The following is a 61,281-nucleotide window of genomic DNA, read 5'->3' on the forward strand; positions in this document are numbered from 1 at the left end:
CAAGATTTTTTGTTTTTTGTTTGAACTATCCCTTTAGATAGCTCTGTGCAAATAGGTCAGTCCTGTTTTTGAGGTTATGAACTTGTGTGGTTGAACTTTAGATGTTTCAGGCTTGAAGAACAAACCGAAACAGAGATTTTCTTTGATTTAGAAGGAGCAGTCAGGTTTAGGCTCTTCAAAGGCCTGTTCATTTTTATTCATGAGCTCTTTTCAGCTTTTGTCCCATCAAGCGAGTAGACTTGTGGATTAGATCCACCTCGTGTCAGTGATGACATCAAGATGACACCATGGGCCATTTGTTCAAAAAGGAGGGAATTTAAAGAATAGCACTGTAGCCATCTGCTCTTTCTGCTTGTCCTTCTTTGAAGAGGAGTTGTCTTCCTCCATCACTTCCCCTTCTAGTGATCAATATGAGCCATCCAATCAATTGCCACACTCAATTAAACCTTTATAATTCCTTTCAAGCAACGTACTTCTAAAGAAGCATGAACTGAAAAAGCAGCCATCCAAATTACACTCTAGTGGCTCTTTTATTGGGCTGCCATACAATAGAGCTTGACGGAAAACAGTCCTCATGTTTTGGAAATTAGGTCAAGCTGTATTGAAAAGGACAGTCTGCCAGGCAGCCGGTGTAAGCTGGTGTGGACGGACTCGTTGTCTGAACTGCTCCTTGCCATATTTGATGTCCTATTGTTTCCTCTCCTCTTCTAATCTGCCCATTCTCAAAGTGTTGCAGTTCATTTGGGCTGATTTCTATGGCAACTCAGGCGTGAGGGCCATTAAAGGACTTTAAAGGGGCGTGAAGGTTTTCTAAATGGTGCATGGTGCAAGTACAAGTCAAGATACTCCATATCAAGTATGCAGTATTTGAAGTTATGATTTATTTTTTTCACCATTTTGATTTTGTAAATATGACAATTATGACTTTGTCTCATGATTGTGACTTTATATCTCACAGGTATAGATATATATTTACAATTATGACTTTATATTTCATAATTAAGACAAAATGTTTCACAATTTTGACTTTTTATCTTAAAATTGTGATTTATATATATCACTCTTATGCATTTATATGCAACTGCTACTTAATATCTTATAATTATGATTTATATCTCATGAATGTGACATCTCACAAGAATGCATTTATACTCATTTAGGGTTGTAACGATTCACTTAACTTAAGACTCGATTAGATTCACGATTTTGATTTCACGATTAGATTTGATTGATGATTTTTTTATTTTATTTTTAAACAAAATGATATTTAAGACAAATTATGAATTAAACAAACTTTTATTATTCCTTGGACAAAATGCTGTACATTTCTTTGAGAAATTGAAATAAAACTATAATAATATCCTAATATTGTACTTGCATATCATTGCTATTTTGTTGGTTTTGACTGCTTCTATTGTCCTCATTTGTAAGTCGCTTTGGATAAAAGCGTCTGCTAAATGACTAAATTGAAATAGAATGTAAATGTAAATAACAAAACTTTTATTTATTTTTTTTATTTTAAAACAATCCCCAAATCAAATAAATAAGTAACACAAATAAAATAAATCTGTTCATATAAACAAAATAAGGTTTTGTCTGTGCTCTTTCCACTTAAAATGAAAGGCAACCACTGCATTTTAATCATGATCCAAACAAAGATGCTACATACATGCAACATGAGCAGTTTTTAATTTAAATTAGATTGTACCATTTCAAATTTGTAAGCAAAAACAGAATGGTTTGACACAAAACACAGTAGTGTCCACAGTCCTGTATGTCTCGCAGTTGTGACTTAATTTCTCAATGTATTTTTTAATTGTAATTTGTGACTTTACATCTCACAGTTATTTCTTATTTATTTACTTGGTGTACAGTTCTAATGACTGTTTTTATATTGTATGTTATGGAAAGGTTTATTAGAGAGATCATGAGATTGACAGTGAAGATGGACAAATTGCCATGTTTTGACAAGCAATTCATGGGGCTTCATTTACATTCTCTCCTCCCTCTTTGAACTGATAATGAGTTTGCCACAATAGGACTTTTGACCAGACCGCAGCTCCCCCTGGTTACCACAGAAACCATAGAGACCCTTCTCTGCTCATCTGGGCCCTTTCTCTTGTTTTCCTCTCTCTGCTTCCTGTCCTCTGTAAATTATACTGACTGAAATATTTTACATCTGATTTGAGAAAAAAGGAAAAGTCAACCTAAGCCTTTTTATCTTTGCCAGTGAATCCTTGATAGCAGTGGACCTGCGTCTTAAAGCAGGAACCGGTGGTAATAAACACCATTCCCATGGGAAAGTTTGTAGAAAGCCCCAGTTTGTCTTTTCCTTCAGTGTAAAACGTTTCCACTGCGGCTCATAATGCCATTAAATGTGTGTGTGGGGAAAATTGGGCTAAAGAAAGGGTTTGGGACACGTCAGGAACCCTAAGCAACCCACATCCTGTAAATCAAGTCTTCATGAGCCACATCTCTCCACAAACACACACACACTTTTTCATTCTTTCGCTCGTTTTCTCTCTGAATAAAAGCAAGGGGAGGATAAAAGAAACGCACAATGCTGACATGCACGAGACGAGTGGCCCCTTCTATAAAAAGATAAACAGGGGACAAACCAAAAAAAGGGAGGGAGAAAGAGAGAGATTAACTCATGTCATCATCTTTACACACTGAGAGCCAATCAGCTCATTCAAAGACAAATGATTTGGGTTTTCTTTTAACCACACTGGGTGTGGGAAAAGCACGGTTTCTTATAAAAAGAGGTAAATAAACTATTCTTTGCCTTTAACATAAAGCCAAATAGAGGAAAGATGCTAGTGTATACAGTTTTTTTAACTCTCATTTTCTTCTTAGTACATTGTTTCTCTACATCTGTTAAAAATGAAATAAAATAAATATCTGTAATTATTTATATGAATTATTTTTAATTTATATTAAATGTATATTTTATATATTTTTTGTTTAATATATTATATATTATATATATTTAGGTTACAGAAGGTTACAAAAATAAAATTATATATTATTATAATAATAATAAAAAAAATTTATTGTTTGATTTTTTTATTGTTACTGTTAGTGTTATACTCTCTACTGTTAAAAATGTTGGTTAGATCATTAGGATTATGAATATTAATTGATGGATTTTATAAAATCTTCACATAGGGCCACCTCTTAACCCTGGTAAAATTACTGTAACGCATAGCCTCTCGTTAATTATCACTTCATTTGACCAAATATTCTGAGATCTACAGCTGTAGGAAAGAGCACAGCAGTTATTTCACACATACATCGGAATAGCTTAGTTGCTCTTTTTAAATGGAAGTTGAAAAATGTCTCATTGCTCATTCAAAGAAGTATTTGGTTAAAAAAATTGCATCTAAACTTTGGTGGTCTCCAGCCTTCAGTGGATAATTGATTATGGGTTTGAAGCCACGGGGCTTTAAAGGGGGAGAGGTGAAAGAGGTTTCCAAGGTCAATGCCTCCCTCCTTTTTCTCTGCCTCCTTTCTCTCAGTTATTTGTACAAGGTCTTCAATGCGATAGTCATTAGGGTTCAGCCACCAGGGGAAATTCCAAATATTTGGCCGTACTTGCTACAACTTTGGAGTCAGGAGCACCGCAAAACATGAGGATGTTGTTTAGGTGTGTCTTAGTAGTTTCTGGTTCACAGGCAAAGAGAAAGCAGACTTCTGAAGAAAGCACAGCCCGTTAAGCCATAGAAAATATGCTTTGGCCTTGTTTGCAGCTTTTATGTGGATGTTGTTTAATGCACTTTGTATTTACCCCTGTCACGTTCAATAACATTTGCATTGAGCACATTTCAAAATATTGTGTTAAGAAGATTTACATTTTTATTTTAATTTTTTTGAAAGAAAGTAATTTACAGGAACTGGATTCCAGAAAAAAAGAGTCACATGTTCATTTAATCCCCCGAATCACAACATGGCAGATAAACAGCTGCTTACCTCACTCCTGCAAAAATCTGTCCACCATCCCTCCACCACACAGACTACACTTTTATTTCTAGAATTGCGTCTAGGAGGGGAACTTGAGAGCATGAGTTAAGTCTTGTGCTTAAGCCTTTGTGAACTTCTGAATGATCATTTGAAGGTAAGTCTCGCACTAGTCATGCTAATTATTCTCTTGGTGAACAGTATTGGTTAGTTGCTGGCTCAAGGCCAAAGTGTACTGTCTTCTCAGTAACTCTCTAATTTCTGTATTATGCGTCAGTGGGAAAGCATGCTAAAAATCCTAATCTTTAACCATCATGCAGTGTTGCCAGATTTCCCTACAGTAGATCGATATCTCTGGTTTGACAAAACAAACCCATAAGCGACTCACCTCACCCAAATAGGCATACACAACTTAAAATAAGTCTGTTTTATTTCTTTGTTTTTCTCAATGCATAGTATAAAAGCATCTTTATAGAAAACTATGACGTTAATGTTTAGAATATCCTAAAATCTTCATGCATTTTATTTGCATTTAGTACCGGACGATAATGTAGTTTACACTTTGCAGCAAAACAAGAAATTGTTGTGATTTGCTTGATAGTATATATTTTGCCCTACACTATACTGTTTCTATGCAGACAAAGTTTAATTGAATTTTATATAGAGAGCTGTGCAATTAATATAAGAATTAGCTTTATCAGAATTAGCTTTATTTGCCAGGTGTGCGCAAACACAGTGTTTTTTTTTTTCTTTAAGGTTCTCCTGGTACATACATGCATACATACACACTGACATGAGAACAGAATACAAATAAAACAAAATTATTAAGACTTAGCAATACATAATATGTATGAATCTGGAACAGATTAATTTATGTACAGATTTGTGCAATTTTACTCTCTATAGAACTGTATAAATAAAAAGATATGCATATGTATTTAAATAATACTTGAGAGAGGCAATAATTTAAGATGTAGAATGATTTACAGAAATGAATTTCCGAACACAGGTAATGATTCATATGTTAGCTGTTTAAGCTGGAGATGGCATAAAAATAATTTAGTGCACAGAGATTTGTAGTGTCTGCCTGAGGGGAGAAATGCAAAGAGGTTGTGCCCGGGGTGAGAGGAGTCTTTGAGGATGTTACCTGCATGTTTCTTCACTCTGGAGTTGTCCAAGTCCTGAAGACTGGGCAGGTGCACACCAATGATCCTTTCTGCTGCCCTAACAGTCCGTTGGAGTCTTCTTAAATCTGATTTGACGGCTGATCCAAACCAGACAGCACAGAGCACAGAACCTACTCAATAATAGCTGAGTAAAACTGTGTCATCTGTGCCTTTGGCAGGTTGAACTTTTTCAACTGACAAAGGAAGTACAACCTTTGCTGGGCCTTTTTAACAATGGACTCAATGTGAATGTCCCACTACAGGTCCTGAGAGATGGTTGTGCTCAGGATCCTGAATGATCCTGAATCCCTGGTTTGTCTAGATGTTGGAGGATGTAGTGCAATCCCATATTGACTGCATCATCCACAGACCTGTTTGCTCTGTAAGCAAACTGCAGGGGGTCCAGTAATGTCCTTGAAGTATCCCAGCACCAGTCTCTCAAATGACTTCATGACCAAAGATGTTAAAGCAACAGGTCTGTAGTCATTAAGTCCTGTGATATTTGGTTTCTTGGGTACAGGGATGATGGTGGAGAGTTTGAAGCAGGAGGGGACTTCACACAGCTCCAGGGATCTGTTGAAGATCAGTGTGAAGATGGATGAGAGCTGGAGAGCACAGGCTTTGAGGCAGGCTGGAGAGACACCGTCTGGGCCTTTGGCTTTCCTTATCTTCTGGTTCCTGAAGACTTACTGCATAAATTCTCTTCACAGATCTTGAGTACAGGCTGAGAAACAATAGGCGGGATGGTGGGGGAGGGTGTTGATGGCTGTGCTGTGAGACTGTCAGAGCGGGTGTGGGTGTCAGACCAAGCGTTTGCTTTTCAAACCTGCAGTAATACTCGTTCAGGTCTTCAGCCAGGTGTTGATTGGCCTCAATGCTGGGGGATGGGGTCTTGTAGCTGGTGATGGCTTTCAGGCCATTCCACACTGATGTATAGAGTCATTACTTGAAAGCTGTTGTTTTAGCTTTTCAGAGTAGTTTAACTTTGCCACTCTTATCTCCCAATTCAGTGTGTATTTGGCCTGTTTGTACAAGTCTTTGTTGATGTTCTGTCTATATTTAGACAGTTCACGGGTGAGATTAGCTTTATTAAAAGCACAGAGAACGATCATGAAAGAGTCCGGATAACGTTGTTCGGTTTGTGTGATCTGATTGGCCAACAGTTCTAGCACAACGCTCACACACGCATCAGGAGGAATGTACACACTCAACAGAATAAATGATGAAAACTCCTGCGGTGAATAAAAAGGCTTATTAATAGTTTTACAGATGTGATTTTCTATAGTATATATTGCTTTACGTGTATATATGCTGGCAAATTTTTTTTTACTCTATATATATATCCAACTTTTTGTATATCACTGGGCAATAATATAGTTCGCAATTGTGATATTATTTATCTATCTATTTATAATAGCTAAAGATTGCTTATAATTATATAATTAGCAACACTGGCATTTTATACAAATATATACATGTTGCTTTGTCTTGTCTTTTTATTTATTCTCTTGTTCGCTGTCGCTATCTTAAACAAATATTATGTATAATCGTCATTTGATTAAACAATGTAATCTGCTGATCTTTTGATTCCATATGGTTGTTATTTAGAAAAATTCCTAGAAAAAGGCAATTAAGGAATCCATTGCCTATAGTTTTTGAGGCCTGGGAGGGTGGCAAAAGAACCTGACTGTAAATATGAGTAAGACTCTACCAGTTAGAGTTGCTAAACCCAAAAGGGGGCGTGTCCATACAAACCGGCTTGCTCTTTGACAGTGAACAGGAGAACGGCCCAGGGAAACACGAGCAACACAGGAAATGTTCAATATGTTGGAGAGTGTTAAAAACCGTGCTGCAGCTTTCTTTAGCGAGGAGCCCTTTCTGACAGTGCTGAAACTCACTGTTGTTTTTGGCTGGGAGTCTGGGCCCTCTCCTGGATCTGCTTCTGTCTTTCTCTCTCTCTCATGCTCTGTGGCAGCGAGTGCAGTCAAAACCAAAAGAAAACATGCTTCGAAAGAGAAAAGTTGGGAAATAGTTGAAGGGGGATAGTACCCCTCTGCTCGTTTGCCATGAGGAATTATGGAATATGTTACATTACCTCCATACAAGAGAAAATAGTGTGAAACATCTTTGCGAAATAATCTCATCTGAAATATGAGCTCTTGGCAAAAACCTTTGCATGAAAATGTTTGACAGCGCAAGACAGTGTTCAGTTTGCAGCTGTTTCAAATGGTGTTTGAATATAGTGTAAAAGAGATTAAGGGGAAAATTGGTTTTGCTACAAATATTTGATTAAAGTATCATGCCATATCTGTTTTGCCTCGGCGGTAAATGAAAAGCATTTGTGTGGTTCTTCAGTAACACGACCCCCCCAAAAAAGGAATGACAAATTGCAAAACTCGCCTCTCCTTCCCTCAACTCTGATAGCAGAACATCTGCACGCTAGTGACACTCTGTGGTAACCATAGGGAATCCTCCGTCTTCTTATTGTGCACAGATATAGCTTAAAATACAAAATGTAAACTAAACACAGTACAACTTGGTCATTTAAATGAGTTTGACTGACTCTCAGAGATCTGTCAGAGGTGTTTCCACCAGGTTGCCTGAAATGAGACCCCAGTAAGGTTCTAGTTCTTTAATAGTCAGCGATATGAATGTGTGTACTGGATTTTGGAAGCTGGAAGGGGGATAAAAGGAAAAAGTAGTCAAGCTTTAACCCAAAGTCTTTAAAAGATGCTCAAAGCCATTAAAAGTTTAAGAGCTACCACAGCCTTGAAGGAACACACTCTGTTTTTTTCTGTGGGTTCCTGACAGATAGCTGCAGTCTGACAAATGCCATGTTTCCTTAACATGAAGTAAATGTTTGTGTTGCTAAAATGACAGAATGTGTAGTAGTTGCTTTATATATTTTTTCTTTTTAATTTAATGTTTTCATTTTATTTTATTTTTGCTCATTTACAATTTTTATATTTCATTGCAGTATCGCATAATCATGTTATTGGGCTAGAAAATATTATTATACTGCAAAATACAGAACATTATGAGTAATTATTTTATAGCAAATTTTATTCCATCGACCTGCTCTGCTGATTAGAAACATTTATTGTACCAGTTGCCCTTTTTATGAGCCTGGAAAAGCAAAGTTCTTCTACCTGCCAAGAAAAGGGAATGACACACATAAAAGGCACTGTGCAATTGTTTCTCAAAAATGCAATATATGGGTATAATATATAGTTCAGTCATAAAACTCTAGATGGCACAGGCTGACGGGGTGTTAACTTAACTGATGATATTCAGAGAGTTAAATGACTTGGCACAAGATGATTGGTTCATCCTGGATATGCAGCAAATGAGCTTACTGCCTTGTATTTAAATGGATGGCTAGTATCCACTCGAGATTCCTGTATCATGCTTTCAGAGTTCCCCAGCTCCACCTGTATAGATCTGCTACAGATTATTTTATATGCTTTTTGTGCAGCAGCAGTAATCTACAACTACAGCAATAACCAACAGCAGCCGCAATTCAGCAGCAGCGTAGAAGATCTGTTCCACCAAGACCAAATACATTAACATTGTCATTTCCATGACCATGCTTTAATGTTCAGAGAGTTGTCATGATTAAAATAGTTTTCAGTATAAATCTTGAGAGTTGAAATCATGAAAATGCATTCTCAGCATAGCAGTCGATTCTCTCTATTGTGAGGTTTTCATTGGGTTACTGTAAAATTTCATTTGTCATTGTACATAAACGTGTTGTTTCAACTTCTTTGCATGGTTTTGACTAGGCCTACAAGGAATCTGTGCACACAAAAGTCCTTTATACATCCCTATCCCCTTATGTGTTTATTAAACATTTTGGCTAATTTGATTACATTTTCAGCCACCAGTTGGGATATACACTAGTTAAAATTAAAAGAGGATCAAAACCTTTCATCAAAGTTTTCCTAAAACCAAAATGCTTTCTTGTCTTAGGACAACTTTTCTGATCCACTACAAACGTTGACTACTATATTTACCCTTTCTCAGCTGTGTTCGTCAAATATCTTTAAAATCTAAATAAATTCCATAGAATGTCCCAAGACTTTTGTCTTGGCCTTGGTGTAATGGATGCTTAGTCATGCAACACAGTTACTGCACAGCCAACCATGTCATCCTTTATTGAGCACAAATGTTTTTGCTTATATCAGTGGAGCCTTTGATCAATGGACTTAACAACTTGCTCTTAAAAAAAGTACTGGAGCATGGTGACCTTTTCTTCTGCGTGGAGTGCTTGATACAGTGCTGACTGTTCTTTCTGCTCCTACTGTGCAGGCACTGGTGATAGTTAAAACATTATGATTTGTGCTTTATGAATGTACAGTATATTCCTTGTACTGTAATCCTTCTTTGCAGTTGTAACTCAGATAAGGCAACACGTTACATGCCCGTTTAAATGTTTGGGGTTGGAAAGATTTTTCCCCCACCAAGGCTGCATTATTTTGGTCAAAATAGAGTAAAACATTAATGTTATGAAATATTACAAATTAAATTACTGTCTTTTTATTATTTTTATTTTAATATAATAAAACTGTAATTTATTCCAGACGTCACAGTCACTTTTTTAATTAATTTAACGCAGCTTTACTGAATATATTTAATTTCTTTAAAATACATTTGAATGGTAGTATCTCAAATTATGAATCTGTATTTCAGTGCAAATACTTGCGATTTACTAAACTTCCTGCAGTCCAGTTTAGCCAGATGTGCTAAAATATTAGTAAAATATTCAAATTAAGTCATTGTAATTTATTTTCATGTAAACACGCCTGCTCATTATAGAGTGCACCTTATTCCCAAAATAAAACCTGGTGCAATTACCACTGAGCTATTGCTAAATGTTGTTTAAACTTTTTTTTTTTGCAATAATAACTCAAAATGATCAAATGAAGGAGAAGAATAACCAGACAAACTGTGTTTATTCTTAGTAACTTCCTAGGGTATCAGGAGATCCTGAATGCTTAGCATTAGCAGGATAGCTTAGCAAAACACAGCAACTTTGTAGGTGGAACCGATTTCACAGATGTACTGTAACTAAAGTTTATCATATAGTTTCATACAGTGTTAAATTAACTGTATTTTTCTATATTCACACAGGTAAGGTCAGGTCTGCTCTTAATTTTATTCACACATCTCTTTGAGGGTAGAGCAGTGTCCTTAGTACTTTCCATATGAAAGGCCCTTAATTGAAACTAGCATTCATCTCAAGTATTCATCTGAGCCAAAGCATAAAGCCTCATCCTATTCTCTTTCAGGCCACTGCTAAGCAACAATCTACAGAGGATTTTTTTTTACTGCTAGAAGGGTTGCAGTGAGAGAGGTTTGCATAATGATGTTTTAAGGGGGTCTGTTTTCCTTTTGTTTAAGGTGTAGGTGATAGAGGTGAGAACGCTATGTTTATCCCTGTGTGATCCTCAGACTTTTAGTTTCTTCTGGGACTGAGTGTCAGAAGGGCTTTTGGTGAACATCAGGGAATTGGGAGGAAGTAGAGATGGACATGGCAATGCATGCGGATAACCGAAATTCGAGGCTAGAAAACACCATTGGTGTTGTACAAAGGTTCCTGTGTTGCTCCTGCTTCAAGACGGGTGGGAACGACCACTTGGAGTACAATCAGGAAAGGTCACAGAATCCCAAAGCAGTTGTGGATGAAGAGAACATCCTTATCGTTGTTGAAGATTTGGGAATAGACAACCCTGGATTTAGCCTTTCGGAAGTTGAGCACTGCAGTCCACCTCAGCAGATCTCCATGGGCCGTTCTGCTAGTTCTGTGTCCATGTGCCAAAGAGCAGCTCTGAAGAAGAAGCTCGCACCACTCTCCTCTTTACCGCTTCAGTCTAGAGTTATCCAGAACAGTGAGGACGACTCTACTGTTGACTCTCTGCTGTACGGTTCTAGCAGCACTAATGTTGGAGATGGTAGTCTTCTTACTCCACCAGTCATTAACCTCATACCTCCGACACCTTCCGACGTAATAGATGATGACCAGTTCTTTGACATAAACTCAGAAGACGACAGTCTGCAGCAAACATCAGGCAGCGAAGGAGTGGACAGTATTGGCAGTGCTGCTATGGGAGAGCAAGAGAGCGAGGAAGATGTAGATCAAGACTTGGAGTCTAAAGGTAATCATAAGACCGAAGATGAAGAACATCCACAATTGGAGCCTCCAGAAGAAGAAACAGCCAAGAAGAAGACCATAGACAAGTCTACAATCCACTTCCTGCGTAGCACCTTTCATGTACCCCCTCTTCCTGAATACCCACGAAAAAGTAAGAGGCTTCAGCGATGTGATTAGGCCAGTGGCACATTTGAACATGACTGGAGAGTAGTTTTGCTTTAGTCATGATACATTCTGAAATAGACACTCTTGTGTTTACATTGTCAGGAAGCCTCAATCCTGGAATCAGTTTGCTGCAGTTCACTGAACATAATCTGGGTGAGTCTGCTTTGATTTGTGATGAGTCTTCACAGTAGTCTTCAGTGCCTGGAAACTATGCAAGTTTTTGAGGACCTATGCACTTTTAATATATAATATACCATACATAGTGATTCTTTTTTATTACCATAAACAGTCTGTATTTTATTAGTCTATTTTGCATATTTAACTGTTGTTTTAAGCAAAACAAGACAACAAAGTGTGATAGATTGTAGTAGCTTGGCAAATATTGTAAAGCTGATGTCTTATATGGCAATTTTTTATGAATATTTTGCAAGACAGGGCAAGAAATGCTTAACCAAGTGGTTTTTTTGATTTCCTCTCTGTGGAAGTAGGTGTATTGCAAATCGAGTTATTTTAAATATGACTTAAAATACAAAAACTATGGCAAAATAAAATAAAAAAATGAGTACAATCAATTTTAAATGAGATGTGTTTAATAGGCAATTTTGATATTGGACATATTTATATATTAAACAGTTCTTCATCTTATAGTTCTCATAACAAAAAATGGGGTTGTGTGTTTAATGTTTAGGGGTGCACAATATATATATCGGCCGATGATTAATGCACATCTTGTCAGTAAAGCCGGTTCTCTAATCAGTGGCAAATTCCATCAGGTGCGTGATTTCACATAGAGCAGCTTTTACTACACGGAGCCGTTGTTAACTGACTAGCTGCACAAATCCAAGCAAATAATGAATGTCGTGTATTAAAAAAACCTAATGGAACACTAAAGTGCTCTGTATTGGTGGAATGTGCTGTATCATTAGAGAGAGGGGGGAATGAAAAAATTTGAGAATTTAATGTAACAACAGAAAAATTATGGTGCGTATACATCTACATATATTTCAAGGAAGATAGGTAACAATTATGTTACCTTTGATATCACAGTTTTTTTTCAATGAGTCAGAAATCTAAAAGAGTCTGAATTGTTCATAATCTGCATATTTTTTCTGAAATGCTGAAAACTTGTCTCTTGTGACTCATTCATTTTTAGACGATTTTACTCATGTCCTCATCCAGGTGTGGTTTTCTATAGAAAGGGCAGAGGGTGTGGGTGGACATGCCACTGTGCAGGTCTCATCATGCACAAAGTAACTCCTCACAGCAAAGATATTTAGACCCTTTGGTGAAGTGAGCTGTTGTTCCTTACTTTTATTGTTTGGTCTAGAGAAACGACACCCATGAGGCGCCATTCTGTGACCAAAGGCTAATCTGTTTAGGACAAAGGTGTCTATGCTGTGGCAAATGGCGGCTTTTGTAGATATTTATCCCAAGATTCCCCAGCGTGAAGCCATATGACCTGTTCCCAAGCATTGTATTCCAGTTAGAAACCTTGACACAGTTGTTGCAGACATTTTTAAGAAGTTGCCACAGATCTTCTATGAATGAGTCTTTCTCAGTGTTCGTTATTCTTTTTTTCTGTTGTTGTTTTACTACACCATTGGTACACCTTATGCTGACAACACAGTTCCGTTTTCGGGGCAGCCCTAAATCAATTGACATTTAAATGTGTTTCTTCATAATTCACTCTTCTGAAAGTTCAGTGAGTTTGCTTTAGAGGAAACTGTATTCTCTGGTGCTGTGTTTCACACTGGTCCAGAGTACAGTGGGGCCCTGTGGAAACAGCTGGCAGGGCAGAAAGACCTAGATACTTCCCACGATCCCAAAGGCCGCTCTCGCTCTGATCCTCCAAATATCTGTACCTCTACCTCCCTCGACCATGCGGTTTTCCATTAATCCATTTTGCAATTTACTGGCTGTTTGCAGGGAGGAGAATGTGTTGGACTGCAGTAGATATATGTTTTATTCTCCTGAAGTGAGATTTCGTTGTTGGTTCCCTCAGATCTTGACCTATGTTAAGTCCTTGGATTTACTGAGTTTTCCCTGCAATCTCGGGGCAGTCTTTGCACATATCATCTTCCTGTTCACTGTCTAGAACGACCAGAGGCTGTCAGAGGGCCGACTGCACCGCACAGTTGCCCAGTTTTGGCCTTGTCTGGGAACTAAAAAGGCTGAGACACTGTTTCCTTTTTTTCATAATTACGATCTGAATAGATGTAGTTGATAGGGCTTAACTTAAGTAAAAAAATAAATAAATCTTGTTTGGACAGTTTCACATAATTAGTCTAGGAAGTTGGACCATTTCTGAATGTCAGTTTAAAGGTCAAATTAATCTCACAGTTTAATTGCTCTAGAAGGAAGTCACTCCCCCTTCCTCTTGCTTGTCATCACATTCATTGTCATTTCAAAAGTATAAAATTAAATACATTTTACCAAGCTTGTAGTGCAACTTATAGAGACGACACTGAAGACTTGAGTCAACAATAAATGTCATTTCTTTTTCGTTGCAGTCAGAAAAATTATTTAGCTGGTTGTTTAGTGTGCTTTCTGTCATCGTCATGCATGACTTAAAGTACAAAAAATGTTAACCATTTAGCATGCAATTTCAAGCTAGTATTTAACTGTAAGTGATTCAGTTGTGGTTGATATGTCTAATTTTATTAGGCTTTGCCTAATTCAGTTTCCACAAAAAGAGATGTTTGAGTTGAGTTTACATGGTAATTTTATGTTAAGAAAGCTAATTTCCCACCACTGTCCACAATTGAATTAACTTTAGCCAAAGAATTACTACTTATTCACACAGTCAGCCCTATTTGCCTTGCTCAACAACCGTCACAGTATTATTGCTTTTGGAAAGCCAGCAGTACATATAAAAAAATTTAGTTTTCAAAGGATTATGGCTGAATGGTAATTGATTGAACAAATAAATCTTACAATTCTCCAATGAACAGGTACAGACCCTGATTAACCAACATCCTTTGGACCTTGACAATGCAATGCAAATAATGCACTGGTAACAGTAGCAGAAATTATAATAATACAATTGTACTGCAGAGAACTGGTATTAGTAAAAATGGCATGAACTTATCTCATCTTTATATTTCAGCAGAACAAATTTACATATTGCTTCTCAAGCATCATTTTTTTGGTTATGGAGAAGTGCATCCACACTGCTGACATGTGTACTCGCTGTTGCGTATCCACATTAAGTAGATGCTGAAATAGTCAAACTGTGTCATTGTAGATGTGCTAACTCAATTTTATGTAAGTGTCAGGGCATTGGGGAGCTTTAATGGAAAAAAACTGTTGCAGTCTGTCAAATCTTTCTGTTGGTTATCTAGTATGCCTTTTTTATGGGTCAGAGAGTTCACTGGCGGGACGAATGGGGTCTTATGTGATACTCTAGGTCCTGTTTACACACACTTTGTGGCAAATGTCTGATATGGGAGGGAGGGAGCTTCCAATAATTCTCTCAGCTGTTTTTACAAGGCATTGCAGGGCCTTGTGGTCTGAATCATTGCAATTTCCAAACCATGTTGTTAGAATGCTTACAATTGTTTCTATGCAGAATGTGGTAAAAATGGGTGGGGGGATGTTTGCCCTCCTCCTCACTGCACAGATAGATGCTGCTGTGCTTTTTTGGCTAGTGAGGTGGAACGTGATGTGCAGAAACAGAAACGTTTCCATTCTGACTGTCTCTACAGAAGACCCAATTATGTGCATTGGGAGGTGGTCATTGCAGTGTCAGTTTGTTTTGTCAACATTTAGAGACAAATTCTTTTTTTGCACAGCAGTCTACTAGATGCTCCATTCTGACTCATCGTTGTCGCTGATGAGGCCCTCTGCTGCGATGTCATCCCTGAACTTGATGATGTGGTTTGTACTGTGTTTGGCAGTATAGTCGTGAGTCATTAGTTTCAACAACAGCCCTGTGGGGTTCCAGTGCTCAGCATGATGGCGCCAGACCAGTTATTGCCAGTTATATATCTCGAATGTCTGAGGTCTCCCAGTAAGGAAATCCAGATATAGATTGTGTGAAAGATCAGTTTATCTATGATGTTTTAGGATTGTTTTGATTGTGTGGAATATGTATTGCATAACTGATGAATCTATAGGCCAAAAATACAGATCTCTAAGATATACCGTTCCACTTAATATTTAACTAATGAATTGCGCAATGTACTGTTCAAACCTGGCACTGATGGCAAACACATACGGCTCCCTGTTATGCAGAATCAACAGGGATCAGAGAGTAGACTTTTGACAGGACTTAAGACCATCTTTTCAGTGTGTCAATTCCCAGCACTTGTTTGTTTTTCCGCTTTTTTTATGAAGGAAAGGGAGGGGGTTCAGAAAGCAGTGCGGTTGTGGGAATGTTAGAATGTCTGCTGTCTGTGGGAAAACATAGCATGTCACTGGTCACTAAAGTATGCCACTGGCCAGACAGTCCCTGGCTTGTCCTTTTCACTGTCAGCCTAGTTTTGCAATATCCCACTGTATCGCAGTGTGGTTTGCTGTGTGTTGGCATGTATTTACAGAGTGTGCAAACAATGCTCATGATAAATCAATGATGACTGATGCCACAGAGCTCGTGTAAAAACAATCATAGAGAAAAGAAAATGCTTTCATTCCTTCCTGAACATTAATAGCTCAAGTATTAGCACTAGCATACAGAGATTAAGTAGCTGTTTCCGGCTGACATTATTAATTTGACACAAATTCCAACCAAGCTTTCAAGTGTGTTCCACAGAGCACAATACACCAAATATGGAGCTCTGGTTTGTCCAGACTTGAGTTTGGGACCAATTTTTCCCATGTTAGCTTGAAGTTTTACTTGTTTTGTTTCCCAGAGATGGACTCTATGACCCAGACAGAGATTGGGCTTCTCCGGATCCAAAAGTTCTTTCCCATCATTTCAGAGTACATCTGCTAAATTGTGCTGACATCTTGGTGATGTGTTGTTTTACTCATTTAGATGACCTGAGCAAGAATGACTGCAGCCATGAGTTCCTAAAGGAAGAGTTGAGGCTACTACCGCTGAGCAGTAAGATAAGCATGTTAACACACCAAAAGGTAAAATCACTCAGTATTACCTTTACAAATGGTACCTGTTTAATATAACCCATTAACAAAATCTAGATTTCACACAGAATATATCATTTAAAAGGGTTTTACATGTACGAAGGCTCTTGTTTGTCATCCTGTCACAGAAACCTGCCACTAGGTCCTGTAGTTTGGGCGATAGGGTGCCAAGAAGTCATACCTTTCACTCCACATGTCAAGAAAGAGATGAAATCCTTGAAGATGAGGAATCCCCACGCCAAAGGAGGATAACTGTTGGTAATGTGATGTGACCTTATATTGTGACCCATTGCCTGATTTACAAAGGCTGTGTAGAGGCTTCCCACTAGACATTTTAACTAGTGTAATCAGACAGGTTTTCTGGATTAAATATCTTAACCAGTACCAAGCTTTGCTGGTGAATAGGATTCCTAAAATGGTCCACCAGCTAGACCTGTTATTTTTCCTCTTCCCAGCATCGTACATTCCTCAGTCCAAAGACCACAATGGAAAAAGTGTAGTGAAGGTAAGGCCATTTTTCTTGTGTGTAAGACTGAAAAATATTCTCTTTTTAATTTTCTGCTTCAGTTTCTCAAGTAGTTTTGGTTTTGATGATAATGCAGTTTTGCTCATTCACATTATGTAAGATGCCTCAGAGCATGTCTCATGATTTTTGGATTTGAGTCAAGTCAATAGACATGGGTTTTTTCCTACATAATTTTGAACATAAACTTATTTTTATAACCCCACTGACCTTCTGAAATGTCAAAGTCAGTAAAATAGTATAGGCATTGGAAAAGTATAGCCATTTTGTAAAAGTACATACAGTTTCACACTTGAAAATTAAAAATACCCCTCATTCTGATGTGCAGTCAGAGCATACACAGTTGTAGGATATACACAAGTACACTCATTCTGAATCTTTCATAGGAGTGCAGAAAATTCTCCATGGTAAAAAAAAAAAAAAAGACACGAAGTCTTTCAAGGGGGAATGTCCTAAATTGGTATTTTTTTGTGTGGACACATCTTTCATTGCGTTAGTTCTCTGTGAACGTGCAAGGGTATGTTCATAAAAATGTATTTCAAATTATGTGTATACATACATGCAGGTTGAGAACTTCATTTGTATGTGTTTGATTGTATCTCTTTGTATTTAGTGGGATTCTAATGGGTACCAAAGAGCCAAATCTTTAGCAGAGCTGAACACTGAGGAGGTTTGCCAGTGGTTTAGTAATATTGGTCTACAGAAATGCCTGCCCTTCATTAGAGGTAAAGTACAGTTTGCACATTTGTTTTTGTCATATTCCCACCCTTTTTAAATGTTTAAATTCACCAAACATTCAAAGAGACAAATTCATAGCCGCAAACCAATAACTTTTCAGATTATGTATTACTTACTCATTTGCCCTTTTAAGTTATTGCATCAGCTTAAAATGTATTTCTATGCACCAACTTAAAAAGAGAGGAAAAACAACATTTGCTAGCTAATACAACACCATGGAGACTTTTATCATCTCTAGCTAATGATTTGCAAGGCCTGTTTGTAACATATTCAAACCAATAAAGAGCTATTTTAGAGATCTATTAGTGTTATTTATCATAAGCAACAGTTTAAAAAGATGTTAATAATAATGTTGTGGCTTTGGGTGAATCAAACCATACAGAGGCAGAGTTCAGTGGATCTCACATCGCTTCTATTGATCTCAACACCCTCGAAATCCTTCAAGTGTCCAATCTGGAGGAGAGAGAGAGGCTGCTGTCTGCCATTTACCATGAGTTACACCCACCAAACTCCACCACCCAAAGACTCGACTCCCTTCTTGGTACCATAATACAACCATGAACTGTTTGAGTCCACATCTAACTACTTTGTCTGCAAACTTCTGGTACCTAACTTGTTTTCTTTACCCCAAAAAGAAAGATTTGGTCCACACAATGTTGAGAAATTCACAGCAGCTTTGGTTTCTATGACCAAGTCAAAATCTTCTCCTCAAGTTAGCAGCATCAATATGAACCAATGTTCATTCAAATTCAGGTAGATCATCCTTTTATGTAGAATGTAAAGCACTCCATAATCACAAATCATTACCAAAATTACATTTTCATAACAGTATTTACAGTTTGACCTGAATATGTATCCTGTTCTCTCTCACAGACAGAAAGAACAAAATGCAAGATTTCAGAAAAACTCGCATCTCATTGAAATCACAGTCAATGGTAAAATTCTGTCCATGCGATTTCGTTCCATGTAACATTTCAGCATATCATTTAAAAAAATAATATTTATAAAACCTATATCTAATAAAACCTATGTCTGTCTGTTATTTTGATTTAGTGTCAGATCGAACAGTACATTTAAGGACACCCAAAGAGACAAGTGTGGGGAAAGTGGTGGAGTCCTGTCTGAGGATGCTGGGAATTAATGAAGACAAAGATCACTTCAACCTGAAAAGCAGCGAAGGTTTTGTATATAAAAAAAGCAAAAGGAGTACTGTAAAATATCTATGTGCATATGTCTTTGTAAGAATCATGTAAAATGCAATACTTGTATATTACTTACAGTAAAGCACATTGTAAAATAATGATGGGTATTTGCCTAGCATGTTCATTAGTGTGTCCTTTGGGATAATGCATACACACACATAAAATCCTTGGAGAGAATGTATTAAAAATGTATCAAATCAATCTGACTTATGCTCAATTTATTGTATTATTTTTAAGGCTTTTTCATTTGTCTTCTTTGGAAAAGATCAGCCATTTAGTCTTGCGTTTGGAGAGAATCATATATGGCTTGTGGCTTGTAAGTGCTCTGGAATTTACACAGTGAATTTACTTTTACATACCGTCTCTATTTTTCCACGTTTTTCAGATGAGTTCCTCCCTGAGCAGCAGATTGGAGATTTGCCTGGCTCAGAGACGAGACTAATGGAGCTTCACCTATATAGGAAGGTAGACAGAATTGCATGTTTTAGCTGAGTATTTAAATGTAGTAAAAAACACAAACAAAACGGTCTTAGGAGATAAAATTATTTAATTTCAGATGAAACTTTTGCCTCTCAAAACTTGTAGGAATCACAGAAAGCAGGTCGTTTTTCATCAGATAACAACATAATTTGTACCACTGACAATATTCAGAGCAAAAACCTGCTAAACAACACTGGGAAGATTCAAGAGCTAAATCAACAGGTGGCCTCCCTTCAAAACGTCATCATACAGGTAAATACATCCTGTCTTCTGTTTCACCATTGTAAAAAAAACTGTGGGGCTGGTTGTCACACAGGGAACTATAGGTTTTTTGAGTTAAAACTCTAACTATGCAAAACCTTTTTTCTCTAGTAATGGATTTCTTCTTGGTTTCTAATTCAAAACCCTCTTAAATTAAGAAGAATTATTGAGAATTTTGTCATGAAACTAATATTTTAGAATTGTGTCTAGTTGTGGAGCATGTCATCACAGGGTCTGTGTGTATTCAATGAACTGCATCTTTTTTTTCCTGGGCAGTTGAAATTTTAAACAGCTTTTATTTATTTTTTTGTAGCTGAAATTTAAAGGTATGATCTTACACAGAAATAGACTTGCAAAAATAAACCTACATTAAGGGAAAAAAATCTAACTGTTTTCCACTATTGCTTTTAGCTGATCTGTGTCTGTTTGATAACCAGGTTCAGGAGCTTTACCATGGTCTGGTAGCCTTCTGTTCAGAGCTGAAGAAGATGGAGGGGGAGATGGATGCAGTGCAAACAGACAGCTTTGAAGTGAAGAGGCTTCTCAGTGAGGCCCAGGACAGTCTGCAGAAGAAAAGACAGAGCCTTCAAACACTCAGGGACAATCTTAACACTGCACCAGAGCAGAAGAATAAGTAAGTAAATGCTCTTACCATAGAATATAATAAATAGAATAAATCAGAATTGAATGTTCTGGAGGTTAATACAGAGCCATTGGGTAATTATATGGGATTATCACAGGAACTGTTCATTAATGCATTGGTCTTTATGGATAATGATGTGTTCCGTCTTCCAGAAGAAAAGGCTGGAAGAACTGATGATCAGAGCTGGTTTTCGATGCCCTTAGTGTAATTTACTTGTAGAGAGTGTATAGTACATCCTGTGATTTTTGATGCTCTGTTTACAGTTTATTTTTCTGTGGCTTCAGTGCTGAAGGTCATTTGGATGAGGGTAATGGGTACTCTACAAATCCTTCCTTATTTCCTGTGTGCTGAGAAAGCGGTCTCTAGTCCACCTTATGACTGGACCCCATCATGCCAATGTTTAATGTCATTTCTTAACATCTTAACAATGTCATTTCTTAACATCACATTTATGGTTCTGACAATGTTTAAAGGAATAGTTTGCCCCAAAATTACAATTTTGTCATTATTTACTCACCGTTATGTTTCATAATATTCTTTTTTTTACACAAAAAGCTGAATTTTGGAGGACCAGCCTTATCATATGAAAACAGTTACCTTTGCAAAATGAGAATCCATACCTGTTTAATTTATGAGGTGTGCAAATAAAGAGAGGGTGTTTGAGGAAAAAGCCAGTGTGGGTCTCACCCAGTAGTTTCCTGCTTTTTCTCAGCATTACGGCCTTTGATTTATTCTGACATCTTTTCGAGCTGAACAGATTGAAAGCAGGAATGGATAAGGGTGTGAGAAAATACCATCATGAATCAATATGTCCAAGTCCTCATTAATTACCTGATAAGCCACTTAAGTTGAAGGCTTATTGTTTTTTGTTACGTTATGTCCTTCAAGTGCTTGGCCATTTCCCCAGCAAAAATGCAAACAAATCTTTCAAGTTTCAGGGGTTTTGGATGACATTAATCTAAGATATCTGGGTCTGAGAACATGAGAGGTTTAGACCGCTTACATTTATTTAAGATCGAGCCGCAGAATAATAAAAAAGCCTAATCTTTGACATAAAGTGACAGAACATTGGAAGTCTGTTCAGATGAGCTTCCTAATCCAAGACAAAGCTAACAGGAATAGTTCTCTAAAAATAAAATGTTGTCATAATTTACTCCAATGTTGTTCCAAACCCTTAAGGCTTTCTGTTTTCTGAATATAAGAGGTTCATTTTTAGGAGAGTATATATATATATATATATATATATAAACTCTTCTGTATGTAAAGAGGGGCTTTCAAGGTCCAAACTGCTTGAAACAATAAACGTATCATAAAACTGGTCCATATACTGTAACATGAGCACTATATTCCAGGTTTTCTGAAGCTGTACAATGGCTTTGTGTGAAGAACAGTCCAAAATTTAAGTCATTATGGGGATACAAATTCTCAGTATGGCCATTTTAAGGGGAACTATTCCTTTAAGAGAGCTCAAGGGAGCAGCTTGTGTTTGTTTACTCCTCAGGCCATCAGAGGTCCGACTTTTGGAGAAGATGAGGCTAAACTGCCAGGTGTTTAAAGACGAGATCACACTAGTCCACCTCAATCGACAGGTGGTTCACCTGCGTGAAGTTCTGGAGAAGACACAGGCCAAGGTGAGATTGGAACCCCGATCTAGTTTCTCAAGGTTTTCAGAGTTTCCTGGTGCAGTATAAAATGATATAGTGCTGACATGTGAACGCAGGCCAGGAGTTATTATTTTAGACCACATTTAAATTAGGCTGAACATATGGTACTAATGTGAGCATTACAGTCTTGGCTTTTCCCAATATGCAAGCACTTTGTTGGACATACAAAAACATTTAGGGGAAAAATTAACACAGTTAATCGCCATAAAGTCCTGAAGCTTTTCTCGTAACATATACGTTACATCTGTTTTTCCTTTTGCCATGTTTCAAACTTTTTAAACAAATCTTCATGGGAAGCAAATTGATTGTCATTTCACAATAATAGTCACCAAAACATTAAGTCTTTGGCACCAACGCCACAAATTTTTCAAAAGCCAGGATGACATGAAATGCTACCTGTGATTCTTTTCCCACCTCCATCCTCTAAAAGCAGCACTTTCATCTCATCGGTAAAGACCTTACGAGGTGCCATGAATGGACACATGCCGACCGGGGCTTTGCAAGAAAGAGCGTGTCACGTTGCCGCCCTCAGGCCACAGTCTTTAGGTGCTGAGCTGGTGGGAAAAAGGCAGTGGCGCTAATGTTTATCATATGACCTAATCAAGGGAAAGGCACAGGTCAGGACACAGAGCAGTCTGGGAACTAATACAAGCCTAGGCCCTAATAAGGAGCAGGCTGACATTTATTTTCCCTAGATTATCTGACAATAAGGAAATATTTCATCATCGCCTCTAATCTCCGTGATCCGTCGCGACTGCAGTACATCAGAAAAGACAGGAAGAGGGAGGGGAGGAGTTGTTGAAATAGAGCGAAAACTAATGTAGCAGCAAACGTGGGGTCTCAAACTAAAATACAGGGATTTAGGGGAAAGCCCCTCTAAATAATATGGCCCAAACCGTTTCTAATCTTCTCTTTTTTATTTAAATTGCAATACACTTAATTTCCCTTCAGGCCAGAGATGCAGTCTTGGTTGCAGACTCGGATTAGGTTTCACTATTCTCATGGGAAAGGTGGTCGAGATACTGCAATTGTGGCCAAGCTCCCAGTAGTTGGGCTCACTTTGATTGTTCCCTCTTCCCGATGTCTTGGCGGTCACCGTGTTGAGCTGCACTGGCGGCTAAGAGGCCCAGTGGCTAATAGTTGTGGCAGCATTTATAGTCCATCTTGAGGTTGCCATTTTACTGCATGCAACACTACACTCCGGGGCCCTGCGAATCCGTTATTGTAACTGACAGTGCCTCACTTATATCATTAATACCAGCCACGCTTTTCTAACCAAGTCCGGAAGCCTTTCTCATGCGAAACACAATCCTACAATCCGGGGCTTGGCATGGCTTCCTCTCCCATCTCATAAGAGTTAGGGGATTTCTGAAGGTGTGCCTGTTTCTCAACCGATTGTTCTTCGCGCAGCACCTCCCAATCCTCTACGGTTTAAAAGACAGTTGCCAAGTTATATTCTGTATTTCCATTGTTTAGCTTGCTCTCGTTTCTGTTTGCTGTAGCGTTCCCCTCATGTCACTCCATTAACAGGTTAGGATGACATACGAGCAAATGAAAGTTGACCAAAATGATTCATTCTTAAGTACCTGCCCTTTTGCTGCTTCTCTTAAATAATTAAGCGAGGCCCAAGCTATGTGGCCTGCCCTAGGGGATCCAAACAGTGGGGTGATAAGGGCTCCTAAACATTTCTACAGTGGGGTTTCCTGTGTGAGTGAGCTGTCTGGTGCCCCTGTCTGGGGAGAGGCTCAGTAGCCTTTGCCGCAGGGCATTCACACGCTAGGAGACTCGAGCCCTCACCTCGCCTTTCTGCTGCATTTTCAGAGAAATCTGATCACTCTGCATCCATCTTTTCACTCATTTCCTGTATTCAGTCTCTGTCTCAGCTATTGGTTGGGGGGTGTGGGTTTATGTGATCCTGCATGTTTACCAGTGATTGACTCATTAGTCATCGTGAGTCATGACATGTTTTGGCCCCTTCAGTGACCTTTTTGACTTGCCCATTTTGTATATACATTTATACTGTATTTTAAAGATATTACATTTTCCCTGTTTTATGCCTTATAAGAAACAGACAAGTCTGAAAAAAAGGACAGGAAATAATACAAAAAACAGAGTTTAATGAGCACACTGTTAAAATAATTAGATTTTTGGGTGTATGTTTTACAAGAAATTAATCATTTTCTATTTAAAAATTGATTTCACATTTAATTTGTTGTGTCTGTGAAATTTGCTTGCAATTTTTGACTGGAAATTGTTTCTACACCCATTATTTTTTTATTTATTTTTTATTCATGGAATGTTCTCTCCAAATTCACATGCCATTAGTATGTGTGTTGACAACTTAATTTCAAATCCCGCTTACTCCTCAAATAATGAAACTTGTTTTCTCTACAGCAGTCAGATGATTGGAGGCTGTCAGCTTTAACACTTCACACTTTTAAAAGTGTTATTTCAAGGACAGATCCTTTGACTCTCTACTTCGTTTACTATAAAATGAGAGCAGTGTCTCACTGAGGTGAGCCGCCAGCTATACACTGCTTTTGATGCTTGTTCAAAAGTTTTTTTTTTTTTTTTCTGCAGGAGAAAGCTGAGAGGAAGAGCCCTACTCTGACTCAGCTGGTCTCTTTGCAGTCTCCTGTCATGCTGGTGGCCACCCAAGTGAAAGCAGACCCAGACGGTCATTACGGTTTCTCTGTGGACTGGGTAGAGGGCCAGGGGCTGATAGTGGTACATAGTGAGGGTGCTAATCTCTGCCTGAATGACAGGTAATTGTCATCACAATTCATTTAAAAAAACATATTTTAATGAATGTTTGAATCTAGATTAATAATATTTTTAGTGTTCTGTTTTCAAGCTTTTCTTTACCTGCACCATAATGTTACAGAAAACTTTAAAGGAACAATTCACCCAAAAAATGAAAACTGGAACACCATTTTTGGGTGATCTATTCTTTCCACCAACCGTAACCTTTGGGTCATAGTCTTAAAAACAAATGAAATGTGAAAGAATGTGAGATCAAAGAGGTCATTTCAGTGCAGCAGATGTTTTGATGAATTAAGCCTCTAATTGGCCCTTCATAAAACATGCCAAGGGACATCCCAAATTTTCCAGCCTTTAAGAACAGAGAGGATCACAGAGGTTCCATCAGCTCTTGTGTTTTTCCCCTGTTGCTATGGAAATTTTTAGGAGACAGGGAGCATAACAAGAAAACACTGAAATGTAAAACCTGGACGTCTATGCACAAGGAACAGATAAAAACATGGATAATACATGGCCATGCAGTTTAAATATTCAATTTGTGAGCTAGGTTTTTTACAGAGCGTATAACTATATACAAGCAAGCACATGTACATACGCACAATTAAGTCTTGGACGAGTAACAGGGAGGGAGGGAGGGAGGGAGGGAGGGGCAAAACATAAGAATGGAAAAAGGGCATCTGAGTACCATGCATGTTTTTGGTAGTTAATTGCCAAACCTCTGGCAAAACTCTTTTCACAGTCAGTGAACAATAGTCATTTTCCTATTTTCAGAAACACATTGCATTAAATAAAAGCTGATGAATGCAAAAACAATTAACAGGCTTAAAAATGGTTTTTCATGTGATCCAAGATTTTTTAAAATCCCTTTATTATTTTTCACAGATGCTGTTTCCATATATAGATACAATCAAGTCCAAGTATTTGGACAGAGACACATTTTTTTATTATTTTAGCTTCTGACCAAAACATATTCAAGTAACAGTTATATAATCAATATCAACTTAAAGTGCACATTTTGAGCTTTAATTTGAGGGTATTCTCAACTCAAAAGCTGTTTCATAGACTAGTCTTTAATTTTTCTATACCAGTTAAGCAGGTAAAATGCCTGGAGTTGATGTGCCCTTTGCATTCGGAAGCTGTCGCTCTGTTCCCACTTAATGCGCTCAAAGGAGCTCTCCATGCAATTGAAACAGACAATTGTTAGGCTTCAAAAACAATACCGATCCATTAGAGAGATAGCAGGAACATTAGGAGTGGCCAAATCAACAGTTTGGTACATTCTGAGAAAACAAAATTATGCACTAGTGAGCTCAGAAACATAAAATGGCTTGGACCTCCACGGAGGACAACAGAGGTGGATGATCGGAGGATCCCTTTCACAACATCCAGCCAAGTAAAGAACACTCTCCAGGAGGTTGATGTGTCGCTGTCAAAGTCTACAATCAAGAGAAGACTTCAAATACAAATACAGAGGGTTCTGAATGGGAGTCAATGGAATGCAAACAGCAGGTGGGGGTCCACTAGCCAATGGCGGCGCCCAGGGCTGCTTCAATAAAATATGAAACCCTGCCCCCCTGGTTTCTCATTCAAAACACGCATCACCGGAAACACGGCATGTCGTAATCTCCGTTGCAAGAAACCGACGAGAGCCATTGAGCGTTTGATATCGCTGCCGTAAACCACAAGGTGCAAACAAGGCCAGATTAGACTTTTTCAAAACACATTTTAAAAAGGCCAAACCACTTCTGGAAAAGCATTCTTTGGATGCCTGAAATTAAGATCAACCTGTACCAGAATGACAGGAAGAAAAATGTATCCCACATAGCAAATGTCTTCCGGCCCAGATCTAGGCCATACAATGACTTTTCTCTCGGCCTAAGTACCGCAAAGAATGGCGGCCCGGAAGTGGCACAGAACTGGATTAAAGACTCGGCCCGAATCTCAGCCAGTTAATTAGCCTTAGCTGGCCCTGATCTGGGCCAAAACAGGTTTTATTATTGGTGCCAATTCTCAGCCTTAAGTAAACCAGAATCCCCAAATCTGAGCCACACCTGAGCCTTATATAGCCCAGACCCAACCCAGACAGCAAGCAGTGTCAGCCCAGATCCGGCCCGAATGGATTCACGCGGGCCATCAATTTATGACATGCTTTAATGTAGACACAAACTATGCCAATAAAGTACATTAAACTGAATAGAAAATCTGACTCAAAACCCACACATAATGTAACTGTGCAATAAAGAAACATATTGCATTGGTTTTTCTATTTATTTTAATAAAGAACAAATCAACCAATAAAGAGTGAGAATATAAAGTATACAGTCTATAAGAGAAATGTAACAGATAGACACATGTAACTTAATCATAATAATTTATTACAGATGTGACAAAGAGCAGTACCACAGTAGTCCAAATGACGATGCATTGCAGTTGCAGTCCCCTCTGGCAAAATATAATAGTAGTGTGAGGAGCAGGGCATAATTTAATTTGTTAAATGCTGAAAATACTATCCCGATCCACTCCCTCAAGGCGCGCGTTTCTCACATAGACAGTAAAAGAAATGGACACACCGTCCCCATTGGATTCAATGGAGACAAGTGAAGTCAATTAGAAGCACGCACTTCCTGGGGGTCGAGCGTACTGCGCAGACTCAAACTTAGCTTGATGACGTAGATGTCACGTGAGCAACCTGTAAGTCTTCTAATCGCTGTGCCAAGAGAAATCTGAATCACCCACCGAATCTTGCAGAGAAGGCGAGCGTGAACAGGAGCAAAAAAGTATTCTGATTAATTATCTCCCTTGACTTCATGCCTCCACGTCCCCCCGATTGCCTCATAGACAGTACCTGATTGCCTCATAGACAGTAAAAGATTGTCTGCGGGCTTCTCCTCCTGTCCATAAGGTAATTTCTCTACTGTGTGACAGAGAGTCGCAGGTTATGACGCAATCGTTAGCCTATTTATTTTACAAAAACTGCTTCTACGGGGTCATAACGTAAGATACAAGGTAATGGAGCCTTTTATACATTTTCGTGTTTCTTTAGAAATAATTAATGGACAAATGGAGTCTTTAAACATCTCAGATGTAAAGTTATTCGCTGTCAAAGTGACGCAAAAATTAATGGGAGTCAATGGAATGCAAACAGCAGGTGGGGGTCCACTAGCCAATGGCGGCGCCCAGGGCTGCTTCAATAAAATATGAAACCCTGCCCCCCTGGTTTCTCATTCAAAACACGCATCACCGGAAACACGGCATGTCGTAATCTCCGTCGCAAGAAACCGACGAGAGCCATTGAGCGTTTGATATCGCTGCCGTAAACTTGTTGTAAAACTTCTTAACTGCACATTTTTAAATAGTTACTATAGCTATAGAGGAAGGAAATACATATCGCCAATGCATGCGGTTTGAATTTGGATCTGTTCCTCACACCAAGTATCAAATGGATACAGGATTTAAATAAAAATAAAATACTTTCAAGATCATTTTATTTCATGCTTGTGCATGACAGCATACTAATAAAAATTATGTGCCCCCACTCTCTGTTATAGATCAGTGTGTGCCCCCACAGTAAACCAAATAAATATTACATGATAACGGTTAAATACTCTCTCTCTCTTTCTTTTCATGTAAGGATTCTAAGATTATTTGTACCAAGAATAATAATATAAAATTTAACAAAATTATAATTAAGTGCAGTTTAATGCACTTGACTGATTTGCTTAATTTTTTAATGATAATGTTTCATTCTGTTTTGACTTGCCATTTCAAAGACTACATTTTAACAATACTACACTTCATCAAAATGTCTGTGATCATTTAACCATTATCATGCAATTTTCTATTTATCCTCTTTATCATGGGTCACATAATATGCTGCCAGATCTTAGCCTGATTTGGGCCACATATCACTGGACTGATCTGGGCCACACTCCTCCCATCAACAATCGGCCCTCGTGTTGTTTGCCAGATCCCCGCCGTGCTGTCATTGCCACACATGGCCAGCTCTGGCCGAAGGGGGACATGCCATTGCCGACAGGAGGCCAGCAGTGCCACCATGTTTCACATTACCTCTGAAACATGGTGGAGCAGTGTGTTGGCATGAGCATGCATGGCTTCTAGTGGCACTTGGTTACTGATGTTTAGTGATGACGTGTACAGAGATACACAAGTGACTGAATGATTTGATTCAGTCAAATGGAGCAAAGTTGATTGGGTGGCGCTTCATTGTACAAATGGATGATGACCCAAAACAGCAAAAGCAACCCAGGAGTTTTTGAAGGTAAAAAAGTGGAAGATTATGCAATGACCAAGTCAATCTCCTGATCTCAACCCGATTGGTGCTTGACATCAAAACTAAAGGCAGAAAGACCCACAAACAAACAACAACTAAAGTCACCTCCAGTAAAGACCTGGCAAAGCATCACAAAGGAGGAAACCCAATCTCGGATACACACACACACATATAAAATATATATTGATGTATGCATGTATGTGTTTGTGTTCCATGTCTTTAAAATTAACAAAGCAAATTGACCTATCAAGATGTCAGAGCTGTCAAGATTTGGATTTTGTGTTCTCCCTATATCAAAAACTATATAACTAGACTTTTGAAACTTTTGTTAAGAAACTGCTTTTTGGTAAAAGGAAATAGTGCCCAATGGTACCCAATGATCCCTTTATAAAATAGGTACATGGCACTGCTGTAAGTGTTGTTGTTCTGAGAATGTGTGTGTATGTTTCAGGCTGGTGGAGGTTAACGGAGTGAACGTCTTGAGGAGCAGTGAGGATGAGTTGGAGTTGATGCTTAAGACACACACTGCCCACATTGTTGTTCTTCGCCAGCTGGCCCAAGAAATTCCACAGGAAGACCCATCTGCCTCCACTTCAGACAGATTTCTGCTGTGAGGGATCAACAGGACATACAAATGCTGCAGAAACATCAAGCAATGTCAACCAACTAAACACTGTCCAGATTAATACTTTATTTCCTGTCTTACTGGAGGAACACATTCAGACACACCTGAATTGGTCATATTTTATGTTTTATCCCACTTATTACCTTAATGACATTTGTCTTGAGAAGAGGGTTATATATTCACCCTGCATTACAGTCTTTGGGTCATTTCGGGGCAGTTTCATTTTTTGGGTGACTTCATGTTTTCGGGTTTATACAAATGTTAAAGCCATAGTCTCAATTAATGGGTGGATCAGTCAAAAACTGTTAATAAAAAATGGCAATTGCATGTGAAAAGGGCATTTTAAATTCTAAATTGCATTCAACCATGAAGGTCAAGTTGTATAATAAATATATATTTCCCTGTCAAAGATTTTATCTTGACATATCCTGACATTTTAGTAGTGTTTATAATAGATTTAAAGATTAGTGTTAAAGGAGAGCCACACACTAAAGTGTGACACATGTGCTGGTTTAACCCCCCATCTTGATGCCTCTGTGGACCCCGTGTATCCGGTCTTGTGGTTGAACCTTGTGGGTTTCATTGTAAGCCTATTAATAAAAGACTGGGCATTCTAGCTGGCATGTGGGTCCTGCAAATGGAGGAAGGTGACCTGACCCATGACCTCTTGACCTTTGTGGTGGAATTATGTGGTCATGTGAATCTAACTGTGGGAGTTGAAGAAAGTCTCGAGGAAACAAGTTGTGCTATTACTGATGTAGTGGAAGTGAATTACACTATGTGTAAGTATGTTCAAGTACAGTGCATGATTCATTTGCCATTGTTCAGACTGTGTTCACAGGCAACTTAAATGTACAGAACATTGCATGAACACTAATCTAAGGTACAACTAATACATTAATCAAAACTGCCACATCTGTCATCAAACAAATGTGCCTTTGGTGAATCGGCCCATGGGAAGTATAAAACAATCAACAGGAAGTGTCCATCCAAAGCTAACACGATAAAGATAAAATATGATTTAGCTGCACAAACTGTTCACACAAGGGAGGGCAATCCAAACACACTTTCATAAACAGTGCTCCTGGCAAGAAAAGAAAGACATTGTGGGATTCTCAGTAGCCTACGCCCTTCCCCACCCTCTCCAGTCATGACATGTCTCCTAAAAATGCTCTTTATTCTTTTTTTTGATAAAGAAAAACAACCAATACACCAAAATAAAAAAACAAACTTATGAATAATGAAGAGAAGATTGATTTATAATACAAAAACCATAGTTACACAAGAGTCAAAAATACAAGGAAATAAAATAAAAAAGGAACTGTGTGGAAAGATATAAAATATCTGTATCAGTTGCTGAATATTAAGAAAGCGAATACAGTTCTCTCATCACTTGAGGGCAAAACATGTTTTTGATTCCTGTGGGACTTTTCTTTGTTTTCTCTCACAGCAAAACAAAGCTGAAGACAAACCCACCTAAAATAATAAAACATCTTTTGTGTGTAATTCAATAAGTTAATACAGCAGTGTATGCAAATACTTGATCATTATTGTGCTGAGTGACAGTGCTGTACAAAATATATAATTGTATATCATATGTTAACACTTTGCAATAATACGACTGTTCATTGTTAGTTCATGTTAACTCAGGGTTATTAAATAATAGTATCTCTTAATTATAGATCTATTAATAAATGTTAAAATTAACATTAAATAGAATTAACAAATGCTTTAGAAGTATCTTTCATGATTTATTCATGCTAACTAATGAGGTTAATTAATGTAAACCAATGTAACCTAGTTTTATTTATTTTGTTTATTTTTTTTAAAATGTGTAATTTTTTTTGTTTTTTTTTATGTGTTTAAGTAAGCACATTTAAACATGCATTTGGCTAATGGTTTGGCTATTCGGCTACTTTTTCTTAAACTGCAGTTCTTGAAATGTGTCCAGACCTGTCATCTGTGAATGGAAGACCTGAGGATGCCACAGCGTGAATGTTCCCATCATCTCAGCAGGAATCGCTCATGCGCACCGACTGTCAGACATAGCTTCTAAAGTTTATGGAGCAGGAACATTTGCCACATGCAGACGCATAGCGCATTTCTGAGGGATTGCCTTCCCTCTGGCCAAAAACCTCCATATATGCATTCTGTTAGGGTCTAAAGCCAGTAAAAATAGTTTGGCCTCTTTTAAAGGGAAGAAAGTTTCGATTAACAAATGGAGGGGGCAGCTCGGCATTTAGAGTTGTTTTTTTGGGGGGTGTTGAAGCAAAGTAAGGGTGGCTGTGGCTTTTCGGGGCTTTCTGGCAGGCTGTACTTTAACTTAACAGCCAGTGCAATACGTCTAGAGGACACCGACTGGTATGTGTGTGTACCGCATTCAAAGACTATATCAGCTCAGTCTACAGGGCTGCTGATGTATCGTTTAACATGGACACGTTTATCCTTGTAATGTATACAATGTGTATTGTTAGTGTCAGATGATATTTAAATATAAACCCTGAGCATTTCGACCTTATGGTGTGTGTACAGAGTTAAACAGCTGCAGTCAATTGATCCAAGTACACAAAATTTTGCCGTATATCCTTCCACTCCCTCTTTACATCCGAATGAGTCATTCAAGGCAAGGACATTTAGATATCTGCCAAGTTCCATAATGACCTGCAGTGACAATCTTGTCTCCATTTGCTCCAAACACTGGGACTATCGCCCAAAATGGGTCACTAAAGAAGATGGAAAGGAGTCGGTTATCAACAACATATGTTGTTTAAGCATATATGCATTTTTGGACGGTACTTACAGGAGGAATATGTTCTAGCTGTGCACTCTTGCATTGCGCTTGTTGGCTGACCCTCGAATCGTACAGTAACACCCCTGGGCATCTGTTCAGTTTTAGTATTGTAGATATGACCAACTCCAGCTTTCCAGATAAGAAGAAGCAGACATCTGAATCTCTCTCTGAACTCAGCACTTCCAGGTTCATCTCTCTCCCATCTGCCCCCCATAACATGAGCCCCATTCCTGCCCACCCGACATTTAAGGAGCTCCTGACATTTGTTTGAAGTTAGTGTAGGCATTAGCTCTGGTTTCCTGCTTCAAATCCCTATGCAGACACAATAAAAGGTCTATAGGTTGAAAATTCAGTAAAGTAGATTACTGTCTGTACAGAAAGGTAATACAAACAAACTTGGCATTTACTGGCTATTATGAGGAAATTTCTCTGGCACCCAGTGACCTTCTGCCTCTTGAGGCTTTAAGGTTAGTCTGAGATAGAGAGGAACTCCTTGTAACCCCTACCAGCATTACTAGTTTTACCACTTCATCGACAGCTGCCCAGTTACGCAGATTTGTACTGTATATAGAATATCACATACAGTATAAGTAACATTGCATGAGTAAGAGTGAATGAGAGTGAGACGAATAAAACAATATCCAAAGGAAAATTAACAATTGTGTCTCCAAACAACACACAGTAGTAGCATTGCTTAATAAATCATTGTTTTTGAATGAATCAGTTTTTCCTGAATGATTCATTGCTGTTGAATGAATTAATGACTCATAAAGATTGGGCCTGTCCCAATACACACACTTGTGTTTTTTGCACTTGAACATAACACTTGAACACTTGTCCATTTACGTAAACATTTCCTGTATTTGACCCACGTGTTCAAGTGGATGTGAAGACCACAAGTGTGGGTAGAGCTTTTGATTACACAGTGGAACACAATTATTAAAGTTTTTACAAAGCTTTATTTACACATTTTGATTTTCAATATTATGTGCTTTAAAATAAAATAATGTCTCTTCAGTAGGCCTTAAATAACAGACAACTTAATTTAATTGTGGTGCATCTAATAAAGTGATAAAAGCAGCTTTGCTAACATTTTACAAAATACACATACAGCACTCATTTCTGCATAAACAAATTCTGCAAAACTTTCAATTTTCTTATCAAATTATGAGGGATTCTAACATATACCACTGGAAAGTTTTCGTCAAACTTATACTAAGCCTCAAACACTGTTCCATAGCTGTATTACAAACTGAGTGTATTTAGTGCACATTAAGGGCACTGAGCAGTTGCATTTTTGCGTCTTGCAAACTTCCTGTCATGTGCACAGGCTCTCAAGTGGACAAATCTGCAAGTGTGGATATTGAGATTAGCTTGTCTTGTTACTGAATGGTTCTTTTTTTATTATTAATTGTTTCAGTGAATAATTCAATGACTCATTCATAAGCATTGTGAATTGTTTTCTTACTGAATAAATAAATGTGTCCAAACAGATGAATAAATTGAAACCACCAGTGACTCACAAGAGTGATGCAAACAGCATAATGAGTATTAATGATAATAAAACTGTACATATTCACACTATTGGTTTCTGTGTAATAAATGACTTATATTCATTCACCTTTTAAAAGTCACTTTCAATAAAAGCATCTGCTATTTAATTACATTTAAATGCAAGATGGGATGCATGTCTCAGTATAGCAGGATGGAGCTGAAAGGAACTGGTTTGTCTTTGACATCTGGGTTGACTGATTTGAACCGCATACTTGGTGAGACAGGGAGTATGCTTATTGTCAAGGGTCAGAGCCAAAGTTTTTCTGTAAGTGAGGGGAGTTTTCAGCATGTAAATCTGGCCTCTCTGGGACCGTCTGGCTGGCAGGCAGGAGCGCGGTTCAATCTGCGAGGACTTCACATGCTCTTCAAACACGAGGAGACGGACCAAAGGCCAAAATCTACCCCAAGCTCACATTTGCGTGTGGTCAGGAAGAAGGTTCATAATATGCAATAAATCAGGCGTAAGATGCCATGGGCTGCGAGGATCTTTTAAAATGGGCGGCAATAAGAAAAAAAGTTGGACAGTTTGAATTGTAAATGCCTAAACTAGTTCTGACAGGTAGCCTATAGGTTTCTAAGCACCTGTGGGAGAGTGATGGCATCACAATAGTTGTAAAAACACGTTGGGGTCATCCAGCTGTGAAATTTTCTGTGGAAAATTTCATACAGTCAGTCTGCCTTAACACAACTCTATCAACAGGAGTATAACGGAATTACTAGGAAGCCTTCCTAAAGCTCAAACTAGTGCTTGCAACACCAAGGTCATGGGTTTGATTCTCAGAAAGCAAGAACTAATGAAATGTAAACCTTGAATGCTGGCTCTTTCAATAAAAGCATCTGCCAAATGCATGAATCTAAAGAAGTCATAAGTGTCATGCCTATTCAACCTCCACTAACATTAAGCCATATGTATTTTGAATGCACATAATGCATTCATACATTATTAACAGTGCCAAAATATTTATTTTTCCATTTTGAATCCACAATGTGTTGCCCATGTGATTTGTGTAAAAGTAAGAAGTGTTTGCATGCGGATGGCTGAGGGAGTATGTCTCCCCCCCCCCCACACACATTAAACACAAACAGTGTTATCAAAAATCAGTTATATGTTTTTCTACATGTGAAAATGCAGGGCAATCACTGGCAGTCAATTTCAGGTGCCGTTTTGGTTGGTTCATTATAAAAAATATACTGTATTATAAAAGAATTCAACCTGTCCTGGTTCCCACGTATATTATAACACCACTATCATGAAAATAAACTACATGTAGGTGCATGACACCCCTGACCAGTATTTCTACAATACACTTCCTGACTGCAGTAAATGAGTCAGTGATGGATCAGTTTAAATTTGAGGATGAATCAGTCACATGATGAGACAGCAGGAAGGTCAAACACACACTCAAAATTAGGGCCAAGGTTTCATGAAAGGGGGCTGGGTGAAATAAGGAGGGGAAATCCTCGAGGCTTACGATTTCATTTCCCATGCATTTACAAAAAGGGTTTCTCCATTCAAACACTACAAGGAGAACATAGGCACTTGAGAAAGTCTCTTAGGATGCTTATGTCTTGACCTCAGAGTGATTAGTGGTTGCCCCATGACTTCTCTTCTGACTTCCAAACATCAATTTCAGGAGTCTGGATATTAGATATTGTAGAGAGTTTAACAAAACATCTACTGCCACCTTCCTGCGAAACTGCATCCATGTTATTGCTATTTAATTTAGCAAAAAAATAAATATATGCTGTACGAACTAATCTATAGGAGTAGTTTTCAAAGGAGATGAGATTGCAAAAAAAAAAAAAGAGTACATTTTGTGATGATGTCTGCAGTTAGAAGAGTTTTTCTGTCTAATAAAAAAAAGAAGAAAAGAAATGACGATCAAAGGCTTTTCAAGCCTCTGGTGATCTTTGGCTCCTGAATTTGCTGGTGTTGGGTTTTCTTACATAATAAAAAATTCTTCCCACACTCTAAACAAGCAGTTCATTTATAAACACTGTACAATTACTGGCACCGACTATACCACTGAAACTGGGAGAGAGGCAGATTGGGTGAGGAGGGAGAGAGGTAGACCCAAAACGAGCAATGTGCTAAAAGAAATGAGCGGTGTGAAGTTCAGTACTGAAGGGTACACTTGAAAGAAAGTCTATTCTGAGGAGACATAAAATGCCTAGTAAATCTTAGCCTGGTCAGAGAGCGCAACCACGTTTTTATGTTCACATACATTTTAGGACTCATTTTAGCTTTACATCATAATTATTTGGTTAAGAATCTTATTTATTTATTCATAATTGGCTTAAAGTCTGTTAACTACTAGCCTATAGGCTATAACTTCCTAGAGGGCTTTTAACATAAAATTTATTCATTATTAAGATGTTTAAAAAAAAATATATATATATATATCCTGATATGTCACAAAAACAAGAGCACACACGCCCATATAAATATATATATATGTATGTATGTATATATGTATATATATATATATATATGTATGTATGTATGTATGTATATATATATATATATGTATGTATGTATGTATGTATGTATGTATATATATATATATATATATATATATATATATATATATGTATGTATGTATGTATGTATGTATGTATGTATGTATATATATATATATATATATATATATATATATATATATATATATATATATATATGCCATGAGAAAATTGTAAGTAATGTTAATAGCTTATTTTTGTTTCCTTTGTAACCCCAAGCTTACAGTGATCTTGCATGTATCTGTCAGTTTGAATATGAACACAACACCACCTTCATGGTGTTTCCTCAGTGGTGTGGTGTTATTGGCCCTTTTTTTTTAGCTTGCGTGCAGACATGGACACAATAAACTGTTGTGGTTTTAAAAAGTGTTCCACAGAAAGAATAATGTAGCGATAAGCATTTTCTTATGTGTACCACCAGGGGGCAGTACCGAACTTAATAATCTGTAAAATAATTTTAAGCGCCACAGGTAAACCACACTACACTTAATTTTATACCGACGTTTAAGTGAAGTATACATGAGGAAAGTGTTTTCTCTAGACATGTTTGTAGATTTAGAGAGAAACCAATAGTAATACAAACCCCAGTGTTAGGATCCAGTGTTAAGACAAGTCTGCATAGACATCCTTAATGTTTTCATATTTTTTCTCATATGTCAAATGTATCTGTTTGTCCGTCTGTCGTTCTGTCCGTCCAATAACATTTTATCTTGAAAAGTTCCCAGCTGTTTCTCTGAGAATATTGGAATTAGAAAATTATGTTTTAATGATTCCTATTTTGAAAAACCTTTTTTAGTTTATATAAATCAAACCAATATTTGTTGGCACTTTAAATGTTGATTTTTTTTAGACTTGAATAACTCAGATATCCTCTGAATATGTCAAGCATCGTCTTTGTCATTTGTTTTTTAGTGTAATAAACAACTGTTTTTTTCTTCTCAAATGGGCACTTGATGGACTGCAACAACCTTGACAAGATCAACTTCCTCTATGAACCAGACAGCAACAGAAAGATGGACTGTGACTGTTCATGGCAGTCAAACTCTCAATGCCTGATGGAGAGAGACAGGCTAGTAAATAGAAGTTAATCGGTCAGAGAGCGTGAAAACGTCCACAGCTCCATAGAGGCCTCACATCCGAAGCCCCTGGAGACCACCCCAGGACCTGATGCCGTCTGACACAACGCCAGCTTTAGTCATTTAGTCATTTATTTTTTTAATCACACACATTTGTTATCTCTTTGTGTTTTCTGTCTGTTTCTGTCTAGGCTGTTTGTACTCCCTGAGGAATAAAAGGTTGCTGAAGTTCTGAGCATTACTTATCTTCACCAAGAGACGGTGGAACTCTGCCCAAATGTCTTCACAATTAAAGATTGCATCTCTTCTACATTCCGACATGAAGAAATATGTACCCCCTGGATAGGGGAGAAATTCACACATGAAAGTCACTCAAGGACAACGTTTGTCAGGGTAGTTTGGAAATACAGCTTGAATGCTGGCAAGGAGAGAGGGTAAATGAAGTCTGCCAATTTACTGGTGCCTCATGTGGCTTGGAACCAACTTCATCTGCAAAAGTGACATTCCATTTAAGCTGCTTGTCCTTCATAATTTAACTGGACACACTTTCAAGCTACTAGGATAGGTTTTTTTTTTGTTGTTGACATTTTTGACATTCATAACTGAATTATACGAAGTGCCAACTCCAAAATCAGTGAATTATTATTTTTTGGGTTGTTATACTTTTGTAAACATTTCAACTTCCAGTTTTTGCAGTAGGTGATACAAATATGAATCAAGGGATAATGGATACTGATGTGTTGCAGGCACTGAACGATTCCATTTATTCATGCTGACTCCTCTTTCACATTCCCATTTATCAAAGGAGACCTCGCTGTCACCACCGATGCGTGGATGAATGGAGAAATGACATGTTTCTCTGTTTGTTGAGTGACTGTATCACTTTGGAGAGCATGTGTGTTTTGACAGCTTCCTGTCGACTAATTTTCAACCTGACATTACTCTGTAATAGAAAATTTCAGGAGTTGTATAGGAGGTATAGTGTTTGTACTTTAGCCCTGTTCAATGATGTCCCGTCATGCTTGGTTGATGGCTACTTAAAGCTACCTCTCTATGTGGTTTGACTAGACCTGATCTGAGTCAATTTCCCCATTTGTGGTGGCTGTGGAGAGATAGTGAGCACTAAACCAGAGTTGATTGGGCTGTTGTTGTAATGGGGAAAATCAACTTTTTGTATAAGGTTGTTTTCACTGCTCGGGATCTCTAGCCTATATATCTTGAGATCTCCACCTCAGAGTTGCTTCACCTTCTATTGCCAGCATTATTTATCAAGTATGCAGATGGTTGCATTTTAACGACATTACTGAAAACTAGCTTTCCAAATCTTTGCCTATTTATTGCAAATCTTCTAGCAGATTTTGTACAAAATAAACCAATATGATATCAAATACAGATCTTATTTTAAAAAGCTATTTAGCAAATGTTCACACTGCTCTTTTTCATAAGGAGCTGTTAAGCTCCAAAAATGATGAAAAAGGAAAAAAACACCATAAAGAAGACCATACATTTGTTATATTTGCAGTCTTCCGAAGCTGTACAAACCTTGCTTGAGAAAAATGTGCCAAATGTAAATATGTGCATATTCAAATTCCAAATTTCTTTTATTTTATTTTTGGTCATATTTTGGGGTTGCCAGCCCAATGATCTCCATTCACTTTCATTTTATGGCATCTCCTTTTGTATTCCACAGATGAAAGAAAGTCTATTGGATTGAAAAAGAAAGATTTTGGTTTGGAACAACATGAAGGTGAGTAAATGTTAACAGAAGAACGCATTTTTGGTTGAAGTATCCCTTTAAGGATCTTGAACATATCCAGTGGTCACCTATGGCCTTTCTCCGATGTTTATCCAAAGTCATGTTTAAATGTAGAGTGACAAATAACAGAAGTGAATCATTCAGCTTTCCAGCATTCTAAGAGCTCAGTGGAGAAGCAATGAACTCAGTTTCAAATCCTTGCATTTTTGACATGTGTCAATATGAATAAAGTTAAGTCCTCTGAAACATGTGACATGTGAAAGTCGCTTGTGTGGAGTTTTTGTGGCTAAAGTGAAGACAGAGCTCCACTAGTATGTTTCAATAAAAACAAATTTTCTACATCAAGCAATCAGTAAATCAGACTTACATTATGCTGGACAAGATACAATGGAAAAACACAAATGGTCAGAAATAAGTAATGAAATCCTTTATTTTCTTTCTCTTCATTGTAGTTGGAACTTGCACATGTCTTTAAGGAACTCCCTTTTGAGGCAAGACTGTCTAGACTCATTGTCCGTCTGCCCACCACCTGGAGATGTGAAATATTGATTAGCTCATTCACCCACATGATCCAATGCTGGCTTCTCCTGTCAGGCTTATTTAAACTCTCACCCGTGAAGGGGCTCCCTTGTGAAGGCCAGTTGAAACCAGCAATCAGCAAGGAACCTGAAGGTGAGAGACGCTTCTCAAGGACTGGATACAGGGGGAGGGGTGAAGAGGGAGATTTATTTCACTATAAATATCTTCATAATTCCTTAGGAATGTCTACATGAGATTAGTTTTGGAATTGAATTTAGAAATACATTTAAAGTTTCATTTAAATTAAAAGACAGATCCTGTGTGTGTCTGTGTGTTTGTGTGTGTTATTAAAAGGGGATAAAAGAAACAGATGACCTGCTTTTGCTAAACCTGGCACCCCCATACACACTCCACTTTCCTTTCAGATGTCAGTTTGCCAAGATGGTGGCCTTTGAGGTACCAGATAAGTGAATAGGTTGCAACTGCGATAGCCAGCATGCTAAGCTGTGTTAAGCCTCTCGTTTGTCTGCCCAAAAGGTCATTCATTTCTTTCGCAGAAGTCAACCGTTTTGGTAATAGGTTTCTCTCTTGCGCTGAAGCCAATGAATGTGAGTCAAGCATTTTTGCTGGTCCTCCTTCCTTGTATTTTCGACCCTTAATTTCCTTCAGTATCCTATGCAATTCCCCAGGGTTATGTGTGAAAGGATCAGTGTAGCAAAATGAAATGACTTGGGATTTTTCAGTCTCCTGACAGTACTGAGATGACAGTGTGACGGAGTGAATACATGAACAGGGATGGTGAAAAAGGAAAGTTGATATACAGTACAATGGAGATCAAGACTAGAGAACAATCTACAATTTCGTAAATTTCCAGGTCACTGCTTAGTCCTATTTGAAGTTATCCCAACAGGAGTAAAAACACAGTTTTTGAAGCATATTTCATGAGTTTTAAATATATACTGAAGCATAGTACAGTATAAAAAACTTAAACAACATTTGAAAAATAATGCTAATAAAAATTAGAGAACACTTTCAGATACCTCCCAGTTAATGGTGTAATCCTGGCACCTTGTGCTAATTTCCTTAATTATCTGACAAATATAACTGCCAGCCTAACTTTCCAGTATTCACTGACTTTGCAAGATGGTGAGCTGTTCTGAAGTGACTCAAACCCTCCAGTAGCAGGTTGTCCAGTTGAAGACCATTAGCAGCCATAGCAAGATAAGTTTGTTATTCCAAACCTAAGATTTCTAGAATCTTGCATCTTTGCTGTGTCACTAACTCATTCAAGACCCCAAAAAGGCTGGTCGTCCACAAAAGGCAAATGCACAAGAGTACAGGATAATGCAGAGAATAACAAGAGGCAATCGGTTCAACACTGCAGCTGGAATTGCTTGCCAGTTCAACACTGAACAGGGTAAGGATCTGTCTCTGCATAAGGTGTCTCGTCTCTATTTTTAACAGACAACCTAGTATAATTTTTAATATTGGCCATTTATCAGTTATAGGACATAACACGAAAACAATTATTGATTTTGCTGTGTCGGCAAATACAAAATAACTGGTGTAAGATTGTACATGTAAAAAGAGTCAATATAGACAGGAACAGAGAGTGTGAAAACTAAAGAAAGCATTGATGAAAGAGTGAAAGTGAGAAAGGCTTACAAAAGAGACTCCAGCAGTTTTGTGACAAAAGCTTGATATACAGAAATCACCCATTCAACTAAAGCTATAAGAGACGAGAATTTAAATTCCTGTGCTCAGAATATGATACAATGCATTCAAACTTAAAGGGGATTCCTCACTTTGCAGGGGGGCTCATATTTCAGGGCAGTAATAGGGAAGAGGAGCGTTTGGACACAATCTCTCTGAAAGGTGCTGACGAGCATATGAGGAAAATACGATCAGGACCCATTATGCTTTTACAGAGAAAGATCTTAATCCTTTTCTCATTATGCTATTAGGCTCTCTTGTGTCCCAGTTTGGAAAGAATTCTCATCCACCCAGACACACTTATTTATTTATTTGCAGGGAGAATATAGGTCACACATTTTAAGTACTACATATAAATGTTTTATGCATTGCAGCTTTTATTCAAACGGGCACCAGCGTTTGCAAATTGTTTTTGCTGCAGAATTACAATGACAGATGTGAAATGTTACAGTTTAACAAAGAATAGCACTTGGTATGCTGTATAAACTCCGTTCACCGTGTCTCATGAGCAATTAGCCATAGCGTCATTGCGGTCATGAACATACAGATTTGAATTTGAGCTGCAGAAACATGCTGAATATCAGATCAGGTATAGACGTATGTCTAGAATTAGTTACTGAGTGGAGTGGTTTGAATTAAACTGGTCTGTCTGATTCATTTGACTCTGCTGTGAACCCATAGGACTTTTCTGCTTTTTCATTATTATGCTGTAACCTGCCATATCCAAGTTTTAATGAAATCCACATTGTTAGTGGTAGAATAGAATCTTTTCTATTCCAGCTTTCCTCTTTTTATGCAGCCAATTTTCCGTCATGTTCTTCAGTGCCTCATTGATTCTCTCTGTGGAATGTTTGAAAAGACATCAAAGGTACTACAATGACTTTATCATTTAATGTGTGTCCTACATGTCTAAGATCTGAATATGTCATATACATTTCCATATGGATTCAGTAGTTTGTTATTTTCCTTGATGTGGATCTATATATGTTACTTGTTGCATGCAGTTCTGGTTACTGTTTTTTTTTTTCTTTTCAAGTAATGGATTAATTACACAGGATTGAGTTTGGTTACAGTGGGTTATAAGATTTCCTTTGGCCAATTTTCAATCCCATGAAGGAGTGACCCGTGAAACGGTGGGTTACTGAGATCTATCACAATTGTGCCCTTAAGCAAAGTGCTCAAGCCAGAGTTAAGTTGCAATTAGTAGACAATAAGCTGATGTGGGTAAAAATCTTCTAAATTACAAGCAAGACTGGGTAGTAATTATTCAGTTGTGGAAGAAAATGTAAAAATCTAATATGGTTTTGAGCATGCTAAAGGTGTAGAGCAAAACTCGGCTGCAGTATACTGTCACACCCAGGGGCTGGCTATGCTTTAACTAAGCCACACCCCTTCTCAACTTCCACCTCGAGGAGGTCCCCAAACCCGACCCAATGGCCAAACAACACGAGAACAAGTAAGTGATAAAACAATCTTTATTTAAATATTTAAAAATAGCTTGGGGAATAGGGAAAGGGCAATTAAAACTAAACTCTGACTCGGCCCTCCAGATGGGCTATGGCCGGGAAGAGGTCAGGGAGCAAGGGGGCCACGGGGATCCGGGGCGTAGGACTCGGGCCCCGGCCTGAGTCTTAGGTATCCGTAGCGCCCTCCTTCTTCCTCCTCTTCGCTGAATACAGCTCACGGTAAGTACTGGTTCACACAGTTCGTTCTCGAGGTGCTCACTCTCTTTCTCTTCCTCCACAGGCAACGGGCTCTTTCTCTTTCTCCACAGGCAACGGCTGGGACACACAGGCACAGTTAATTCAGCTTGGTTTTGCTCTCACCTCTTCGCTGATTACAGCTCACAGTAAGTACTGGTTCACACAGTTCGTTCCTTGGGTGCTCACTCGCTTTCTCTTTCTCCACAGGCAACGGCTGGGACACACAGGCACAGTTAGTTCAGCTTGGTTCTGCTCTCACCTCTTCGCTGATTACAGCTCACAGTAAGTACTGGTTCACACAGTTCGTTCCTTGGGTGCTCACTCGCTTTCTCTTTCTCCACAGGCAGCGGCGTAAGTACAGGTTTCCTCAGTCTCTCCTCGTGTTACCCACTCTCTCTCCTTTTCTCTCCACAGGTATCAACTTGGGCACAATAGCACAGTTAGTTTGCTTTGAATGGCTCTCACCTCTGGGCTGGACACAGCGTACTGTAAGTACAGGGTTCGCTCTATTCCTCCTCGTGTTATTCACTCTCTCTCTCCTTTTCTCTCCACAGGTATCAACTTGGGCACAATAGCACAGTTAGTTTGCTTTGAATGGCTCTCACCTCTGGGCTGGACACAGCGTACTGTAAGTACAGGGTTCGCTCTATTCCTCCTCGTGTTATTCACTCTCTCTCTCCTTTTCTCTCCACAGGTATCAACTTGGGCACAATAGCACAGTTAGTTTGCTTTGAATGGCTCTCACCTCTGGGCTGGACACAGCGTACTGTAAGTACAGGGTTCGCTCTATTCCTCCTCGTGTTATTCACCTCTCTCTCCTTTTCTCTCCACAGGTATCAACTTGGGCACAATAGCACAGTTAGTTTGCTTTAAATGGCTCTCACCTCTGGGCTGGACACAGCGTACTGTAAGTACAGGGTTCGCTCTATTCCTCCTCGTGTTATTCCCTCTCTCTCCTTTTCTCTCCACAGATATCAACTTGGGCACAATAGCACCGTTAGTTTGCTTTGAATGGCTCTCACCTCTGGGCTGAACACAGCGCACTGTAAGTACAGGTTTCCTCTGTTTCTCCTTGTGTTACTCACTCTCTTTCCTTTCCTCTCCACAGGTATCAACTTGGGCACAATAGCACAGTTAGTTTGCTTTGAATGGCTCTCACCTCTGGGCTGGACACAGCGTACTGTAAGTACAGGGTTCGCTCTATTCCTCCTCGTGTTATTCACCTCTCTCTCCTTTTCTCTCCACAGGTATCAACTTGGGCACAATAGCACAGTTAGTTTGCTTTAAATGGCTCTCACCTCTGGGCTGGACACAGCGTACCGTGCTATCTCCGGAGATCTGAAGCACGCTCACAACATATACTGTACTGAACTAGGCTAGGACCAGCAATCTCCTTGTCCTCCCACGCCGAAGTGCGTGAAGGCGGGGGTTTATCTGACAGGACACACGGCAATACACAGCAGCCCACAGCAATATACAGCACCACGTCAAAATTATAGGTTTTCACAGCACGAAGACTCACCCACCACACTCAGTGTACGGAAAGGACACCCGTCTTCCTTCACTTCGCTTGGTTCGGATCTGGCGATGGAATATGCGGCCTAGCTAGTGATGTCGTCGTTGTGACTACTTCAATAAGTATTCCTTCGGCTCTCCCACCACACTATATTAGGGGTAGGGCCGCCCTCCTCCTCCTGGAGAGATCTACACAACGCCAGGTCAATATACAGGGCACTTTCGACTGGCTCTTAGTACTCACATCAATGCCACTTCCAATCCCCTTTTTCACGTCGTCTCAGTTCGCCGTATAATCTGTTCACTTCTCAACCTTTAAGGTTCGCGATGTCTTCACAATCATACAATTCCAGCCTGAGGGAGAGAGAGAGTTAGACAGCTACCAGCAGCGTACCGAGACGGGCACAACCCAGTGCTTCACACACACCAAAAAGAGCTTCCCAGACTGGGAAATAACTTGGCCTTAAGTACTGCCTTGTCCAGCGTATCCTCCAATCACCAACCGCTGTCCCTAACTAGGCACAGGTGCATCGAATTCCCTGATTTTCCTTCTTACGGCGCTACCGGAAGTTCCGGTGTTCTGTTTTTCCGGTCCGGGCGGAAACGCTTCCGGGCGGAACCAAACTTCCCGAATTTTGGTTCCGCCCCTAAAGATCGTCACCTTGTGACATCCTCCCCCGCCAATCCGTTCTAGTCCCTAGAACGTCCTCGGGCTGTCCACTCCCCATAGCGGGCAGGGGGTCGGCCTCGGTTCTCTCGCCGGGATCGTCTCACTGGTGAATCGGGCTCAGCTTGTTCAGGGGCTGCTTCTAGTTCTCTCGGGGCGATCGGGGGTGGTGCCACCACGGGTCTCCCTGGTACCACAGCCCAACCTTCAATCCAGGGGGCCGCTGGTACAGGTTCCGTGGGGACTTCTTCCACGGCTTCAGGGTAGTTAGGGCATGGGCGAATCATGTTCCGGTGCACCACACGGTCGGGGCCTGACTTCCCTTCTGGCCGGATGGTATAGACCGGCTGCCCCGGCCTCTGCTGCCGGCAGACTACATAAGGGGTGGCCTCCCAACGGTCACTCAGTTTCCCCTTCCCCTGCCGCCGATTATCTCTCACCAACACCCTCTCTCCTGGCAGTAGAGGGGCTTCTCTAGCAGTCCGATCATACAACCGCTTACTTTTCTCTCCTGCCGTCTGTATCCTTTTCGACACCTGCTCGTAGGCGAAATGCAAGCGCTGGTGATGGCGCCCCACCCACTCCGTTACACTTGCTTCCTCTTGGTCGGCTATCACTCCTAGGACCAGGTCAGTAGGCATTCGTATGTGTCTGCCAAACATCAGGTAAGTGGGAGCGTAACCCGTAGTACTATGTATACTGTTGTTATAGGCCTGTAGGAGGTTTGGCAAGGCACTCACCCAATCGTCCTGCCGTTGTTGGTCCAAGGTCCCCAGCAGCCCCAATAGGGTCTGATTGAATCTCTCACAGCCGCCGTTCCCCTGAGGATGATACGAAGTGGTGTGAGTTTTCGTGCAACCGTACAACTGGCATAGTTCTCTAATTACCCTGGACTCAAAGTTGGCTCCTTGATCGGAGTGCAGAAACTCCGGGCATCCGAACGTCTGGAAGACGGCCCGCCATAAAACTGTAGCGGTGGTGGTTGCAGTCTGGTCGAGGGTGGGGATAGCCCAAGCGTACTTTGTGAACAAATCCGTTATTACCAAGATGTTCTGGTAGCGATCTCGTGGTCGGCCCAGTGTCAAGAAGTCCATAGCCATGATATGAAGGGGGGCCTTCGCATGGATGGGTACCATTGGCGCTCGGACCTCCCGTCTGGACTTAAACAATATGCATCTCGGGCAAGCTTGAATTAGGGCGTGCACCGATGCCTCTAGCCCGGGCCAAAAGAAGAATCTCCTAAGCAGGGACACGGTCCTCTCCTGTCCCTGATGCCCCAACTGGTTGTGGTACGCCGAAACTAAAGCCGTTACCTCATCTGCGGGTACCACGATCTGGCGTACTTCTTCGCCCAACTTCGGGTCACTGACCCTTCTGCACAAAACGCCATCTCTCAGCTCCAGCCTGTCCCATTGCCCCAGCAGCCTCCTCCCAGTATCCGTCTGGGCTAACCTCTCCGCTGGCGTCAGCCGTCGGCCCTGTTCCAGCCATTCTCTTACCAGCCGCACATCTTGATCCCTGGCCTGTCTCTCCCTCCACCGACGGGGATCCCATCCCCAGTTCTCAGGCACGGCCTCTTGTCTGCTGCCTGGTGCCTCTACTGCTCCTACCATATAGCCCTCCTCCGGGCTGGCCCCTCCGGGGCTTTCCGCTTCGGGCAGCCTTGAGAGGACGTCCGCGTTCGTGTGTTCACGCCCTGGTCGGTACTGTAGTTGATAGTCAAAGTTGGCCAGTTGGGCCACCCACCGCTGCTCCACGGCTCCCAGCTTCGCCGTCTGTAAGTGTACTAATGGGTTATTGTCTGTAATGATCGTCACCTTGGCACCCCAGAGGTAGTCTTTAAATTTCTCACTTAGGGCCCACTTCAACGCCAGCAGCTCCAATTTGAAAGAACTATAGTTCGCATCGTTCCTCTCGGCTGGGTGGAGGCTCCGGCTGGCGTACGCGATGACCCTCTCAACTCCGTCCTGCCGTTGAGCCAACACCGCTCCCAGCCCGAGATTGCTGGCATCTGTATACAAAAGGAATGGTTTTGTGAAATCTGCGTATGCCAAGATAGGGGCCTGTAGCAGCTCCTGCTTCAATGTCTGGAACGCCGACTCACAATTTGCATCCCAGTCTACGTTGGGCGACCCCCGGCCCCGGTTACGACCTGTGCCAACCAGCAACTGATTAAGGGGTTTAGCAATTTTTGAAAAGTCCTTTATGAAACGCCTATAGTATCCCACAAATCCTAAAAAGGATCGCACTTGCCTCACTGTCCTCGGGGCCTTCCAGTCCTTCACGGCCGATACCTTTCCAGGATCGACGGACACTCCAGCCGCACTGACCACGTGGCCCAGAAAGTTGACTTCTCTCCGTAGTAAGTGACACTTATTGGGCTGTAGTTTCAATCCGTACTTCTCCATGGCCCGAAAGACTTCCTCGAGGTGCCTCAGGTGTGAATCAAAATCTGGGGAGTAGACAATCACATCATCCAGGTAAACTAATACTGACTCCATTAACTGACCTCCCAAGCACCGCTGCATCAGCCGCTGGAAGGTGGCCGGAGCGTTACAGAGCCCGAAAGGCATCCGGTCCCATTCAAATAGTCCAAACGGGGTTGTAAAGGCAGTCTTCTCCCGGTCTGCTTCGGCCACCTGCACCTGCCAGTAGCCACTGGCCAAATCTAGGGTAGAGTACCATGCCGACTGCGTGAGGCTGGCAAGCGAATCTTCGATCCGTGGCAAAGGGAAAGCGTCTTTCTTAGTCACGAGGTTCAGCTTACGGTAGTCCACGCAGAATCTCCAAGCCCCCGTCTTCTTTTGCACCAGCACTATGGGGGCCGCCCACGGGCTGCTGCTTTCCCTAACAACTCCTTGCTTCAGCATGCCTTGCAGGAGTGTACGTACCTCGGTATACAAAGTGGGCGGAATTGGGCGATACCTCTCCCGGCTGGGCCCTGCATCCCCGGTAGGTATATGATGTTGTACCACCTGGGTGCATCCGTAGTCTTCGTCGTGGGTGGCGAACACATGCTGCCATCTCCGAAGGAGGGCCTGTAACTTCTGTGTCTGTGCTTGCTCTAAATCCTCCCCTTGTAACGACTCACCCGCCAGGTGGCTCGGCACACTCCTCTCCATACCACCCCATGGGGTGTCTACTTGTGTCAGGGCCACCTCGATGACAGTGGGGCACACCTGACGAAAACTAATATCCCTCTCTTCCCTTACTTGGTGGGATGTAACCGTTGTCAGACGGGCTAATCGTTGGTGCCGATGTAGTTGCACCGCGTATGGATGTACATTCCGTATCCTCACGGGGACTCTCCCCCGCCGGACCGTCGATAATCCTCGTGCCACTTCCACTTGTGGACAATCCACATGGGGCTCCACCAGCACCCACTCTTCTGGGCCCGCTCTTCGGGGCGGTACTCGCGCCCACACAACAGCCTCACTTTTTGCGGGGACAGACAAAGCAAAACGACACATCACTCTTCCTACCTCTTCCTGTTCCCTGCGGACTTGGCTCATTTGCACCCTTCGACAGTCAGCTACCACACACTCCCACTTGGGCCTCTCTGCAGGTGGTATCTTCGATACGGGCCTAGCCCGAAATAGCTCTTCCCAGCAATCAGCGAGGACATTCATGCCCAACAGGGCTCGATGTGCACCCAGACAATGGTCTTGCACGATAATCACACCTTTCTGGGGGACCATCACTCCGTGAACCTCTAGGTCCGTCAATCGGTAGCCAATATATGGGATGTCGAGGCCGTTTGCGCCCTTCAGAGTAAGCCAGGGGGCCTCCGCCCCTGGTGCCCCTTGTTTCCCAAACACTTCTTCGGATAAACTCTCAGCAAACAACGTCACTTGGGAGCCTGTGTCTACCAGGCATTGAATCTCCTTGCCGCACACTCTCACCTTCGCCACGGGGCTACGCCCAATCATCTGGCTCCTAGAGCCATATCCTCTTCCAGGGTCTTCTCGAGGGGTCCCGGCCACACGACCCACAGTGGCCGGCCGACCTAAAAACCCCCTTCTGACGCCCTGCGGGGCCCACACTGACGGCTATAGTGACCTGGTTTGCCACAGCGGTTACAGATGGGTCGCCCTTGCTCGTCCCATTCGAAACGGGGCCGGTTAAAGTGGTTCGGGCGCCTGAACGGCTCTCGGCCTCCCTCTGAGTACACTCGGTCTCGGGGCGCCGGCCGTGGTTCCTCCCGCGCCCGTCCTTGGCGCAATTCTCCTACGAGGGCTTTAGACAGTTCAGACATCTGATCGCGGACATCTTTCAAAAGTTCAGCCTTCAGTGCTTGCTTCCAGTCAGGGCCTCCGGGTTGTGCTGGTGCTACTTCACTGACAACCGCACACACTGGGGAACCACTCACCTCAGTCTCATCACCTTCCAGGGCCAGTGCCTCTTTCTTCAGATCTTCGAACGTAAGACCCGGGTCCCTTCGAAACTGGATACGTAGGCTCTGTCTCACCGGACCCTCCTTCAACCCCAGAAGAAACTGGTCCCGCAATAGAGTCTCTCCATCTCCCAACCCGTGGTCCCGACGGGTCTGTAGTCGGGCGAATTGCTCCCGCAACCTCAGGGCGAAAGCTCTAATCGGTTGGCGGGGGCCCTGCTTACAATTGAAGAACTGGGAGCGAAGGACAGCTACGGGGGTGTGGTCACCATACTGTTCAGTGAGGAACTGGAACACGGTTTGGGCGTTGGCTCTAACGGCTTCGGGGGCGGCATGCACCTCTCGCCGCGCTTCTCCATCCAGGGAGTTTAACACAAATTGAAGCCGCTGGGCTGCACTAAGGCCCTGTAGGTCGGCCAAGTACTCTAGTTGAGCCTTCCATTCAGACAATCGTACCTCGGATTCTGTCCCCCCATATTTTTGAATCCAGGGGCTCCCCATAAAAACGGGCATGGCACGGGGTTGGGCTGAAAGCCCCGCGTTGTCGGTCATTGGACGACCTTGGTTACTCAACTCGAGGTGGAAACCCTGCCGACTACGCCAAATCTGTCACACCCAGGGGCTGGCTATGCTTTAACTAAGCCACACCCCTTCTCAACTTCCACCTCGAGGAGGTCCCCAAACCCGACCCAATGGCCAAACAACACGAGAACAAGTAAGTGATAAAACAATCTTTATTTAAATATTTAAAAATAGCTTGGGGAATAGGGAAAGGGCAATTAAAACTAAACTCTGACTCGGCCCTCCAGATGGGCTATGGCCGGGAAGAGGTCAGGGAGCAAGGGGGCCACGGGGATCCGGGGCGTAGGACTCGGGCCCCGGCCTGAGTCTTAGGTATCCGTAGCGCCCTCCTTCTTCCTCCTCTTCGCTGAATACAGCTCACGGTAAGTACTGGTTCACACAGTTCGTTCTCGAGGTGCTCACTCTCTTTCTCTTCCTCCACAGGCAACGGGCTCTTTCTCTTTCTCCACAGGCAACGGCTGGGACACACAGGCACAGTTAATTCAGCTTGGTTTTGCTCTCACCTCTTCGCTGATTACAGCTCACAGTAAGTACTGGTTCACACAGTTCGTTCCTTGGGTGCTCACTCGCTTTCTCTTTCTCCACAGGCAACGGCTGGGACACACAGGCACAGTTAGTTCAGCTTGGTTCTGCTCTCACCTCTTCGCTGATTACAGCTCACAGTAAGTACTGGTTCACACAGTTCGTTCCTTGGGTGCTCACTCGCTTTCTCTTTCTCCACAGGCAGCGGCGTAAGTACAGGTTTCCTCAGTCTCTCCTCGTGTTACCCACTCTCTCTCCTTTTCTCTCCACAGGTATCAACTTGGGCACAATAGCACAGTTAGTTTGCTTTGAATGGCTCTCACCTCTGGGCTGGACACAGCGTACTGTAAGTACAGGGTTCGCTCTATTCCTCCTCGTGTTATTCACTCTCTCTCTCCTTTTCTCTCCACAGGTATCAACTTGGGCACAATAGCACAGTTAGTTTGCTTTGAATGGCTCTCACCTCTGGGCTGGACACAGCGTACTGTAAGTACAGGGTTCGCTCTATTCCTCCTCGTGTTATTCACTCTCTCTCTCCTTTTCTCTCCACAGGTATCAACTTGGGCACAATAGCACAGTTAGTTTGCTTTGAATGGCTCTCACCTCTGGGCTGGACACAGCGTACTGTAAGTACAGGGTTCGCTCTATTCCTCCTCGTGTTATTCACCTCTCTCTCCTTTTCTCTCCACAGGTATCAACTTGGGCACAATAGCACAGTTAGTTTGCTTTAAATGGCTCTCACCTCTGGGCTGGACACAGCGTACTGTAAGTACAGGGTTCGCTCTATTCCTCCTCGTGTTATTCCCTCTCTCTCCTTTTCTCTCCACAGATATCAACTTGGGCACAATAGCACCGTTAGTTTGCTTTGAATGGCTCTCACCTCTGGGCTGAACACAGCGCACTGTAAGTACAGGTTTCCTCTGTTTCTCCTTGTGTTACTCACTCTCTTTCCTTTCCTCTCCACAGGTATCAACTTGGGCACAATAGCACAGTTAGTTTGCTTTGAATGGCTCTCACCTCTGGGCTGGACACAGCGTACTGTAAGTACAGGGTTCGCTCTATTCCTCCTCGTGTTATTCACCTCTCTCTCCTTTTCTCTCCACAGGTATCAACTTGGGCACAATAGCACAGTTAGTTTGCTTTAAATGGCTCTCACCTCTGGGCTGGACACAGCGTACCGTGCTATCTCCGGAGATCTGAAGCACGCTCACAACATATACTGTACTGAACTAGGCTAGGACCAGCAATCTCCTTGTCCTCCCACGCCGAAGTGCGTGAAGGCGGGGGTTTATCTGACAGGACACACGGCAATACACAGCAGCCCACAGCAATATACAGCACCACGTCAAAATTATAGGTTTTCACAGCACGAAGACTCACCCACCACACTCAGTGTACGGAAAGGACACCCGTCTTCCTTCACTTCGCTTGGTTCGGATCTGGCGATGGAATATGCGGCCTAGCTAGTGATGTCGTCGTTGTGACTACTTCAATAAGTATTCCTTCGGCTCTCCCACCACACTATATTAGGGGTAGGGCCGCCCTCCTCCTCCTGGAGAGATCTACACAACGCCAGGTCAATATACAGGGCACTTTCGACTGGCTCTTAGTACTCACATCAATGCCACTTCCAATCCCCTTTTTCACGTCGTCTCAGTTCGCCGTATAATCTGTTCACTTCTCAACCTTTAAGGTTCGCGATGTCTTCACAATCATACAATTCCAGCCTGAGGGAGAGAGAGAGTTAGACAGCTACCAGCAGCGTACCGAGACGGGCACAACCCAGTGCTTCACACACACCAAAAAGAGCTTCCCAGACTGGGAAATAACTTGGCCTTAAGTACTGCCTTGTCCAGCGTATCCTCCAATCACCAACCGCTGTCCCTAACTAGGCACAGGTGCATCGAATTCCCTGATTTTCCTTCTTACGGCGCTACCGGAAGTTCCGGTGTTCTGTTTTTCCGGTCCGGGCGGAAACGCTTCCGGGCGGAACCAAACTTCCCGAATTTTGGTTCCGCCCCTAAAGATCGTCACCTTGTGACAATACCAATGTTTCCTCACCAGACCTTAGCAACTGTATTTGCACCAGAAAAATGCACAGCTCATTAGCGGCTAAATCCTTTAAAACACACAGCATAGCCTATCAAATTGATGGCCTTCACTAAGAAACTAAACCTTTTTGAAATGGCTGATCCATGGTTTGATGCACAGCTGTTGATCTCAAGAAAGTGCCCATTCATCTCAATGGCAGTTGCTTAACTCATTGTTACTGATAGGAATTCATGGCAAATTTTGAATGGCTGATAGTTTTTCTACAGAATCTACCAGCAGGAGCAGTAGACAAAATTCTGTATATTACTACACTTTACTTTGTAAGTAGAACTTTATTGCTTTCTTTTTATTTTTGTGTTAATTATTTTCCCACTTTGTTTTTGTTTTTGTTGTTTTTTGTTTTGTTTTTTTTGGTTTTGTGTTTCACATTGGCAAAGCATTTAATATTAAGTGTTTTGGTTACCTTTAAATAACATAAGTTTCTCACTTTCAGCCGTGTGGTTGACTTTTTGGTTGACCTTTGCTGCAACTTGTGTCTCATTCTCTTTATGCATGTTCAGATGTTTTTTATTATGTTTAAGAGAGTTTGTTAGCCACTGTTTGGCTTGCAGTTGGAGAGTCTCAGTGGTGAGGCATCCCTCCTGTTGCTAACTATGGAAGGTGGAAGAGAGATTCCAAACAAAGTATCAAAGTATAAGGTTGTTAATATACCCACAGTATTGTATTTAGTGGAAATATGTTAACATGCTCATTCTAAACATTAGTTAGATGGTTTATATAAGTTAAAGGAATAGTTCATCCACAAATTAAATATTTTTATCAAATGTCCTGCAATGGATCTGCCGTGAATGGGTGCCGTCAAAATGTCCAATCAGCTAATGTCAATGTCACCTTTATTTATATAGCGCTTTAAACAAAATACGGTAACACTTTACTTGAAGGGGTGTGCATAAGACTAACATGACATCTTCATAATCATGCTATGACACATGTCATGAATATGAAGGAGTTTTTATGCATGTTTATGACAACTGTCACTAAGTGTCATTCGCTCAATTATGACATTTTTAATGCAAAGATGACATTGTTTGAAATGTCTTTGTTATGACACCTTGACATAAACCAATACATCATAACGTGTCAGTGTCTTTGTCATGACATCTTGACATTACCAAGACAACACAACTTGTCAGTGTCCTGGTAATGACAACTTGACATTACCAAGAAAACATAACCTGTCATAAATCTGTTATAAAGTATGACATAGCAGATTAATTATCAAATTTAGGAAACTACTTAGCTTTATGGGTTAACAGTACATTAAACTGTCATGTGGTTGGTTTTGACTGTCATGAGGCCGGGATTATAATTGTGTCATGAATTTATGACCAGTTTTTTTTTCTTCAGTGGTACAAATTGATACAAAGTATCAAATTGGTACAAAGTAAAGTGGTACACATTTAATTTGTCATTAAAATGTCATTAAGTGTTAATAATCTGTCAAATAGTTTTATAACGGTGTCATGAATATATTTACACGGTGTCATTAATACATTTCTTGACCTCAAGTAAAGTGGTACACATTTAATTTGTCATTAAAATGTCATTAAGTGTTAATAATCTGTCAAATAGTTTTATAACGGTGTCATGAATATATTTGAATATATTTACACGGTGTCATGAATACATTTCTTGACCTCAAGTAAAGTGGTACACATTTAATTTGTCATTAAAATGTCATTAAGTGTTAATAATCTGTCAAATAGCTTTATAACAGCGTCATGAATATTTTTCATTTCATGTTTATTTTTTAGATAATAGACAATTTCAGATGTCTTAAAGAAGATGAATAGGTGTTAGAGAAATGAAATCAATCATCCAATAATAATAATTAAAATTGATAAAATTATATTTTATTGCATTTGGAGAACGATTCACCCAAAATTGAATTATGAAGCTTTATGGGTTAACAGTACATTAAACTGTCATGTGGTTGGTTTTGACTGTCATGAGGCCGGGATTATAATTGTGTCATGAATTTATGACCAGTTTTTTTTTCTTCAGTGGTACAAATTGAATTTGTCATTAAAATGTCATTAAGTGTTAATAATCTGTCAAATAGTTTTATAACGGTGTCATGAATATATTTACACGGTGTCATTAATAAATTTCTTGACCTCAAGTAAAGTGGTACACATTTAATTTGTCATTAAAATGTCATTAAGTGTTAATAATCTGTCAAATAGTTTTATAACGGTGTCATGAATATATTTACACGGTGTCATTAATACATTTCTTGACCTCAAGTAAAGTGGTACACATTTAATTTGTCATTAAAATGTCATTAAGTGTTAATAATCTGTCAAATAGTTTTATAACGGTGTCATGAATATATTTACACGGTGTCATGAATACATTTCTTGACCTCAAGTAAAGTGGTACACATTTAATTTGTCATTAAAATGTCATTAAGTGTTAATAATCTGTCAAATAGTTTTATAACGGTGTCATGAATATATTTGAATATATTTACACGGTGTCATGAATACATTTCTTGACCTCAAGTAAAGTGGTACACATTTAATTTGTCATTAAAATGTCATTAAGTGTTAATAATCTGTCAAATAGCTTTATAACAGCGTCATGAATATTTTTCATTTCATGTTTATTTTTTAGATAATAGACAATTTCAGATGTCTTAAAGAAGATGAATAGGTGTTAGAGAAATGAAATCAATCATCCAATAATAATAATTAAAATTGATAAAATTATATTTTATTGCATTTGGAGAACGATTCACCCAAAATTGAATTAAAACTAATCAAGGTGGGGGTTAAGCAATGCAGCATTTGGTCCATATCACTGCAAAAACAGTTAATTACAGCATCCCACACATTTATATTGTCTTGACATGTTTTTTTACATCATGAATAAGTCTACCTAAGACACCATCATAATGGCGTACACCTAACCAGTGGTGCCACTCTATCATTTTGAGGTGAGTTTTCAGGGACTCAGGAGTACGATTTCCTCTACGACGCCATATTTCCAACTTGTAATTCTGCCATGCACGCTCAATATGCTGAGTATGAGCACCAGTCCCTGGATCAACAAAGTGTCTTTTATGGCAGACAGAATACTGACGATATCCGTACTGGGAAAGCTGTCTGTTGTAGGCACGCCATTCATCCGTAAGGATAGATGTTCTAGGTCTGATATGTCGTTGAATTTGGCTTATAAGTGTTTGCCTTGAGCGGTCCTTGACGAGTCTCAGAATGGGTCTTCTTGAAAGGCCATCAACCTCTAGCATCCCGAAGACCCACTGGCGTTTACGCCGCCAAGTGTTGCCACATCGGCCACGATGGTACTAAAAAAAGAAATAAAACAAGATAAATTCTTTAATAAGGGTTGTGCTGTATTTTTTTTTTCAATCATTGGAATCCAGTCCTTTTGGACAGTTAATAGACTGATCCTTCTTACCTGGCTTGATAACAAATAATTGCCCAACAGGTGCAAATGCATTTTTATTTCTTAAATGTTTCCATTTTCATAATTTCATTTCCTTAAAACAAAATATTGTTTCACTTCCATATTTTTCTGTACAAAAGCTTTCATATAGTACAACATAAAAAATATTTTGGATTGTATTTCTTTTTAATGGAACATACTGTTAGAATGCCATCCTAACCTGATTTCAATATATTTTGTATACGGACTTATTGTCTGATTTTAAATGAAGGGTATATTTATTTCTTACTATATTGTATGTTTTCAAACTAAATAAGATATACACATTTTTGCATTGCAATCTCAACACAGAAGACTGATGAGTTTTGTCTTATAAGGACATACACAGCAGCCATAGACTGTAAACATACAGTATCAGCCTTGGCGCCTGTTTCCAGGCATTAGCGTTCTCTAACGTCTCTCCAGCGCTACAAAACTTTTCTAATATTAACGCAGGTTTTATTACTTGTCTGATCGTAACACTTCATTTTCTAGTTATTTTCCTCCGACCTTTTTGTCTTTTGTACACTGTAAAAAATTAACTGTAGAACTTACAGCAACTTACTGGCAATTTTGGTTGTCTGTAAATTTATCAAGAGTAATGTAAATCATAAACTACAATTATACTGTAAAATTATGCAGCACACCTGTAAAAGCTACAAAACAAGAGCGGCTGTGAATTTACAGTTCTTTACTGTAATCTTTACAGTATGTTACTGTTATTAATAATGTACTGAATAAAAACCTGATAACTCATTTCATTTGAGGAAATTGATTGGTCAATTGCCATTAAATATTTATAATGTGAGATTATTTCATTTGAATCCACTAAGAAAAAGACTTTATGAGTTAACTAGAAACATCAATTTAACTAAATCCTACTAGTGATCATCATCACACATGAACAAGTTGAAAAACTTAAAAACATCATCAATGCATCAGCAACTACACAGTCACTGTCTTTAAATAAAGCAACATGCAGCATAACATCAGTGTTTTTCTGCTCATCCTGGACTGAAGCACAGGCTCTACTCTTCAACACAATGGTGACACACAAAACTTAACAGAAACCCTTTAAATCCCAACAGAACATTAAACACTAACAACATATCTCCACTATAGCATTATGTGCAAAAACACCTATAATCACACAAAGCAAAGCACAGAATTGTACTTTTTTGTTCAGTAAATTTTACAGTGAGATTTTACTGTAAACAACTGACTTAAGCCACAGCTTTAGATGAAATCAACTGAAGAGAAAAGAATACTTACTTTATTTCTGTCATAATCAGACTTAATGAGAAATAACGGGCGTTTAGATGTTGATGATGTATTGACATTTCATTTGAAGTTACCATGATCGTGATTAGTGCTTTCTTTAGTTGGGCTCTCGACTCTATTTCTTTAACATGTCTTTGTACATGCTTGTTATGGCAATAAAAGCCAAGAAACAATATACTCTGGTATAGACTAGAGTCTGTTCTCTGAATATGAAGAATTGGTTGTAATAGTAGTATGATACTAGGATGTGATGTCATGAGATCAGATCATTTGTGTTTTACATATTTACGAATTACAAAACTTTTAAATTTACAGGAACACACACACATATATCAAGAGTCAGCATATGAACCTCAACAATGGTGACAAACAAAATATTCTGATAAACAGATAAACTCTAAACATCACAAATCAAGCTACTAAAAAGTCACATCAAAAAACAACAAAAATAAAAGCACATGGTAAAAATAAAAGAAAATAATACAATTCAGCTACATAATTTCTGCATGCAGCAATGCATTCTGGGAATTATGTACTATGGTGGTACCCAGCATACATTGCAACATGAAGCTTTTCATTTGAATGTCACCATTGTTGAGATTCATACGCCGATTGTTAATGTCTGTGTGTGAGAAAATAACTTAGCATTTTTAAAACTTTCTATGCATTATATATTATTAAACTGTTCAAATTATAACAAAGCTTTTTGATATCATATGTGTATGATTAATAGTCAATCATATGAAATGACCCACATGATTGCTTGAGAACAGATTAACATGTGAATAAAATAAGGTACAGCCTTGTAAGCTCAATTGATGACATCAGCAATACAATGCCATAAATGCCAGATCACTTTTCTCTCAGCAGTTTTTGCTATAGCTGTTGTGCCTTATAAACACACATGTAAAGCAGCCAGAATAAAACTAATGTTCAAATGTCAAGGGCAAGAGCACAGCAAAAGCCAACACTCATCACCATCATGGTAAGTACACAATAAACAAACCATCAACATCTAAACCTCCGTTAATTCTCAAAAAGACCCTCTGATTATGACAGAAATAAAGTCAGTGTGGCTAGTAATAAGTGAAGCTGGTAATGGTGTTTGTGGAGTTGTTTAATCCTCCTCTGCTGAGATCTTCAGAGATTTAATGTCTTCTTTTCTCTTCAGTTGATTTTATCTAAAGCGGCTTAAGTCAGTTGTTTACAGTAAAATCTCCCGTCATCTCTCTTTACATAATCCCAGACTGGCACTGCACTAACATGACAAAACTGATACATGTCAAGTAAAGTTTAAGTAGGGCTTCATACAAATAAACAGCCTACCTTTCGTTTGTGAGCAAATTTACTCTCGTCAATAACAACAAATCGATGTTGACCACCAATTCTCATTCCTCTGATCCTCAGTCTCTTAAGGGCAGCAATGCACACCTTCAAATATAGAAATAACACATCACAAGTTGACTGTTACAATGTCTTGGTATGGAAGTTGAGTGCATCAAATAAGTATGTAGCAATGCTGAATCCAGTTGTCTACAGTGGGTTTGGACACTGAAATAAAATTTTTCACATTTTACTTTTTTTTTTACAACTAATAAGTAATGCAACAACCTTTCTGAGTACTTTTGTCATTCTTGTCAGTGTCTTTGAGCTTCCTGCTATACCGTCATTGATCATGGCAAGCTGCTTCAACTGCAAACCTTGTGCAAACCTGTAGGGAAGGAACAAATATTAAAACACCTAATTAGAGTCACTTAAAATTGTACTGTTTTTGCATTGATGGCCTGGCCTGCATAATTTCCTGTCACTGAACTGGGTAAAAGCAAACAACCCTTTGCGAAACAAAACTAGCCCCCTCTTTTTTTGATTCAAATAGTATAATATGACATTGGTGTAAAAACTTTTCTACCACTGTTTGACACATCAACAACATTTTTTCTGGTGAATTCTGAAAATGGAGTCTGTGTATTGCAATATGCAGGGCTGAGTTGATGTTGATAAATACACAAGTATAATTCACACACTACAAATCTTTAATGTATTTGTATTTAAGCCGTAAAAACTGTAATATTTTAAATTTTAAATGTTCCATTTTAAGTTTATAATAAGCTTAGGTTTTACATGGTTTATATATATATATATATATATATATATATATATATAAAAAAATGTCATTATCTTCAAGGATTACAGATGAAAAATATTTGTGTGGGCTAATTCTGACACATGTACAGTATTTATTATTTTTGTGCACTTTACTTGTCAAATAAATAAATACTGTACCTGTACATAAACTCAAGCCATTTCACCAAAGGGGTGTGAGAATTGGTGAATATTGAGCCATTGCGCACAGAGAGTGGTGAACTTTTGTGATGCTTACAGACCCTACAGAAAAAGAAGGCAAAATGCAAAAAAGTATAACACATGAAAATATCAAATATCATACGGATAAAACATATTGTAAACATTTCACATAATAATGCTAATTTCAGACTTCCGGGCCATTAATACAATACAGGTGGACTTCATCCAGACAGGTCCACTTCAATTGTGCAAAATATAATAATAATAATAATAATATATACTGTATATATATATATATATATATATATATATATATATATATATATAACTTGTACACAGCTGTTTTCAACATTGATAATAATAATGTCTAGTTTCAAATAAGATAGCAATTTCACTTCATTAAATTCTTTATGTATTTACAGACAGACAGACTGGCTTACCATCGTAACCCATCGCTGCGATCGCATTTTTCCAGGCGCATGCTTCGATTGCATTTTGGACACTGCATCCTACTTTTCAGGATACCCCATTTCTGCATCCATCTAACTATTCTTCTTTTTTTCGTGTTATCATAACTTCTAATATTTTTTAGGAGTTCTTGCAATAACCGCGTCATCTGTAACTGCTTTCTAAGCCAACAACCCAACCAGCCTCTGTCCTGTTCCACATTCAAATGTCGTGCCACATCAAATTTTGGCGCCTACTGGATGCGCGCGACGTGCGTAACGTTACCTGACTGTCCCGCGCGTTTATAATTGTCGTAAAACATACCACACGGACAACATACAGGAGCGTCAAAGAAACGAAGTACCCACGAAGTTCTCTATTTGAGGTAAGCTAAACATGAAACATTTGTATTTATTTAGGAACATTGACATCATAAGTCTTTACTGTTCTAGCCAAAGTTGTACAGAACTGGTAGTTTACGAATGTAGCTGACATGACATGGTGTTTGTGTTCTTTGCTTTGCGCAACTTTATTTAGATGAAAACTCGTTTCAGCAAAAGAGCACATGGTGGAGTGATGGAGGCCAAGGAAGGTAAAGAAGAAGTACAAGTTGTGGATGATGCGATTGCGAATGAGGGCCTACAACAAGATGTGGATGATGTCCCTGTTGG

The 61,281-nt window shown here is 39.8% G+C and overlaps 2 protein-coding genes and 1 long non-coding RNA gene across 3 annotated transcripts in view; 2 read left to right on the plus strand and 1 right to left on the minus strand.

Annotated features, from left to right (window-relative positions):
- The first annotated feature begins 10,503 nt into the window (after nucleotides 1-10,503).
- Nucleotides 10,504-30,009, plus strand: LOC132156513 (uncharacterized). Its single transcript, XM_059565486.1, has 16 exons — nucleotides 10,504-11,425; nucleotides 11,542-11,592; nucleotides 16,415-16,512; nucleotides 16,650-16,779; nucleotides 16,977-17,026; nucleotides 17,658-17,769; nucleotides 18,165-18,323; nucleotides 18,418-18,535; nucleotides 18,656-18,717; nucleotides 18,836-18,961; nucleotides 19,370-19,449; nucleotides 19,570-19,716; nucleotides 20,163-20,359; nucleotides 21,870-21,999; nucleotides 24,613-24,797; nucleotides 29,535-30,009. Exons 1-16 carry the CDS (start codon nucleotides 10,648-10,650, stop codon nucleotides 29,695-29,697), a joined length of 2,586 nt encoding a protein of 861 aa, XP_059421469.1. The 5' UTR covers nucleotides 10,504-10,647; the 3' UTR covers nucleotides 29,698-30,009.
- Nucleotides 30,010-59,467: 29,458 nt separating this feature from the next.
- Nucleotides 59,468-60,838, minus strand: LOC132156514 (uncharacterized). The gene is made up of 3 exons (XR_009437451.1): nucleotides 60,604-60,838; nucleotides 60,143-60,244; nucleotides 59,468-59,570 (listed from the first exon to the last, which is right to left on the minus strand). It is a non-coding gene; the product is annotated as an uncharacterized LOC132156514 (long non-coding RNA).
- A 147-nt stretch (nucleotides 60,839-60,985) lies between these two features.
- The window catches only part of LOC132157574 (coiled-coil domain-containing protein 106-like), a 3,318-nt gene continuing 3,022 nt past the window's right edge, over nucleotides 60,986-61,281 (plus strand). The window contains exon 1 of the mRNA XM_059566938.1: nucleotides 60,986-61,281. This exon is cut by the window's right edge and continues 44 nt beyond it. Coding sequence (XP_059422921.1) covers nucleotides 61,148-61,281 — 134 coding nt within the window. The 5' untranslated portion in view covers nucleotides 60,986-61,147.

The sequence above is a fragment of the Carassius carassius genome, chromosome 14, assembly GCF_963082965.1.
Source record: "Carassius carassius chromosome 14, fCarCar2.1, whole genome shotgun sequence".
Lineage (NCBI taxonomy): Eukaryota > Metazoa > Chordata > Actinopteri > Cypriniformes > Cyprinidae > Carassius > Carassius carassius.

Excerpts from the sequence above, each read along its gene's own strand:
- LOC132156513 (XM_059565486.1), top strand. The coding sequence starts at position 10,648 with ATGGACATGGCAATGCATGCGGATAACCGAAATTCGAGGCTAGAAAAC. Across the intron at positions 11,426-11,541 it reads TCCTGAATACCCACGAAAAA|GAAGCCTCAATCCTGGAATC; the intron begins GTAAGAGGCTTC and ends TTACATTGTCAG. Across the intron at positions 20,360-21,869 it reads GCACCAGAGCAGAAGAATAA|GCCATCAGAGGTCCGACTTT; the intron begins GTAAGTAAATGC and ends TTTACTCCTCAG.